Source organism: Lineus longissimus, chromosome 19 (genome assembly GCF_910592395.1).
Source record: "Lineus longissimus chromosome 19, tnLinLong1.2, whole genome shotgun sequence".
Classification (NCBI taxonomy): domain Eukaryota; kingdom Metazoa; phylum Nemertea; class Pilidiophora; order Heteronemertea; family Lineidae; genus Lineus; species Lineus longissimus.
Window position 1 is genome coordinate 10353385 of NC_088326.1, and position 69558 is coordinate 10422942.

Genomic DNA, 69558 nt, shown 5'->3' on the forward strand with positions numbered 1-69558 from the left:
ATTTATTGAATGATATCGAAGTCGATTTACGTAATCCGCCTCGTTATAATGAGCCATTTGGATCTGGATGTGCGTTGCGTCAATTACAACAACAACATATCTCAAACGACTCATTCTCTTCAAAAGGCTCTTGCCATCCTACCATGCACATCGGTCGACCACAAGGAAAAGATTTGAAAATACTTAGCTTGGTGACTACTCTAAGGTACCTCAAAAGGTACCTTACGGAAGGGTAGGATTTAAGGAAAATACTTAAGTATACTTAAGTGTTTTCACTTCAGATAAGGAGCCTCTTAAGGTAAAAGCTTAAGTAAAATACTTAACTTTAAGGTAATGTTCACACTTAAAATGCTTTATTAAATTTTAGACGCAGACACATTGCTTTGTCACGTAAGTTGTTGATAGGTAGAGATAACCAGGTTGGTCCTTTATTGAACGCAGTAAATTGTGTCAGTTGCGTTAGAATATGAGGCCGCTGCGGCAAATCCGAAAAGGAATAGACGCGTAGCCACCAATTCCAAATTCTACAATTTCTACAAGGGATTTCAAGAATAACAGGGGGTGCATTCAATAATCTAACCTTTTTGACCATAGTTTTCCTGCTGTTAAGGGCTTCCTTGGGCTTCCATCTCTTGCATGGTGACCATGACACGAACATACAAGCACACTTCTCTCTCCGAAGATTGAAGCCAGCGATGGCATCATGTTTGGAACTCAAAACTGAACATTCTAGTCTTGAGCGCGAATTTATTGATATCCAGTATTCGAGTGATATCTCTTCACGCCGCTTTCCAACATCAGCAAGCCGTATAAAGGTTATGCTCAAACAAGCAATTATGGTGCACTCGATTATACATGTATGGAGTGCTGCAAACAGGATATGTCGACGAAAACCTCTCCTCGCTGATGACGAAACACAACAATTATTTGAACAGATCATTTCCGATAAAATACAATTCAAATTCATTTCATTTGCTTTCAATCAGTGTATGTCTCTCAGTTAGGTAGGTCCACAGTTCTAGTAGTCCGAAATGCATTCGGAAGTTCGTGTTGACATCTGGTGTCCGTTGTTGGCGAGCTGAGCATTGATATGCCTGAAGAATATACTCTGCTTTCACGCATCTAAGATATGTTCTCAATATCTAATTCAAACTAGATACCATGCACGATAAAAAAGCATCATACTAGAGGGCAGGGGATATCAATCTGTAAATTAAGTCCGCGGGCTAGGTAAGGCCAAGGCCGAAAGTATTTGAAGTTTTTATTATGTCAAAGAAAAAGTGAACAAAATCTTGACATCTACTAGATGATCAGGAAGAAAACAAATTCCCGGAATGGGATGAGGAGTATCCTAGTCTTTGGAACTCGAAGAACAAAGACAAGGAAAGATGTGACAGGGAAGCCGAATTAATATTGTGCCGTGTATTTTTGGCAAGTCGCTCGCCGAATAGGCATATTTTTTTGCCCTGTTTGGAGAGCCGCTTGCCGAACAGCACTGAAAATGTAAAAAAAGTACGACCCTCTTCTTAACATCCCATTAGCCAATCGGAGAGCAATGACGTCATGTTTGAATTAATATGCGCATAAGTAACCATGGCCGATTTCTCAATTTCGATTCATTTTCTTCTGCAAAACTCCTGTTCTTGTCAAAAATCGAAGGAGAGTATGTGATTAATAGATAAGCGTAGTAAATGCATTGGGTACATTACTATAGTCCTTCGCTATTACTCCAGTAGTGTTTTTTGTCCGCTTTGCCATTGAATGATAATGAGCTCTTCGCCAACTATAAGTATTAATGAGTCCGGCTCTACATTCAGGGCAAAAAGGCGCTGTTTGGTAAGCCAGGCTTGCCAAATAGTCACTTCCTTAATATAATACAGCCCGGGGGCTAATGTACGTTGCTTTAACATGTACTGAGCTTATACCTTACAAATCTTGAAGTCGTCTATATTGTCCGGCGGAGCCCGTTACGCATCCTTTATTTCTCGGTTCCCATGCATTCCTTCATCAGGTAATTGTCCGCTGTGGATGCAGTACACCTCCTGTTCATCTGCTGCATGTCAGGTGGTAGTCGGGCCTCGAGCCACGTCCACCGGACATCAACGCATAAACTGACATGTACAGGAGGAGGAACGCACTAATTCCGAACAAAACGCATGCCCAACACAAACGAACCGTACAACCAGACGGACACATTTGTCTAATGCACTGCGTTCCAAGTTTTGTGCAAGCACAAAACTTTACACCGGATGAAGCTGACCTCGCCCAAACTTGCCTGACAAGGAACGCATGCGCAGAACGACAAACGAATAGGAAACGCATCTGAACAAACAACAACGGGTTTGACTTTTTGCTCTCCGTTGGACGTCCGCTATAACGCAAACCGTCAAGGTGTGACTGGCGTGTACATGGATCGTTCGATGCCGTCAAACATGTCCAATATGGATAGAAGTTGTTTGCGACACTATGTAGTCCGGTGGTCACGGCGTCGTTTCCTGGCCTGGCGTGTGTCTAGATTCGTTGTATACTAGTAATTATTGAAGCGAGTTTTGATCGTAGAACCTCGATTATCTTGCGAATGTCGTATTGTCAAGATTCTTAAGGTTTTAGTCATTTCATGTATTGATTTCTTAACTCCATCAATATAACCGATGATACTGATTTGCATTGGTTTGTGTTAAATGCTTATCGATATTGGCTATGGAATATGAAAAACAGTACCCTACAATGCATCATATGCCTAAATTATGATTTTAAAGATTATGAATGTACATAATGCAACACAAAAAATGTATTTGTTTAATCAATCTAAGACTGATGTATTACAACAATGTCGAAACAAAGACCAGGACGGGAAATAATGACCATCAGACAGCACATAGTGTCGCCAATGCATTGCCTATCCAGATCGAACTGGTTAAATCTTGTCATCGACCATGTGTTTGCTATCTAGCTTGAATAGCATGTTCCTAGAGTTAACCGGTCTGACATCGGTGTAAATAGATCATGTAAGCAAGTCGAGCCTGTAAATAGATCATGTAAGCAAGTCGAGCCTGTTCCTTGTTTGGTGTTAATGAAATAAACGTTGGCATTGCCAATAAGTGATTGCGGGGCATTGTGCTGGATTGTGTTTCCAACCAACCTTGTGTTCTTCGCCTGTTCAAAAAAAACGAAAATGTTGTACTTGACCGCTCATGTTCTTGAACGTCTAGCATCTTCAGGTTAGGCAAATTCCCAACACACTCATGACAAAGCTTATTTTATTGAGCATTTCTGGCCACCATGTTGTCACGTCACTGTGAACCACACGTACAATAAGTGACTGGAGAGTAAGCCACGGCCATTGATATTATTGGTTTGCTTCAGCAACTCGCGTTTCGATCAAAGGGTAATATTTTCTTTTTCTTTTTTTTCGCTTTGAAACGCCTTATATACAGTTTTTAAGAACCCATGTTTTGATTAGTAAGACTCTTCATAGTGTCCTTCGATATGATTTCCTATAGATTATTTGGAAGACTATTCCAATCCTTGGTTGTTGCTGCATCAAAGCTGCGGTCACCGAACTTCGTTCGTCATCTTGGCAGAGTTTCTGGCCTGCTTGTCGTGGTCGGAAATGCCTATAAGACTCTCATAAGATTATCAGTAAGATCGTATTCATTTGATGTACATCAAAATAAACATGATGTACATTCGTTATAGGATTCTTGTAATAAAAATTCCTGATAAAGCTCATATTTTCTGAAAAATGTGTGTGTTCAATAGTTCAAACTGAATAAGACCTTAACTTAGTATCCTATAAAATCTAATCGGGATTGACGTACTGCGTGGCTAATTCGAACTTACTCTAATGGTTGGATTACACTGATTTCAAGTAATGTGATGAAGAATCAAACAGCGATTTCTAACACTGGCAGTCAGTTCAAGCTCCTGGGACGGTACCTGAATTCCGTGTCTGGCTGATATAGCCTCTGCCGTAACCAGAGCTACTTTTTTACACATTACTATTTATGGGTGTAACCTCCTCGTGTAAGTCCCGATCCTTGACGGACAAATGAAATCCAAAATTTAAGGGTCACGGCAGGTTTTAAGATCTCAAATCATTGATCGAAGAAGTTTAATGACGAATTGGGGACCGGAGGCATGAGTTGAGGGTTTGGCAGAGGTTTTACACCTTTATAACGAAGTCCAAGTAAAAAAATTAAGTCCAAGTCGGAAGGGTCCTTACAGGTTTCAGTTTTATCTCTAATCGTTCGGTGTTTATAAAAGTGATAACGAGGTAGGTATTGGCTGTTCCACTGAACACTGCAATGATGGTAGAGCTAAGATATATATGAAGATAGCTCCATCCGAGCGATGTTTGCTGACACAACCAGTAGGCCTACTGGCAGCGAGGTATTAATTTCTTTTCTAAAACATCGTTTCTGAGTGGGAATTTCAGAGAGAGAAAAAAGTTTCAGTTATCACGAATGAAAAAGTTTTGAAAGTAACGCGCAGGTTACAAAGGTTTACTCCCCACCCGATAGAATAATGGATAAGACGGAAAATTTGTAGAATATTCTATTTCTTTTAAAAACCCAGTCTATCAAGCATGAGAGCGGTGATAGAACTTCAAATACCCTCGGCCATTTCCTGGCCAAGCTACGAAAGATCCGTCCCGGCCAGTGGCAATCATATCTACATCGGAAATTATCGTCGATTGGTAACTCTTTCTATAATACCAATAGTGTGGAAGATTTTTCGGAATAGGAATATAGGTCACAATTAAACCTTTCTTGCGCTTGTCTGGAGTCATCGGCATTATCATTTGGTTGGCACTGTCCCACATTACGTGATAGCAACCAAGTCCTAATCTCCAAGCCGGCCATTTCAAATTACAAATAACATGTATTGGCACTTTCTGCTGATAGTTGCTCCTTTTGGTAAACATGTGCACACAGTTCCACATTGTAGCAAGTACATCCTTTCCTGCAGTTATGAAGACGGAATACTGTGTTCGTTGTGCTGACTTATGCAATCTTTTAGGAACGATGTACACGTTCAGCTCCCTCCCCGCCGTCAAAGTGTAGTTAAATTTATTGTCGACACCCTTGTCAACATCAATCTCGAAAACACCAAATACATTAAAATAACTCGTTGTTAGGACACTATTGCGTGTGCGGTGATAGTATATAACGAAAGCTTGTCCAGTCAACTCAATGTGTTCTATATGCGAAACCCAAACGAGCTCACTGTTCTGACTCTGAGCGGGCAGTTTCATAGTGTAGAAACCCAAATGAACGCCATTGCGATCAAATATTCTCGGACATTCCCTTGGGCTAGTTGTACTAAATACCACGAAATAGGCCTTCCGAAAGAATAATTTGTAGATCAACAGATGCTTGTCCATTGAACTTCTAGAAGAGTTGAATAACTGTCTTGAGACATATCGCCCTCGATTTTGATAAATCAGATGGAAAGGCGATGTTCCATTATAATTCCTTTTTTCCACTACGATATATTTGTTTACATACTTGTCATAAAAGACTCGAATCAACCGACGAGGCCCTTTATTCCTTATGAAGCCTGGCCACAACTTGTAGACTTTGTAACTCATTGTCGACAACTTTTGTCCCTTAAATTCAAATTCAAATTATAGTTTGTCTCATATGATTAACTTAAAGAACCAATGGCATTAAACAACGCTTTTATTACCAATGTGCTGGCTACCTAGTCTCCTTATATTTTATAGTAGCAGTTTCCGTATAATTAAATAAGTTATGGAAACATTCTACATCTCATTTCACCAGGTTTGTTGATTTGACCTATTTTTCAAGGTCACAGAGGTCAACCTCAAACATTTGACCTATAGTGGCACCTGTTATCAATATTTTGTCAAAGAGTCTTTACTTCGTTGATGTATACATGGTACAGCGTTCGGTCATCTCAATATGTTGCAAACATTCGATGAAAGTGTCCTACCTTTAACGCCTTGCCAGGTCATGAATGTCAGAAAACAATTTGTAATTCATATTCAATGGCTATTTCTTTTCTTCTTACATACATGTAATGCACTGATGAAACGAAGGCGGATCACCCAAGACCTTGCCATACAGGGTGTCTCATAAAAAAGGGAATCCTAGCAAAATGGGTTAATGTTTTTAAACCATACTTTCTACAACTTAAGTAGAAGCTATGAACTTTGTGTCGATACCATTGTGGCGTCCAACCTGTTATGCATGACTGAGCACCATGGTCTTGAAAAAGACATGCAGAAATCACCTTGTTCTAAGTAGGGAAATTCAAGCTTGACATTAAGCCACATGACGTGGCTGAGAATGAAAGCATGTTTTAATGATCAACAACACATCTCTTTATTTCTTTCAGATAAATTTTATTCCACATGAATTCAACATTTTTACAATTTAAGCCCCGACACCCTCCACGTGACCCCCTCCTCTTTGGATGCATTTGGCAACGTCGACACATATCCTGAACAGCCCGTGTCACCATCTCTGGATTGTCTCTCAACTCATTAACCTCCCGAATTATGCGAGCTCTTACTTCTGCTAGACCTTGAACTGGAGTCTCATAAACCTTGTTCCTCAGGTACCCCGAAAAGAAAAAAATCACAGGGAGTCAAATCTGATGACCTTGGTGGCCACTCCAAAGGGCGGTTCAGCGCGATTACTCGTTCCCCGAACAAAGCAGTGACCATCAAGGTTTCCAGAACTGCATGAAAGCGTTGTGCTGGAGTACCATCCTGTGCCAAATATAAGCGCCTGAAAATACCCATCCCAGTTATGACAAAACACTCTTAAGTTAATGAACCATGTGTGATGACAACTGCATGGAATTTCCCAACTTCGAACACGTTCATTTCTGCCTGTCATTTTGGGGACCATGGTGGTCAGTCATGTGTGATCGCATGGACGTCACAATGGTATCAACACAAAGCTCATAGCTTCTACTTTACTGTGCTGCAAGGTTTAAAAATATTAACCCATTTCGCCCGGATTACCTTTTTTATGAGACACAATGTATACTATTAACAGACGACGGAAGAAACAGTGTCAACGCGAGTGAGTTGAAGTGACTTCATCGGTCGATTTTGTGTCACTTCTTCGGTTTGGTCACTTATAATCGTGCCACGGTGAGTCTCCTAAACAGTTGGGCCGTTGGTCATGATTTGGTGAAATTCGAGTCACTTAATATTCGGTATGGTCATAAACTAATTGCTTGATTTTGTCACTTTATCGGTTGATTTTATGTCACTTCAGTTGATTCACTTAATTGGGCGATGTGACCTATCATTTTTGTAAAAAATGTATCCTGCAGAGATCATTTTTGTGAGGATCGATGCACTGCGACGACTGATGTGGAGGCGAAAATCTACACGACGATGTCAGGCTATTCGCGCTCGATTACCCTGCTTGATGGCCGTGTTGAATATGTGGAATATAGGATGCTGATTTGGCAAAACGTGCGGGAAGGATACAGGATGTTTGCCGGGATGCAACAAAAATAGATTTTCGGGCTGTATTGCCCTGTTACTTTCGGTACGCACTGGTAAATAGAGGCAGTATGAGGGGGCGTTGCGAGGTAATTGTGTGCTGGGTGTGGAGGGGGGAGAGGGGGTGTAAAGTCCGAACTCGGCGTGAACTGACATGGCGAATTGTTTCTCCCCTAGTAGTTGTGCTTACTAGAATAAACAAAAAACGCAGTAAATGGTGTTAGTTGCGTTGAAATATGAGGCCGCTGCGGCAGACCAGAAAAGGATTAGACTTTTAAAATCAGGAAATATTCTCTTTTTCTTACGCGGCCAATAATTCCAAATTCTGCAATTTCGACTACGCCCAGAGGGATTTCAAGAATAAGAGGGGATGCATTCAATAATCTAACCTCTTTGACCATAGTTTCCATGTTGTTATCAATGGCATCATTGAGCTTCCATCTCTGGCATGCAGACCATGACACGAACCTACATGCATGCTTCCCCCTCCGATGATTGAAGCCAGCGATGGCGTCATGTTTGGAACTCAAAACTGAACATTCTAGTCTTGAGCGCGAATTTATTGATATCCAGTATTCGAGGGATATATCTTCACGCCGCTTTCCAACATCGGCAAGCCATACAAAGGTAATGCCTAAAGAAGCAAGTATGGTGCTTTCGATTATACATATATTGAGGACTGCACACAAGATATTTCGATGGAAACCTCTCCTCGTTGTTGACGAAACACAAATATTATTTGAACTGGTCATTTCCGATAAAGGCATTTTCATCATATGCCATGGCCACTACGTCGATCATGTTCCGGCTTGGCGTTTGCTTTGATAAAATACTGATTTAATAAACCGTTGAACACTGGAGAATAAAGGTGGGCCTACTGTAGGTTGAATGTGAACATAAAACACACCAAATAAATGACACAACAGTTAAATGTGATTAGTAGTATGACATAGAAGGCAGGGTATGTTAAATAATGAAAGGTGATCGGACAACAACGTTCGAATAGCGGAGCTCGAAATGCGAGTGGTGGAGTTAACAGATCATCTGCCATGGGATCAAGGACAAAACATGGCTGCACTGACATTATATCATCAGGCTTATCTGGTCTATACTGCTGTGCAAGATGTACAAGGGAAAAGTGTGTGTGTGGGGGGGGGGGTTAAGTCCGCGGGTGGTGATGCCATGACAAAGAGTAAGGATGCCAGGTCCCCCTCTCAACACTCGGATGTCAGAGGAAAACCTGCCACCGCCCCAGAGAGGCAGTCACTGCGGATCCAGAGGGCCATGAAGAGCCATCTGAAATTAAAAGCCCTTCTTAATAGATTTCGAGGTCAAAGAAAACAGCAAACAAAATCTTGACTTCTACGAGATTAGCAGGAAGAAGGCCAAGTCCTGGAATGGGTTGAGGAGCGCCTTTGACTTTGGAATACAAAGCACAAAGAACACATATCAAAAACAAGACCAGGAAGGATGTGTCAGGGAAGCCGCATAACCGGGAGGATGTATTTTGTTGTCCGTCGTGGACCCGGAGAAGCCCCGTTACATGTACGACACTTATACTGTGCAGATCTTGAAGTCGTCCATTTTGTCCGGTGGAGCCCGTTACACATCCGTTATTCCTCGGTTCCCATGCGTTCCTTTATCAGGTAATTGTCCGCTGTGGATTCGGTACACCTCCTGTTCATCCGCGTATGTCAGGTGGTAGTCGGGCCTCGAGCCACGTCCACCGGACATCAACGCATGAACTGCGACGTACAGGAAGAGGAACGCACTAGTTCCGAACAAAACGCATGCCCAACACAAACGAACCATACAACCAGGCGGACGTGGTTGTCTAGTGTGGTCTGTTCCAAAGTTTGTGCACTTGTTGTCCGTCGTGGACCCGGAGAAGCCCCGTTACATGTACGGCACTTCTACTTTGCAAATCTTAAAGTCGTCTATTTTGTCCGGTGGAGCCCGTAACATATCAGTTATTCCTCGGTTCCTATGCGTTCCTTTATCAGATCATTGTCCGCTGTGGATGCGGTACACCTCCTGTTCATCCGCTGCATGTCAGGTGGTCGTCGGGCCTCGAACCACGTCCACCGGACGTGGCCGCATGAACTGACAAGTACAGGAGGAGGAAAGCACTAATTCCGAACAAAACACATGCCCAACACAAACGAACCGTACAACCAGGCGAATGTGGTTGCCTGGTGGAGGATGTTCCAAAGTTTGTACATGCACAAAACATACCTCCGGATGAAGCGAACTTCGCCCGACCGTGCCTAAAAAGGAACGCATTCCCAGAACAAAAGACAAATCGGAAACGCATGCAAACGGACAACATCGGATTGGACTTTGCTCTCTATTGGACGTCTGTTATAACGCAAACCGTCAAGGTGTGACTGGCGCTTCAGATCATTTCTGCACATTTAGGAAATGGAAGATACATGTAATGCACATTGATCGTTCGATGCCGTCCACCATGTCCGATTTGGATAGAAATTGTTTGGCGACACCATGTAGCCGGTGGTCAGGGCGTCCTTTCCTGGCTCGGCCCGTGTCTTGATTTGTAGTAGTTATTGAAGCGAGCTTGGATCGTAAAACCTCGATTATCTTACGAATGTCGTGTTGGCAAGATTCATGTTTTAATGAATGCATGTATTGATTTCTTATGCTTATCAATATTGGCTATCGAATAGGAAAAATAGTGTCCTACGGTGCGTCATATGCCTAAACTATGATTTTAAAGAACATGAATGTACATAATGCAATAAAAAACATGTATTTGTTTTATCGATCCAAGACTGGTTGATATATTACAACAGTGTCGAAACAAAGGCCAAGACGGGAAATATTGACCATCAGACAGAACACGGTGTCGCCAATGCATTGCCTATCCAGATCGAACTCTCGACCATGTGTTTGCTATCTAGCTGAAATAGCATGTTCAGAGTCAACAGCGGTGCAAGAAGATCATGTAAGCGAGCCTGTTCCTTGTCTGGTGTTGATGAAATAAATGTTGGCATGGCCAATAAGCCATTTTGAGGCATTGCACTGGAATGCGTTTTCAATCAACCTCGAGGTCTTCGTCTATTTACAATGCAAATCTTGTACTTGACCTCTCAAGTTCTTGCACGTCTAGCATCTCCAAATTCAGGCAAATTCTCCACACACTCATGATAAAAGTTATTTTATAGAGCATTACTGGCCACCATGTTGTCACGTCACTGCGAATGCGACAAGCGCGATTCTGCATGAACGATTTCACTTACCAACGAATGCATTTTTTGTTGAATCATCATTGACACTGTGTGGAACACTCCGAATTCCCGGCGCCGGTTATCGGTCGCTTATAGTCTCACCTCCGACCAACGCCGTTACGAGACGCTGCCAATATGTATATGTATTACTCGCAAAACGACCTTTCCTTGGATGGTATCAAGTATTAATTGACAAATTTGATGATCATGACAAGACACTTGGTGATCACATTCATTGGTATAGGGCGACCATGCTTACGTCGGAATACCCTGTTTTACATACATGTATATGTTTGACATACCGTGATATTGTGAGTAGTTCACATACATCGGTTAGAACAATAGCCGCCTTCAAAGCCGTCCACTCAAGTCAACGATGCCATGAATAATTTGGAAGACAATTTTTGTTTTGACCGAGATGTGAGGCGATGCTAATGCAATGACACTTAGGTGTTGTAAGTGACCAATTGGACCACTCTGACGATTCTGATTGGCTGCTACATAATAATATATGTCCTAATTCTCAAGAATGTAAAACTGCTATTCTCGGCATCCCCCAAACTGATATCCCCATATCCTGCGCCATTCGAGCCAGGCCCTCGGACCCAATATGATTTTTATAGAAGACTGCCGGAAAGTTTAAACCTCTTCGATGATGATCCGCCTTCACTAACAAGGCGCATGCGCCAACCCCGTTCACTTTTACGACATCACTGTCCCTGTACAAATCAACAAGATATATTCTCTTCGGGCGAGGTTGGTTGTAACCTTCCAGAAATATATACTTTGGCTTTTTCTTCCCCGCCTGGTATGCTAATGAGGCCTCTGTTTCCCGCCAAGTATGAAAATCGTACTCATGATATGTAAATAGCGAATGTCTGTATTGAGTGACGCACTGCGGAGCAACAATTGTTTTATTCGCTTTTAGCATAAGCTGTAGCAAGTCACGCGGCGCCCTCTTTATGTCAATATCTAACCACATGACCCAATCCTCATCCTCTAAACCAAGTGTCAGCAAAACATTCCGTGCAGACGCCAGATGACTGAGGCGATCAATCTCCTTCTCCTCGCCATATTTTTCGGGCGCCATCTTGGAATTTCCGCGCTTCTTCCGATCAAATTCTGTCAAATGGTAAAATGCCGCACGCCTAAATTCTCCATCCAATGAACTAACTAAATCACTGGCCAGGCCTGCTGTGTCATCTGTACTGTCATATTCGCCTAATATTACTGATATCAGGTTGTGGGGATAGCTCAAGTGATGGAGTAGATTTTTATACTGCACCAGTTTCGTTTCTGAGTTACGTAGTACGGTCAGAATTACAATTATTGGTAACCGTTCGCCTAGGGCATGTAAATCGGTTTCTCCCTCACTTTCTTCGTAGTCCAAACCAGGGTAGTGAACATGATAGAAACATGGTATCATCAGAAAGTAAACCAGAAATGCGATCAGCAGCACGACACCTATTGACAGTTTAAGCAACCGCTTGTAAACCCTTGGAGAGTGGAATAAACCGATGTTGAAATTCCGTATCTGTTTTGTGAGAAAACGACGCATTTTTTCAGCTCTGCATTCAGCAGGGAAAATCATCTCCAAAGAAATCGTAACGTTCAGTTAGAGAAGTCACAGTTTCATAGTGGTATACTTACATGTAGTCAAAGTAAGCACCAGGATTTGAATGAAATGTCATCAAAATGTGTGTACCATTGTTAAACGGTTTTCGTGACGTATTCTCGAGATGAAATCGTGATCGAGATGCATCAAACTGATGGAAGAGTTAATCCTTATCACACAACTATATTTCAATAACATATTCGGTCCCGACGAAGTCGTTGTTCTGCTGCGTCGAGTCGATGAATCCGATGGCGTTCCGGTGTAAAGTCATTGAGCTTTCAACGCTGCAACTTTGCACAACTTCACTGATCTGTCATGCGAAATAAACTCACCGCATTTAGACGTGTTGGCTCTGCCGATGAGGCGAAACGTAGCATGACAAAACGTCGACAGTCATAGGCTATTCATGACATCCATCGCGTACACAAACTTGATGCTGTCGCCGAATGCTTCGAAAAAGATGTGACACGAGGTCCGCTGTTTCCTGGCAGGCTCATGTGATGATTCGTTCTCAAGAAGAAATCACATGGTGTACGTCATGTTTCCTCGCGGTTTATGACAATTAAATATCATATATGTGCATTATACGCCGTTCGTAATTACCGGTGGTCCGGAATAGCAATGCATTTATACAAAATGCTGTAGTGCAGTTGTGATGCATACGGATTTACTGAAACTTGGTAGTCATAGTATTTGGATATCTGTTTACACAATGGCAATGCAGAAATTTATACCAGGTACATTTTAACGGAAATGTTAATTTTCAAATTCTATTATAAATTTTATCTTTTTGACGAAGCTTGTACGCCTTTAAGACACGTGTGTTTACATGTTAGGCTTGCATTCGGAACATTTATGATGTCCTGGCCGTGGGTGCTAGGCAAATATTGATGGATATGCATAATTCAAGTAGCGACAAAGTGCATTTGCATCGGAACACGCATGACCCCGAGTCATGTAAATATGATTCGGATACCCAATATACACCTTTCCAGAAATGGGGCGCTGAGTGTCCGAAATAGTGATGTCATAAGGGGAAACTAGGCCTTATGGTGGAGGGACAAAGGAGATAGTCATGGTTGACCAACATACTTGAATGCCTTTAATGACGGACAAGGGGGAAAGTTAGTTCCAAAGCAAGCCACCAATTTCGGGAAGCATGTATAAAGTGCTCTTATAAGACAACGTTTCAATGTCGCAAGCAACGCTTTATTGAATTATTAGTCAGACCGGCTCAGAAAACACTGGCAGTACGTGCCATTTCGGAAAAAAATACTTTGGTGAAAAAAGCAGATAGACAGTGTCGCTATCTGTTTATATAAGAGTTGTAAATTGACAGGGTGATGGCACAGTTCACTGTTGTCTTTGTATGGTTCTTTAATCACGGCACTCTCTACATTTACTCTTCTGTGCACTCAATTTATTTCAAATTGCACTTTAAAAGTCCTGCTATACTGTAAACAAATTTCAAATTTTTAACGAACTGCGTAGGCCCCTACGGAAGTTTTGAACCTCCTCGTATATTGCGTATAGGTGTTGGTATCTTGTCTTACTTCGAAGTGTGATCTGCTAACGAACCAATTAATTAACGTGGAATCTTAACGCCATCTTGACTTTAGAAAGTCTGCCCAGACAAAATGTTGTACTGTGAAGTTATCTGCTATTTTTCTCAGATGACTCAGCAAAATATTTTGACTTAAAATGGCGTCGATTATTCAGCTTGATCAGAGTCTTCTTTAAAAGACTCTGAATCAACATTAAAAACAAACAAAAAGACCTGTTTCATATCTGTTACAGCATTGTTTATTAACAAACATTGGTTGGAAGACGTCGTGACTGTACAAGAATTCTTAAGGAAAGCGCTTCACGCACCATTGCATCGTTTTCCTAATAAAACCTCAACCATGTCAACTGGCCGCTCATCATTGTCAAATAACAACATATGTACAGGTGTTGTTGGTTATGTAAGTATCGGTGTGTAGAAATTATTTATCGTCTGAAATTTCCAGCGTGTTGCACCGCCAGTTAGGCCCATTAGCACAAAAGTCAAAAGAAAAGAGAAAAATGTCGGAGCGACGCGAATCATAGGTGCAGTTTAGTCAAGTTCTATATTTTCGTTGCATTAGTTGCGAGCGACATTTTCTCTACGCTTGCACCAGTCAAATGATTATGTGATCAGCCAGTCTAAAAAGATTAAGGTGCATTTTAAAGGGCGGAGAAAGGGCAGGTGCTCGGTGGGGCAAATTAAGTTACACGAAGAACCCGACAGGTGTCTCTGATTTTCCATAGTATATCAGCACTGCTTACGCTTGTGAGAGGAAGTCCAACAAGACCAAATCGTGCATCCCTAGCTGTACATGTGCATGTGCATCCCTAGCTTTCCGAAGAGCGCTCTCCGGAAGACGGTTTCAATTCGCCTTCAGTGTGAACGTAGTGTTAGTCACCTGGAGACCATCCATTAAAAGTGCTAGTTCCTGCGTGTAATCCCCATTCAATTAGATATTTGTGTAATGTGATTGGCTGGTGAGGCTATACCCCAACGTGGCACTATAACGCGACGGCATAGGCCCGACACATTGGCGCCAGTGGGACTGAAATTTAGCGGAGTCATGAAGCCAAACCTGTAGCAATCGATCACTCACCCTGTCACCGGTCCTTCCTCTGTGCTCAATCATAATTCGCCTTGCAGACCGAGTTACGAACGACGAGGATTTGAGAAAAGTTGCGTAATTGTGAGAAGAATTTCAATTGTTTGTGCCAGTACCACGACAACGGCAGTATTTTTATAAAGTGGTTAATCAGCCGAAACATTTGTGTTGGCAACAGGGTGCGAATAAAAAACTATTTGGAAATAAATACTATAATGTGATGATGAATATCCCCAGTACAGGGAATGACTCTGTAAAATTGAGAGCGAAACTCCCTTCATTTTCTAAAAAGCTCCTTCCGCAACAGAAAATACCTTCCTCAAAACCTGGCCTCTAGAAATCCTGGCTAATCCAACTTACATATAGTTTCGAATCGGACGGGTAACATGACGTTGCAATGGTAATTAAAGACCAATCCTGTATCAGGTTAGGTTTCTAGTTCAACAGCGTTTGTTAGAAGAGAAGTGCTATTTACAAGAGGTATGCACATAATACATACTCTGTTTCCTCACGTATACCGTCTTCCTGTACCGCTAATACAAAGTAACAGTGTCCATACATTGGATGGGGTACGCAATAGGGTTCACCACATGCGAGGCGGTTTTTCTTTGCCCACGTGATGAATGGGCATTGTCCATTTGCTCCGCCTCGGTCACACCATGACTAAAGCCCAAACACGATTGTCTGGTAATACAACCCATTCAATTCATTTAAAATCCCATCGACCAATGGTAGCAGACTGCAAGTAGCGGGTGTCTCTGGTCATAGGTCTGTGCCACGATCTGAGCCAATCAGTCCAATCTAATAGGCCTAACCTTTGTATTAGGTATGCGAGGTATTCATCCCTTCGGGCCTCTTAAATATGCCGCCCAAAGACGGTATACCTGTGAGGAAACAGAGTATATTTACATAATTGTTTAATATCTACATGATTGAATAATAAATTATTGCAAAGTCATTTCATGTCTAATTGAATAAAATGCAAGTCCGTGTTTCGAAAAGAAGGGCTATAACACTGGTTAAATAAAATCAACAAAGCCTGCTTTCTCTGTGCTGTTTTCATTTGGTTCCCGGCGTGACAGCGGATATAGTCCCCCTGGAGTCATAGTCCGGTAGCATTGTATTTGACCAATTAAGCAACATGATCTATTGTACCGCTAACCCTAACCAAAACATTTAGCAATGCGGGCTATTGTTACACGGACTATCAGCCCTAGGACTACTATCCCTTGCACACCGGTGTAGAAGTTTAAAATGTCCTAGGATAAAATGTCCGGGAACAAAGGATTCTATTATGCGCTTCAATCTCTGAGCTATTGACTGTCAGGGTCTCTATAGAACCATATTGCAGAATACAATAGGGCCGGACACTTTTTCCAGGGGGGACACTTTTTACTTTTACACCGGCGCGGTTTCTTTTTGTTGCTCTACGTACCCCACCTATCACAATCTAACACCAAGTACTATAGAACAGAACATTTTCGCGGCATAAAGTTTTCGCGAATGCCGAGCCATGGACATATTCGCGGCATAATATTTTCGCGAATCAAGAATTCTTTTCCCAATAGAATTAAAATTGTCTGCTTGTAAATGAACCTTGTTGTCTTGTCTCTTGATCACAATACCAGTTTTTCCACTTCTCCAATTCCAATCGGGCAGCGACTAGTTCAAGAAACAGCCGTCAGATAGAGGTTGTGAAGTTCAGTTCAAAGAGTACAATTGATATGCCCGCCCAGACTTAAACCCCGATATGATTCTTAGTTGACATCTTAGTCAAGATCGTGCCCCAACTATTCTTGTCAAATACGTCCCCACATCGGTCATGATGCCGCGTACACGCATCTGCTCCTCCCGAGCACTATGAGTATAAGTACATCTCAAATAAACATATCGCCGAGTTATGAATCTTTCGCCATGACTCGGGTGTCTTCGGTTAAAGACGCCGATAGCCGACATCTTACTAAGGATAACCTGCCCTTAATGTTCGTTATAAATCGGCGAATTCACTTTCGATGTCCTTCATGAGTTCTTCTTCAGTTATGTCATATTTCAGGTGATTGCTTTCTCTGAAAATGCAAAGTCATATAAAAATATACAGTGGAACCTTCCTCAGCAGACACTTCAATAAAAAAGGACACTAGTTTGGACCCCTTATTGGTTGTTTCCATTCCGATTGACCTCTCTATTTAGGACACCTCTCTACAGGGTGGCCCAGAATTATTTTCCCTCACACAATGGATACACAATAGAATTATATTGTAAAAGAGAAAACAATTCTGGGCCACCCTGTAGTACAGATAGCACTTGTCAGACTAGAGGTTGTCATAATAGAGAGGTTCTACTGTATTCAATGCCAAAAAACTATTCCAGTGAAACTAATATAATTCCAGTACAAAAAAGTAATTATTGCCCGAATAAATGTATGTTATCATCTGCGATGACGTTTTAAAGGACGTGTATTTTCATATTTGAACTAGATCGACGTTTGCCTTACTAATTATATGGCCTGACAGTGGGCAATGACAACACGGGACCCCCCCCCCCCTCCCCCTCACCCACCCCCCCCCCCCCCCCCCCCATAGTCAAGTGTCACCAATACATGAAGGGAAACTATGACGATACCAATTAATGTCAAAGGTGAATAAGTGGCGACTAAGTCGTGGACCTCGGAAAAACTAATGCCGTGTCGACTCGAGTGTGCTGCGAAAAAAGTGTCGACTAAAAAGAATCGATCACCTGAACAGGGGTATGGTTTTGATTGACAGCTGCTTGAGCACAGCTCAACCATCCATTAGTGACTGACGCCAGTTGTCGCCACAAACGTACCTTCTGTTTCCATCCTCGTCATTGGCACCAGTTTCTTCGGACTGAAAATGAGAGAACAGCGACATTGTTAATGAACAGAGATCGAGAGGGTACACAACAAAACACTATCTGTTGATCCTGATTTCTAAATCAATCTTTGGGTTGGTGAAACAGATCCCGATTGTCAAAACAGGCAGGCCTTCCAACTTGTCGTGCAGGTAAGTCCTTGGAAGGAGGACATTGTTCAATAATGTTTGGAAAATTGTGTGGTGTCGGGGTCTTTAGGCGAAAAAAATATTTCTTTATCTGGTTCTTCGGAGATGAGTTGCATCATGTATAGAGAAGCAGGCATCGCCAGATGGTTTTTTTGATATGGAACAAATTTTCACTTTGTTCATGAACCGATTTTTGCGCGCACAACAGTATAACCCGCTGGTTAATTATTTACCTCAGAGTTGCATAATGTTTTCGTATTGTTCATGCCACAAGATGGACACTCTAGTTTTGGGAAATGAGTGCACGTTCTGGCCATTTTTCTTGTGATGCCAAATCCAGGCACCATGTAGTGCAGACTACTCGGTAATGCCTGTCTTGATACACAAAGATTCATGGCAATACGAGAAACTGATTCTCAAGGGTAAAAATGGAATTTGATCGAAGCACAAAATAATATCTTTGGCTGGTTTATTCCAAGTTGGATCTTACTGGGGCAAACAGGGCATGAGCAGAGGCTAGAATTTATCTTATCAGCCAATGATAATTGATTTTCTCCTCTGGTCTGGGCCCGTTTTTTCAAATCAATTTTGTCACTAACGCTAGCGTTAACTTATAATAGCGCCACGTTATCTCTTGCAGTAGGCTTAATATTAACGCCAGCGTTAGCTACAAAACTTGTTTCGAACTTCAGGACAATGCTGTGACTACTAGAAAAGTTCGCATGGCCAGTGAGCTACAGCGTAGCCTTGAACTTGCCTTCTGAATGCAATTTCCATTAACTTCACTGTCAATTTCTCAAAATGGCATGCCGACATATCGGCGGCGAACATTAGTCCTAAAGTCTCCTCCTTTGAAGTATGGACATACGCACAACGACGGCGAATCGATCGGCATGCAAAATGGCCACCTTATTTCAATAGGATCCAGGATTTTCAGAGTTTGATTGCTAGATTGATTCTTTTTAGAGATTGATTCTAACTTTGCTTCGAAAACTGGCTAAAATATCGTGTCATTATAAAGCAAACATAAAATCGATTCTCGGACCTGTATCTGCTTTCTCACACTAATAATTGATCTCCTTGGAGATATTTGTAACGGTGAAGAAAATAATGTAGCTTGATTGTCGGAGGTAAGTTGGCTTGGGTTTCCCTAGTGATATGAGGCAGGTTCCGTAAGCCTTAGAAATAGCGAAGCAGAAAGTACCAAGGTCTGTGGTATCATGAAGCCCTGCTTAAATTCATTTTAGGTATTGAAAGTCCTGGCCTCTGATCTATAGAACAAAAATATATTGCCATAATCCGTCAATATAATAAAAGGCCGGACACCTTTTTCTGAGGGACATTTTCTACTTCTTCACTGGGCTTGAAACTACTAGTTATTATGCGACCTTCGCCTCGCATAATTGACCTCTTCGTAAAGATTTCAAAGAAACATTTCATGAAGATAATTATAGCTATCACTATAGTTTTTTGTAAATGTAATTTCCGCATCGTTTGGGGCTCTGGAAGGCGAAGTACTGGTCGGATTACTTTGATTTTTATTGATCCTTGCCACAAAACCAAACAGGATTTTATTGGCTTAGCAATCTCGATGCAGAAATGAAAAGAATTCTTCACCGAAGTCCAATGGTCATTTTGAGGGTCCCTTGGATAGGCCATATTTTGTTTCTGGATATTTTTCAATCATTCTTGGCACATGATTGACACAAAAAAAACACCCTGAACACTTCATCCAGATTGGTGGAGAAATAACCGTACAGAGCAGAAAATGTCCGAATTCAATGCACAACGTCAAAAATGTACACCAATACATACAAAAAACTGAATTCGTTACCATGATTACTAAAATGAAAAATTCCTGTTTGGTTTTGAGGTGAAGACCAATCAAAAACAAACTTAAAAGAAATCCCACCAGTAGTTCGCCCTCCAGAGCCCCAAAACGATGCGGACATAACAATTACGAATGGGCTATAGTATATAAAATTTATACAAGTTATGCGTTAAAAACGAGGCCGAGCACAATACAATAATCGTGAATCTAGGGCATATCCATGGCTACACCGTCTGGTATTTGAAGAACTACATACTGGTTGGCCGATGCGTTGTATATGTTTTTTATGGACGGCAAAAGACTGCAAATTAATGCACTCCGCTTGAAGGCCAGTGGAGGACGACCCAGCCGAAGGATCAAAATCCCGAGGAACTCATCGAAGATGTAAAAGATCCCACCCCATTTCGTGACATCCACGGACCTAATAAGTGATGCTCTCATCGAACGCAAGAAAGAAGTAGGTTCGACAGAAACAACTTTTGGCCAAACAACAGGCAGGTAGTTTCGAATTGCTTCAAAGTACAATTTTTTTATGTGAAAATTTCCCCTGTTAGGAGAAAGACATTGTATCGCAACTCAGTGCTTGTAAGTGAAATTTCGTGTTTATGAAGAACTTACGGTACCATGCGGGTGTTTAAGGTTTTGTGACCGGCAGCCATTTTAAATTTTTCGGAGTCTTAGGATGAGTATTGCTAGCAATGTCTTTCTCTCGCATTGTATTTCACTCCGATAACGCCAAAAACGATCAGACAGTACGTACATTGTAGCTTAAAATGTCATGCAGTTTTATAGGTCTCTTGGCGAAATGCTTTTCAATACTCCATGCAATTGTATTCATCTTGCATTAAAGCTGACGAGTCAAAAATGCATTCAAGCTAAAGCCGAGAATTCAATTTACTGATACTGTGCGGTGGCCAGTGATTAAATCCTGTTCTGACTTTATCGTCCGAATATGTCATATAACGTTGATCACTGGACTTTTCCTCTCAAGTGTATACCTCACGGTGTCTGCAGTGAAGGCCTCGCTCTCGAGGTGTTCATGAGTGTATATTCGGCAGAAGAAACAAATGCACATCGCGAACATTCTTGATTGCTCGCTTTCTTGGCCTAGATCGAGAATGTACATTTGAGCCGTCATTAAGGCCTTATTGCGAACTTCCTACAAGCAATACAATGCCCTTACCGTGAGTCGGTATCAAAGCAATTGAGATTAAAAACCGTCATACGCAAGTTTCTATGGACCCTATTGCTGGCCTTAATAGAGAGTCTGAGATCGGCAACTTATAGCATAACTTATACGTATACTTATAGTTTTTGCCAAACTCGTCATCAAATATGGGACTGATTTTTTTCCCTTCATGAGTTGTACACACGTCGAATCTTCCAGCCTGGATAAAAATGCCCTGGCTGTTGACTCACGACTGAGATAACTAACTTCAATAATAAAGGAAACTATATTAGCTCATATCTAATTACAACCGCCAACAGGTAATCACAGATAGAGAAAAAGGCCGGTTTTGTGGGTCCTTTTCTGCGGTCAATCCGCCAAATTCTTATACGCACGCGGGCCTCAGCTGAATACGGAACCCATTACAAGACTTATTCAGGCTTCTGTTGTCATCGTCATCAATCGGCGCCGACTCTATTACATAATCGGGTTTATATATGCGGAGACCGAAAAATACGACACAACCAAGTCGATTATAAGGGAAATGAAACGAACTGCCACAAAAAAACAAGCTTTTTCTTTTTTATATCCCACTCTGATTTCAAACTCATTCGCATCAGATTTTAAGCGGGGTTTAAATTTACACCTTTAGGGTGTTACCTTTTTCATGTAGAGTAGGCTTCTGGTAGAAAAATGTGTGCCTTCAAAGTCTAGCTCAAAAGTATAAGGACTGGCGTATATATATATCTGTTTATTCCTCCTATATAGAAGATTACAAAAAATTCAAAGCAACATATAACAACTAGTAGTGAGAAGAGAAGGTGCGTGGCATGTACACTATTTTCATACTTCTAGCTGTTGTCAAAAATATGTAGTCTTAGGCAGGGAAAACATTTTAGATAATTAGCCTAAACATTCCAGCACTGTGCTGTGATCCGGAGAAGTGCTACATTTTCTTCATAATCAAAAGCGGAAAGTTGTTTCCCGAGCAATGTTTCTGTGAGTTCATCGTCGCACATGTTCCACAGTGCTGTGCTGAGTTCAACTGGGCATTCATTTTCAATTTGTTCCCAACATTTCTCACGTTGGGAGGAAAAACCTGAACATCCACAGAAAAAATGAAGTTGCGGATCGGTATAACATTGAGTACATCGATTAAACTTTGTGTCTGTGATAGTTTCTGGTAGTGTGTTTAGCTTAGCTAGGAAGGCATAGTTGCTTTTGTGCTTCCGATCAGTTTGAGCGGTTGTCCATAATAAGGACGGATAGTCCATCCAGATTGAGTTTGAATACATTGAATGGTTTCGAACGACAATGCGTTTGATAATTCATGCTCTGTTTCCTCACGTATACCGTCTTCCTATACCGCTAACACAAAATAACAGTGACCATACATTGGGTGGGGTACGCAATAGGGTTCACCACATGCGAGGCGGTTTTTCTTTGCCCACGTGATGAATGAGCATTAGGCAGGTTTTGCAAGCTTACATTTTACGTTTACGATTACGATTTGACGACATCCTGTCGCAAAATTTGCCGCCGACAGAGAACTTGACGAAATAACGTCAACGACTGACGTGAGGCTTCGCATAAGGCTGAAAATCCTTTGATCTTTCACTCAAGTTTAACCACCGCTAAATTAAATATGCGCCATGCATTCCTCTTGAAATTTAAGTACCGTATAGGTAATATACTCATATAAGAGTGTCTAAAATTCCAATTGAATCCATTGACCACAAGCTATAAGGCTGGGCTTTGACTAAATAATAATTTCATTTACGCGTAGCAAGCGATTTATGCGTAAAAAATCCCTTGGAGGCTCTTAGAAAACGTAATCGTAAACGGAAAAAGTTAGCTTGCAAAACCTCACTATTGCCGATTTGCTCCGCCTCGGTCACGCCATGACTAAAGCCCAAATACGATTGCCTGGTAATACAACCCATTCAATTCATTTAAAATCCCATCGACCAATGGTAGTAGACTGCAAGTAGTGGGTGTCTCTGGTTAGTGGTCTGCGCCACGATCTGAGCCAATCAGTCCAATCCACTTGGCCTGACTTTTGTATTAGGTATGTGAGTTATTCATCCCTTCGGGCCTCTTAAATATGGCGCCCAAAGACGGTGTACGTGAGGAAACAGAGTATTTCTTGCGTTATTGTTCGCTAAACTATCGCGCATTTGTAAGGCGAGCTGTAATTGGTCACAAGGCACTGGTGGAATCGAACCAGCATTCATGTTATATCATTGTACGAATAAGTCGTCACATGAGCTGGGGTTTTCTTAAGTCAATAGAGACTTTCAGCAACGTCTAATCTCCTGCCCGTATAATTTATCCCTATCAGTTTTGCGTACGACGTCATCGGGGTGTGTAGTTTCGACGACAAGTGGAACCCCGTATTAGTATACGGTAAAACGCAAGAACTGTATTCCATGCGGGAAGCAATACATATGATATTGAACAATTTAACTCGCATTTGCTGCTAAATTGAGACTTCTATCATCCTTCCATCTCTATATCACTGTTTGAGAAATATTGTAGATTACGTTGATGATGCTTTCGTTTGTGAGGTATGTATTTTGGGGAGAAATTAGAGGCGTTTTCATTGCCACGTATCTCTACAGCTGTTCACAAATTGCACACGGATGAACTATCGATGCTGAAGCGCATTTTATGTCCTACCTACGATTCGCTGGATTACGGGGCAACTCGGCCTATTACCAACTCGGCCCACCAACTCGGCCTGGGTTATAAATCATCGGTTTATTGGCATAAGTTTTCCTTATATTGTTTTTTTTGTTGCTATATATATAGGCCTACTATTTATTCATTCCTGTTGGAAATTTAAAGAGAATTCATCAAGATTTGGAGGATAAATCCATGAAATCACAGTCATGAATGTACATTTGGAGTGCTACCGCGACTTTTCCACACTCGCCGCCGTTATTTCATGGATTTCTCCTTCAAATCCCAATAAATTTTCTTCAAATTTCCAACAGGAATGAATACATAATAGGCCTATATATACCAACAAAAAACAAAAAAATATAAGAAAAATTTATGCCAATAAACCAATGATTTATAACCCAGGCCGAGTTGGTAGGCCGAGTTGGTAATAGGCCGAGTTGGTCATACACCCTACCTACATATCACCTACCCGCAGGTGCCATACGTATTTTCCATACGGATTCGTGATACGTTTTGACGGTGCTGAAAGTCGCTATTTTTCGATACGTTCCAACGTAAGCGGGTGTTTACGCAGGTGTTTATGGGTATACGTATAAGTATTACTATAAGTTGCGGATCTCAAATTCTCTAATGTCCACATGACTAGCTTATTGACCTGCGCCGGTGTAGAAGTTTAAAATGTCCTAGGATAAAATGTCCGGGAACAAAGGATTCTATTATGCGCTGAGCTAGGGACGGTCATTGCCTCTATAGAACCATATGCCATAATCTGTCAGAATACAATAGGCCCGGACACTTTTTCTAGGGGGGACACTTTTTACTTTTACACCGGACTTATGAACCGGAAATGAAAAGGTTCATTTTCACCGCCCGAGAACATGTAAAATATAGACCGAAATACCCTTCAGGTTAATCCAATTCATCTGTTTCAGGTAATCATCTTTCAGAATCTGACACCAGATTGCAAAAAATCATTAAGTATTCTTGATTTTGAATTTAATTGTTTTTTTAGTCATTAAGATGGCGACTGCGGATGCTCTTCTGCAACAGGAGTTCGACTGTCCATTTTGTTGCGATGAGGTTAAGGCACCGAAAATTATGGGGCCGTGCTTACATAGCGCGTGTCGTACTTGCCTAGAGGAGTATGTCGCATCATTAGGGAGAAGGAATGCATTCCTTTGTCCGGTGTGTCAACAGAAATGCAAGATCCCACAAAAAGGAATAGCCGAGTTGAAAAATGATTTCAAACTGACTTCAATTATAGACCGTTACAAACAAACTAAAGACACATCGCGTTTCCAATGCAGCGACTGTGAAAAGGTTGCTGAATCTCTCTGTGAAAAATGTGGTGTTTTTCTTTGCTCGGGATGTACCAAAGAGCATGACATTTACACACCAGGTCGCCATGAGCATGAGATCGTGGCTGTTTGCAGTTTGCACGGAGTTGCCCTGTTGTACTATTGCAAGACATGCCAGGATGCCATCTGCAGCGTTTGTAAGCTGTGTAGCCACATGGGCGGGGGTCATATTGTGATATCATACCGTGATGCTGTGGAGGACACTGCAGCAAAAGTGCAGGTTGTGTTGGCTAACCTTTACAAGGAAGAATACGAACTGTCCACGTCTCTAGACGATGTAGTCAGGAAGACCAATGGTTTTAAGTTAGAGGCGGGCAATAGAAAAGGGGCGCTTGCTCGCTTTAACCGTTTTGAGGAGCAAAGTCGCAACCTACAAAGACGTATCAATTACCTTAGAAACCAGAAGGCCACTGTGGATACAATGTGCAAACAACTGACGACGAATATAACAAAGCTTCAAAACGTGGAAAAGGAGAGGAAGAATGAAGTACTGACAAGATCTGAAAAGTGTCAGGATGATCTCAAACATAGTCTAAAGTCTCTTCACGACCTCAGTACCAATATGACGGAGAAACTACAACTTGTGACAACTAGGAAAGCACCACTTGATCGTCGAAATGCCAAGACCCTCAGCACACTTAGACAGGAAGTGACAGAACTCGCAAAGCCAGAGAACGTGACCTTGATGGAGGAAGTCAAGCAGATGATGCATGATTTGGAACCAAGCGATTGTGACATGGTGGCAGTGACTGATGATTTCTCCTCCGTGAAGACAGTACTCGATTTGTCATTTCCCGACGATCGCCCCTGTCGGGTTATATTCCGAGTTAAGTCCCTCCCCGACGGCAGGCTGGTCACATTAGGTATATCAAGTCTGTGGACTGTGGTCTTTTCATCACGCTCTAGGTTATACGCAGACACGGTGTACATCCACAATAATAACGGAACAGTCGCTAAGACATTCACAGAATGTGTATACCCAGCTACAGACATGACTGTTTTACCAACAGGAGATTTATTGCTGATCAGGAACGGGGCTCCACTTACACTCCGGTTCTTTGACGTAGACCGCGGTGTATTTAATGAGGTCTCGATTAAAGCTGCCAACGCGCCGAACTTTAACACGAGGTTCTGGTCAGTTGAACTCGACGGCGATGGAAACACAATCGTGGATTTTGGGGTGTCGCCACACCAATATCTTTTGATACAGAAAGCTGATGGAACTATTATTCAAAGCAAAAATTCGAGTGAATTTGTCGCACTAGGATTCATTGAAAAATTCACAAACAGGGCATTTATTGCTGCTGATGACAAGCTGGTCAGATTTCGAGGTCGGGATTTTGGTTTTTCTGCGGATCAGTTATTTGCATTATTTTTACTCTGTTGTGCTAGCATTTATACTTGGTTTCATTAGTTTTGACGAACCACCATCGCCGCCCCCACGCATTGGCTAAAATAAAAGGTGGAGTCGTCTTCTCGAAAATATTTTATTTTCTATAAGGGTCATCATGAATCATGCGTTGTCAGGGCGACAGAAGTGGACATTCCTATAATTCCGGGTCACCACCATTGACAGGGGGCTGCACTTTTCGACTAAATGATCGAACACAAGCCAAAGTGTAATCTGCAGACCTGCTGCCAATAAAAAGTACCATGTTAAGTAGCAGCTATGCAAACACATAAATATTGCAATTTCAATTGTATTCCGTCAGGATGAGGGAAAAAACAGTCCGTCAGAAGTCGGTCATAAGGATAGGTTTTGGGCAAAAGAAGTCCGTCATAACATGGATGTGCTATACATCCGCGGTCTAAGGATGGGTTTATGACGATAACAGACCGTCATCACATGGATGTGCCATACAGCTGCGGTCTAAGGATAGGTTTACGGCGATAATAGACCGTCATCACATAGATGTACCATATATCCGCGGTCTAAGGATAGGTTTACGGCAAAAGCAGTCCGTCATCACATAGATATAATGTGCTATTCATCCGTAGTCTTAGGATAGATTTTACGGCAAAGGCATACGCAGACCCTCATCACATGGATGTGCTATACATCCGTTGTCTGAGGATAGGTTTACGGCAAAACAGTTCGTCATAAGGATAGGTTGCGGGCAGAAACAGCCGATGACAAAAATTTGACGGATAATATGTATATATTGGAACCAGTCTCTCTCACAAGGAGAGTCTCATATATTATCTCAGAAAAAAAGCAATAACTACATACACTTAACACACAACTAAGCCACGGCGTCAAAAATATGTTTCTGAAGACGAGAAAACACCTGTTTATACTAGAGCGTTTACCCGATGAGGTCTAGGCTGCAGCAAACTTGACGCTGCTCTAGTGAATAGGGCCTTTTCGCAAAGCTCCCGAGACGTCCACGTGAACGCCTATCACATTTTTGGACTTTGTTTTCGGGAGATAGTACAATAAGATTAGCGTTCACGTTAGCGTCTCGGGAATTTGCGAAAACTCCTTATTAGTGGCATTCACCAAGTTCACGCTTTTTGTTTGCGACATTTGATGGTACTTCGGCTTCCAACCAACCGCGATAGCGGATTTTTTGCTGGTTAAGTAGAATACCCGCTGGGACCGAACGTAGCTTTCCATCGCCGAGGACAACAGCCACACGTTGAATCAGGCATTCATGCGATAAACTATTATCTTCCGTGTCTGTATGAAGGTTCTTTTTGTATTAGATACTGATTCGGACTCGTGTTGTGACAACCTATACGAAGAATGATTTGTCAGGACTCGTTGTTCTTTATTAATCGTCCGATAGCGGAATTACTAGTTTTTTTGCATGAGAGTTATGTCGTTGACTAGGTTCAATCCCCCGCGACCTAATTGGATATGCCCAGCGTGGGTTCCGTAATTTGTAGTTTGGTTCTATTTCTTAGTACATACATGTGCTATTTTCAGCTATAGTCGACTTCAGAAGTAAGTGCCACTGTCTTTTCGTGCAGTGGCCGCTGTGCAAAAACTACTCGACTGATTTCTTCAAAGTTAATTTTTTCTTGAATCTAATTTTGGGCCCGAAATGAAATGTTACACTTCAGTAGAAATGATACACTTCAGTAGCAAAAGTTACGAAATAATTAGTTTTTATGTAGTCGTGTACATTGACGTAGAGCATTCATTAATTTTTTTATTTTGTTGCATATCTTCAAATGTGCCAAGTTTCATTCGAAGGGTTGAAGGGCTCATCGTATACATGTATCGCATGACGTCTATTGAGTGTGCCAGAGATTAGCAGTCTTGAAATACCTTACCGCCAGGATAACATTGCGTGGAGTAATGTAACGTATAGCCCCAATAAATAACTATAAGTATAAATATTGTTCATATCGTTGGGAAAAATATAGGCAAGTCTGGGAATGGGCTATTTATAGAATGCATAGATGCATTTGGAGACACTCTTGAAATATTTAATAAATAGAAAATATTCGCGATGAGCTTTACCCCAAAATCAACGATCGTTGTGTAAAAGATGCACGCAAAAAGGCATTGAAAAATACCTAAATAGTACGTTGACTTACAGGAACGGGAATGAGAACCTCTCTTTTTTTCCCCTGGTCTGTCTGATTATAGTTCCAGTTTTGTGATTGTTGTTTATTTTCCCTGCAAATGCCATATAGCGCTAAACATACAAACGTATTGACCTGGTTTGTAAGTTTGCGTAATTGTATAAATATTGAAGTATTTGAAGCCGTGGTTTTTTTTAATCCCTTCGGTCCTTTTGTCTAGACGTCACTGGAACTTTCAATACACAAAAATACTAATTATCTCTCGGAATAATTAGGCTTGGGCTCAATATATCTTGGATACGGCATATTTTCAATCACATGTTTTGACTACGCAAACTTTTTTCTAAATACACCAATGTGCAATGTCTACATTCACTCTCTAAGCATTTTTCATATCGAAGCGAAACTAGCTCATATCCAAACAACGTGTTTGTATGCAAGCCCTAATTCAGAAATCCCATCCTGAACTTCAATGCAACACTCGGCATTAATGACCAAGCTTATGTAAGCTCAGAGCAAGTAGTGCATACGACCTTGGAGGAATTATACTTGTCAAGTATAATTCCTCCAAGATACGACAGACCCTGGTATTCGAGGATGCGGCAAGGCCAGACGCCGGGCTTAGACCAAAGGATTTAATACATGTGTTTGAGCTTTTGCAGAAACAAATGCACCCCGAAGTGTTTTTCACAATTTTCTCGAAGTGAAAAACCCTAATAGAGATTTTTCACGATAACAATTTGCATTTTTTTATTTCACCAAAAAATCCTTCGGGGTGGATATCTATGTGGGCCGCAAAACCTTAACAGGCATACACGCCGTTCTTTATATTTTTGAAATTTGTATCTGAATTAAAAAAATTCAAAGTGTGTCAATACGTATATACTGGCTGTTAATTTCAACAGCGCCATTGGGTAGACAGATATGAAAATATTATAAGAACCAAGTTTCGGCATCGTATGCATAATGGCGGCACTACGGCATGTGTGAAACTGCCTTTCTATTTTCTTGGATCACCAGTAATTTCGAACAGCGTATAATAACTCTTTAAATGTTTTCAGAAGATTAGAAACCTTCTTTTTTAAGGATTGTCTGTAGGACTCGCGTTGTTCTTTTTAGTTACACTTGTCACTTGTCAGAAACATGTATGTCAATTGGTTTCCGTGATATCATGAATTGTATGTATCCTGCTCTATGGAAAATGTCTCCTCGCTTTTAAGTAACACGTTGTACAACTCACAACTTGAATTCTACGGATACTCCGGAGTCTATTCACCGGAAGAAAAAATAAGGGCGAGAGATGAGTTTGTGACATTGTTAGGGAATATATCTTTGAAAGAGTATGTAAGCTTGGGTTTGCATAGTTTGCCTTATCATGTCACGTTTCGCCTTCACCGCATCATGTCATGTTATCAAGTCAAAGTCAGAAATTTTGGATGAATTTGAAAGGTTTTTGGGGGCATTCTGGGAGGTTTTCGCGGTCTCGTGTGCCGAATTAATTTACTAGGGTATATGATAACATAAACGAACATGCCCGTGACACGTGCAATGTGACATGCAGAATGTGACATCGTGCATCTAATGTAAACCCAAACAAACCAGAATTCACAGTGAGTGGAATAAACATGAAATAAAAAAATATTGAATTGTGAATTATATCTTATTTTGACAGCGTTTGCAATGAGGTCAGAAATGAGGGTAGACCGTACAGAGTGTTTTCACGGTCAGCCTTGTTAGAGGGCAGAACAACGATTTGTCATGCCTGACTTAACTGAATCAAATGCTGTCATGGTCATTTGGGCTTGCTTTCTTTTGTCCTATCCTCCAGCATGGCAGGTGATGACGTCACGTGAAACCACTCTATATATGCTCAGTATGATTGAAAATGGTTTGGCAGTGATGTGGTAATGATTGTAAATGCTTGAAGTTGATGAAGATTATCAGTTTGTGATTATTGTGATATTGGAAAGCTTTTTAAACCGACCTGTATAAAGACTGAAAGCGTTACTAGTAGTTCATACATGCACGACCTACTGAGTAAGTGACTATAGTCTAAAAGAAGCACTATAGATACATGCGCATCATGCCTTACTTACATGTACCGATAGACTTTTTGAAGGTTCAAAATACTCCTCGTTCTAAAATGAAATAAACTATAGGTCAGAAAAAATATTGAATGCTGTTGTTTTCAAGTCAAGCAAGACAAGAAGAACTTCGCTTTGATATTTACTTATTTAGTTCAATATTTACTGGCAAAATCAAAAAGATAAAAAGGGTAAAGAAATAATAGGGTCAATAGCCGGTCTCCCCAGCCCATCTTGACTCTCAGTATATTAAAGGGAACTGAAACCGCCAAGCCAGTTCGTATAACCTCGTTTTCATTTCCCGCGTATCGAGTGATCAGAACGAGGCATGAATGAAAAATGGCGCCTAGCTGTCAATCATTGAGTGACGTCACTACTATGGAATTTACTACGAAAACTCATGAATGAAAGATCGCATGACTCACGTGATTCTCACATGATTCTCAATAATAACAAATCGAACTGCGCATGCTCGGGCACTGGGGGCGGAGCTACAAATCTGAGCTCGAATAGGAAGTTGGAAGTTTGACTTTCTCGGGCGGTGAAAGTCGAAAAGTTGAATAAATCGCTCGGCGGTTCCAGTTCCCTTTAACATTGGGCAGCTTCCAGCCAACGGTAATACCGCTGGAAGTCAAGAATGTCCTAACCGTACGAAGGCAGTAGGCTTAAATCCCCGTCGATTATTTAGTACTCAGCGTAGTCGGAACGTTTTGATAAACGTCCGAGCCTGCCTCTCACAGAATCCTTATCAGGGTTTTGGGCAGTGTTTTGGGAGAGAGACAAGCTCTTACATCAACATAGCAATTTTTCTGAACAGAAATGTCTTCTCTGCAAGATGATAATGTCCCAATGCACTTCGTTGTTTTTCGTTTCGATCTTCGATTTAAATAAACAAAGATTTCAAATCCTTTCCGCTCTCCCAAACAAATGTCCTTTCTGTGATGACAGGTCTGAACGATCGAAAGAGTTAATATTATTAAATGTTGTTGCCATTCGAACTAATCCCAAATCGATTCCATGATCAATGCATTTCTCTCAGAGAAAGCGCGCTAAAGCGAAAGTGTATTGACTTTTCTGGTTGGCATTGGAAGTATACAGGATAGCTTCCGTTTCGGCCACTATGTCATGGCAATGTACGGCGATAGTTATGGAATGGCCGCGAGGCAAGTATTCTCCTTTCATCGACCTGAGACCGGTGATTAGTTACTATGACGATACAAAACCCAAGTCACAAGATGACTTATAAGTGACCGTAAAACAAGTCCGTGTCAACTAATTGTCCATTCAAATTGAACAATGGATTCGAACGATCATGTGTATGTATGAGCCTGGGGCCTTGCTTGAATATTCAGAAACTCTCTTAGATCGTTGGAGTAAGCATTTTCACGAAACGCTTATAAAATGGGGAGTTTTGAACGGCCAGGTTAAACCTAAGGCGGGAATAAGCTTCCACTGTCTATTGATAAATCTTAGCAGTTTCGAGTTCCCCTCAGGTACGTGATTATGTAAGCTGGGCATCTGGGTAACAAAAAGTCCTTCCAGCTCGCAGATAGCATCAAAACTGATTTCACGGGTGAATTTTGTTTTATATCATATTGTAAACAGTTAAATTCAGACGGATACGATAAGCCCTGGGCCACCTGTTAAATTATTCATTAAATGATTATGGGCTAAGGTGTATACCAATAAAAATTTAAACAGCTTATCTAAATACATGTGGTACATAAACTGTCATTAAGCGGGTATTCCTCACCAACTTCGCAACCATGCGAAGGCAAGTCGACTTTATATACTCGACGTGGTACAAAAAGTGCTAAGTTTATGAATTTGATTATCTTGTCCAAATAACCATGCTTTGATGATGTACGAAATAATTCTTTGGTTAATACAGAAAACAATCAGTTATATCAGTCTATAGTCATTGGTCAGGAAAGTTGCATGCAAACTGGTGCAAAACTTGTTTCATACAGTTTAGAAGATTTTTAGGTCAACATTTTACTGATTCATCAATAGTTTAGTTCACGGGAATTCAATGTAAGGTTGCACCTAAAATCTACCAAGAATTATATGACAATGATATTGCGATGTCGACACGACATGCATGTTGTTTAAGTCCGGAGACTAAGCCATAATTTTAAGTCATGATTGCAAGCTGCTTTGGCGTTCAGCTGTATTTGTGAGTTTCCGCAAATCCCCCGAAAGGCCAACGTGAACGCCTGTCTCATTGTTCGACCTCACGATAACTTTGCCAGACAACGGGATAGGCGTTCGCGTTGACTTTTTGCTTTACGAAAACTCCCTACTAATTATCTCTGTCCATGATTGACGTTGAAGGTGGAATTTTAATTGCAGCAATATCCACTACCACTGGTTAAAGGAATACAGACACGCTTACCAAATTGAAAGTTTTGAGCGGCCCAGTTAAAATTCTATAGGGGAAACTTTATTCCCTTACAATGTACGTCACGTGACTTACCTTTGTTTTGTTAACAGCTTTGAATTTATTTGGATCGAATCCTTCAATGTCCTGAAAAAAATACGAAAAAGTCAAAGTCGATGTTTTTCCTTAAAAAGAAATAAAAATGTTGGGTCGGATCAGGGACTAAAAAGCGACATCAAACTATAAAGATTATTGGGTCGAGCGCGTTAGGTTTTATCAGATTCTTCAGCAACCGCTACGGGAAACCGTTCTAGTGGAATCGGGACTTCAAGCTTGATTTTCCATCAGGACAATAATAAGGCAAGATTTGCATCAACTAATACGATCTAGTGTCTGAATGCACCAGGTAACGACGTGAAAAGCTGACCTGACTTTTTACCTAAAGAGGGCATAAGGTCATTCCCATGCCTTCACCGCTCCTTACAAAAAAACATTAAAATTTGATTTGAATTCGAAAATTTCCAATTGTACAAGCATGACGTACTAAAAATAAATTCCAACATGTGGAATTAATGTGGAATGATAAAATATTACAAATTCCAAAGTTTATTGAATAGCAAGTGCACTACGCCGGCCAACGTTTATTTGTGTTTACCTAATTAGCCACATGAAAAAATAACCGCAATGTTTGCCTTTATTACCGCTAAGCAGAAACCTTTCTAGTAGTGTATCCTTTCTGCACTCTACCTAAACATACACGCACATGCAATGCACATGCATAGATCGTAACGCACGTTATGGCTAATGAAGAAATATTCAATTACATTTACAAATATCGATGCCTCATTCGTTATTTATTGAGTACTAATTATATTTGGTATCGATGAGAAAATGAATACATGTGGTATCAGTAGAGGAGATACAGTATGTATAAAGTGCTTGTGCGTAATAGGTAATAGGAAAAGACGAGGATAACGCGTTGAAAAACTGAAAATAGAGATACGGGGATGAAAACAAAAAACTTCACCATTTCTGCGCGGTATTTTTAGATTTTTCATATAAGTCGTCTTAAATGGGTCTATAGGCAGGAGCAGGGGGTGACTGATATACATAGTTCGACGTACTGTGTGATATACATAGTGCGACGTACTGTCAGATGTGGGAGACCCCTATTGGTAACCCTGTATATCTTTATCTTGCCTACCTAGCTGCTGCCTTATATACTCCTTTTAAGGGTTGACCATAGTAACTCCAACTTTGGCTAAAACTTGAATTCCTAAAGTTATCAGAACACTTTCAAAATGCCCATTAAACCCAGCTAGAAAGGTATTATCTGGAAAACAAAAGAACATAATCGAACCATTGGAAGTGGCATTCACGTCATTTTCACAGACTTCTAATTGCTTTAGGATTTCAATGGTGGTGCATTATGGTCAGAGAATCCGAGGCATCTATTGGCCAAGGACAATCAATAACGAAGACCTACTGAGAGACGCTAACCTGAAGCCCATATCAGAAATGGTGAAGGAACGAAGATGGCAATGGTTGGGCCATGTGCTCCGAATGCCTGCAAACGCATTGCCAAGGAGAGCACTCACATGGACACCACAGGGGAGACGGAATAGAGGCAGACCAAGAGAGACCTGGTGGCGTTCCATGGCAAAGGAACTTCAAGAGAAGGGCCTAACGTGGGAGGCAGCCAGACAGCGAGCAGCCAACAGACTTGAGTGGAGGACCCTGGGGAACGCCCCATGTGCCACCTAGGGCACGAAGGGTCCTAAGAAGAAGAAGCATTATGGTCAACCGTTAAACACCTGGGCCAGGTTGTTAAAAACTAGTTTCGTCATCAACGCCGGTGTAACCTTAACTTGGCGTGTTATACTTCAGTCCATTAATTAGACCTAACGTCAGGTTAAGCTATAACGCCAGCGTTATGTCGTGACAGAACAACTAGGTCCTGAGGCTGACTGTATAATACCTACACTTACAGTTACACTTGGGTTTCGACATTTTTACTGTCTTTTCTCTATCTGTGCATGTTGTGCTCAGATCATGCAGCCTCCGCGACAACCAGCCTGGGTGTTCTTACTGCTGTCCTTGGTTATCCAGAAAGGTTTCGGCGGGAATAGTCTTAGAATAATGTGTGCGATTGGGAAGCGCTTTCTTTGAGACAGTAGATAGTGCAGTGAAAAGCGTCATATAAAAACTCGCGCTTGGTTTCTCTTTATGAATTCTTCGTAACATGTCATGTCTAATTTGTATATTCTTGGCTGTTTATCAGCTTCTTGCTTATCTACAGTATACAGGGTGGCCCAGAATTGTTTTCCCTTGCACAATAGAATTCAATTGTGTATCACTTATGTGAGGGAAAATAATTCTGGGGCACCCTGTAGAGCATGTTTTGGTCATTTGGGCCTATGTATTACACTCCCATACCCAGGCTTATTAAAAACATTCCCCCACGCGTAATAAACTTGTTCACAACGTCGTCATTGATCTGTAATATAAGTGTGATATACCCATTTAGATTAAGATTAAATGCATGTAAGGAAAGTCTATAAAAAAACTACTATATCGGTGTGTTCTGGAGTATGACGATGAACTCGATATGAACTGATAATTTGTAGTCTTTCAATCCCGTGTAGTTGTGGCCTATGTCTTTTAGTCTGTCGGTAGCCCACCTAAATAACCAGGATGAGTTTACTGATTAAACACCAGGCCTATTTATCCTGTAGGAATTCGATCAGTGAAAAAAAAAAAAAAATTCATGTCTCTTGGTCTCTATGTCTCTCATGGCCTCTTAGTGGCGTTGAAAGGGTGGATGTCGTCTTGGGTGCCGACAAATGGTACCCAGGTTCTAGATCGACTGGACAATAAGCACCCTGGGTGCCATTACACTAGACTAACAGCACCCAGCTTCTTTTTGCCTGGCTTACGGATCTAAGGGACGAGGACGCTTCTTGCAATCTCGTTTATCTCGCGCCGTGGTACTTGCGGCATTAGCAGTGCGCGAAATAAAAAGAACAGATAAACAGAAAAAAACGCGTCACTGCTAATGCAAGTACCACGGCAGGAGATAAAACGAGATTGCAAGAAACGTCCTCGTCCCTAAGATCCGTAAGCCAGGCAAAAAGAAGCTGGGTGCTGTTTGTCTAGTGTAATGGCACCCAGGATGCTTATTGTCCAGTCGATCTTGAACCTGGGTACCATTTGTCGGCACCCAGGACGACATCCTCCCTTTCAGCCTTCGTGGCAAATGTAAAAAAATATATTTTTGCCTGATGGCCCACCAGACCAAAATGGGCAACGGAAATGTCGCGTAAATTAATATGTGCAGGACTTGATAACACCACATATACCTTCATAATCCCTCCTTCATCGTCCGTAAGTGTTGCGAAACCTGCCTGTTTCCAGCATGGTGGACTGACGTGACTTGTGCAACTCTCTACGATTTTCCAATAATGTAATTGACCGATGGCGTGAAAAACTTAATAGGCACTAAATTATCTGGCCAGATTAGAACGTGCAGACATGTCATGCCAGGGTTTGGATGAAGACGCCAATGGTAACGGGAGAAAGGCTCCACAAGGGCAAATACAGTCTATATTGAAGGAATTGATACCGAACAGGAGATTTTTGGTTTTCTCCACCAGCACGACGAGGTGGAGATAAAATGAAGTACTTCAGTGTCAGTCCCGAGGGTGTCATGAATAGGCTCTACTGTATAAGGAATGTGAATGGAAACTAATACTGTGGTAGATGACCGGGTACCAGCCTATTAGCTTGCTAATATTGTTTTAATAATCTGCCTACCCATTTAATAATACATCGTGATTATCCCAATACTGAGTAAATATTTACATAAAGCAGGTATAGACTGATGATGAATTAATCAATAATGCGGAGTGATACATTTTGGCGTCATTTTACTCATTTAGAAACCAAATACGTCTGGCTCCTGATAGATTCATCGGCTTAAAGGGGATTCTCGATAATTTCAAATTTCTAGCGGGTATATAGAAGACTGTCATAAAAGTCAGTTTATGAGCGAAAATAATCGATTTCTGTGACAATAACTCATCGCAATCGCCCCCAATAGTGGTAAATATTTACTACATCAAGCATGTAATCTGATGTTGATGAATAAATCAATATCAATTCTTTTTGATACAATGTGTTGTGTTCATAAATACAATACGCATTTTTAGGCCAGAGGTTTTTGATTAAATCAATGGTATAATATGCCTTGACTCATCTGAATGTTCATGATTAAGACTATATGAGGAGTGTATGCACAACACGACAAAAGTGCTCGCATGCTGACTACACGACGGCATCGTGTATCTTCATTTCTATCATCTTGACCCTCAAAACCACCTCCAAACACACCGAAATCACATTTAACAACAAATCTTACAACAAACTCACTAATGGGAAAAACAACTTTCTACGTTTCCGGAGGATCCCTATACACTAAAACATGATGCAGATTGCCAGTTGTGCGTCCTTGTCTAATAAATGATATCAATGATGATAATTAGTTGCTTTTTTATATAGCGTTTTTCGAGGATTCCCTGCATAAAGCGCTTTTGGGATACCAAATCATTACCGCGGTCTCCACAGAAATCAATCAGGGATTTCAAGGAGCCAGAAGACGCTCACTTGCATTCGACTAGCAGGGCAACTGGAAGCCAACGGTACACTGGAATATGAGAAAAACTGAAAACAAATTACGACACTGAAAAAGAATTAACACTTTACGACTTACCTGTTCGACTTTCCAATCCACAGATGGCCTGGCTAGCACACGTTCCGGCACCGGTTCGAACCTCATCTCATTCGTGTATTTTTCCCTCCGCATCTTCTCCGCGTACGTCTCAGGGTAACTTTCCTGGCGTCCATTATGACCGGGACAATTATACTCGTTCAGGATTCTTTCCTCTTCCGCTTCCTGATCGAAATCGTCCGATGTGACGTCATCAGTGACGTCACTTCCGTTAGTTCGTTTTTTGTTGTTTATCAATGTTTCACGTCCTTGCAATAACTCCTTGTCTAAATCTGCTTGCAGTTTGTCAACTTCGTTTAAATCGACCCGACTTTTTTCCATTTTGCCGCGATCCGCCGCGACTGTGTCTTCCGCCATCCCCGACCGCGGGCTCCAAACTGAGCTGTGTAACACATGTCCGTTACCCAACCGTTTGTCCTCCCCCACGTTGTTATTTTGCACCGCAGTATTCCCCGTGTCGCGAGCTGGTGCCCCGAAGTTCTCCGTGTTCTGGCTGGACCCCGTACCCATGTTCTGAGCTTAATTCATCACTCAACAACTAGATTTATACTTAATCAAAATAGTAAATGCGTGTTATCCTGTAGCGTGACGGGAAAGTCCCCAGAACACATGCGTCAGAACCAGCGGTTTTGAAAGAGATTTTGATTTCGTTGGCAATCGTGCCATTAAACGAGTAGACCGAGACTCATACTTGATATCCCCTATATGTCCTACGTCACTGGAATCGTTGGTATGACATGTGTGATGGTGTTATAAACTATAGCCTGTGAAACATATCCTATCCTTGGCAACAATGCGCAAGCACGTAAACGTATATCCAGTCGATGCTTTGGTTCTAGAGTGTCCTTCGGGTCGAATAGAACCTTTATAGTCTATATCAAAGGTCGATATGAAAAGGTCAATCTGATAAGCGTACAAATCGTATCCTACTAATCCAGGATTTGGTCGTATGTGCCATGAACTTATACATTTAATGGTAACGGAAGGCGTTAAAGTAATATCCATAACAAACCATGACGGAGCGGTGACTTGGAAAAGATATACCCAAAACACTTCAATGTTGAATATGCATACAGAAGGGCCAAATACCCCAAAGTTGTCCGTGTATGCTTAAATAGCGCTCCACAAGTTTTAGTCCAGTTACTTGTATAACGAAACAGTGCCAAATATAGAAAGGCCTATTGTCCCCGACATCCAAAATTTTCAATCGGAAGAGTTAAGAGCGTCAGTGTTGGTAAATGTAGTGAGACCGTGTCGACCTCCTGATTCGTGGTTACCCCACGTTATAATTTACACCAAGCCGGGACTCACAGAAGCACAAAATTCGGACGACCACATGGTGGAGTAGTTACGAGAACCCCGCAGGCCGGTAGAACCCCGACGACGAACTGACCATGCACAACGACCTGACGCAAATGTATCGAACTAAAACCAATTTCGCCGATTATCTTCATGCAAAACAAACAAGGTCAGATGGGTCATTAGTCAATAGGTGGCGAGTCAGAGCACGCGTTCTTCGTCACAATCCACTCACGAGCGCGATCAGCAGAAAATCGTAAGATCACTCGAGGTTGCGTAGAATTTCCTTGTCGCCATGGGACATTGGTTTGTTTTTCGCGTGTAACTGAAAGCGTGCGAGCTGGATCGAAAAACTTGCGCCCGGCTGATTTCACGTAATATTTTTACTGATATTTGTCACAGTTTTCTTGTGATATTGGGTGTGATATCTCTCGATCCTCCGGGATTTTAGAAACAATCGTATTTCAGTTGCCATCGCTGATGTAACTTGCCTACTTCAGACATTTTCCCATTTTCCCTCCCAAAGACTTTTTCTTTTTGTTTGGGTGCAGGGCGGCGTACAGTGTAACAATTTGCTACCGCGTAGAGGTGTTGCTATCGCCGGCTGTGTAAAACATTACAAACTCTAAACATGATACGCGAGTTCGCATGAGTTTCACATCGCATGCGATTTTTGTTTAAACGCAGTGCGGCAAAAAAGTTTTTTAAACACTGTAGCTCTACCGCAGGTTGTTCAGTTGTGACCTGATTCAGTGCTTACCTAGCTCTACTCCATCTGTCGAATTTTGATGTTATTAAGGAGCGTCCGGCATTGGTAAGCAAATGGTTATTTTATTGTGATCAGCTGACTATAGCCACATTTAGGAAGTGTGTCATCACCCTTCCAAGTTATGAGCGTGCCCAACGTTGCGTACAGTACAGTAAGTGCATACAAAACAGTGAAATTGAGCGATTAGTTTGTACAATGAAAACGTGTCTATTCGTATTTCATCGATTATATTGAATCTTACTATATTTAGAACAACAAAAAGCAACACTTTGTATCTAATTGGAATAATTGATGTCTATGATGCAGAGGAGGTCTACGATATGGATTTAGCAACTGTTGAATCTCTTTTAGTTACATTTTGGCGTCGAGCAAGAGCAGAACTATACGAGGATCAACCCAAACCAGACGCCGTTTGCTCCATTTTACGAGACAACGGCATTCAAATTTGTGGTGTTTTCACGTAGAAAAACAACAAGGACAAAACAACTTTTTGGTTATTTATTACTAACGCTGGCGTTAGCCTAACTTTGCGTTATCTCCTTCCGTTAAGGTCTTAGGCCGAAGTTACATAGACCTCATTCGTTCATTTCCCAGGACTCATTTTCCCCTTTTGCTTTCATTCCTCGGTGAATGCACGGCCTTGTGGCGTGCATTCACCGAGGAATGAAAGAAAAACCCGGAAAGTGACTCGTGGTAAATGAACGAATGAGGTATATGTAACTTCGGCCTAAGACTCAACGCCAAGCCAGGTTAACGCCAGCGTTAGTGACAAAACTTGTTTCGAACAACCGAGCCCAGGTCAACAGGATATTGGCCTGCTTGTGTTAAAGATGCAAAAATAAATCATCAGGGGTTGTTGGCGATGACTTTCAACTCCGAGTACGACGCATCGTCATGGGCGTTCTTCCTGCACTTCGACGGCAACATCATCATGTGTTTCTTCCACGTTTCGTATGTGCGCTCGGACGTAAACGTCGAACTTCTTTTAAATTTTAACGCGTCGATGTTCGATGATGACTTGACTCACGACTCATCGTGTTCATCGTTTTGTTACGTTTGACGAAGGAGGGTACTATGGTATGCGACTCAGTGGTTGCGAGCTCTTGTACCACGGTGGGTAAAGGTATCGGTTTGCCATAAGAAAAATACGTAATTAAAAGGAGGGAGAGGAAATGTTGACACAGAAGAAACGGACAAAAGAGTGGTTCATTTTGAGTGGCGTCAAAGGACCATTGGTATTATCAAGGGCATTATATGATATTTACCAAGCTGTCGGCTGTCCAGTCAGCTTCAATCCGACAGTCGCAGTTCCCATCATCGAATAACACATAAATGGAAAAAATCAAAAACTGACTGAATTAATACGCTTTCCGATTTTCGTTCCGACTGGACCTGAGTGACGCCTCCGGGCAGAGATAATTTTTGGGCGGATCAATGCAAGGTGACATGCTGCGCGGAGACAAAAATCTACACCATGACGTCTCGCCCGCTATTGACGTTCGATTACCACGCACGGGGTGTCGTAAACGCCGATCTTGGCGTGTACTCATATTGTGGTGGGTAGAGTTTTTCCCGCCAGGACTTGAGCGTACTAAAATAACGAATAACGCGTTTTTCTAGGAGCTGAAATAAAATGGGAAAAGCATCAAACAAGTTCGGAAAAATAGTTTACTGATGAACCAGACGCAGAACAAACATAATGAAGTAAAAAGTCGCCAATTCCTTAAGCATACCAAGGCCCGCATTCATTATTTTTATCCGATTGTACCCCTCCAAAAACGTAATGGGAGCGCCTTGTTTCTATTGTGTTGCAGACATTACATAGGTAAACCAATACTTTTACCCACCGTGTGTACACAAGCAAGTAATTACGCGGAAAGATTATAATTGAGGAGGAGTATTTGTACTTGTCTTGTTGCCACGCTCGGTTACCATTTTAAAAACGTAAATTCAATGCCAATTAAAAGATTTTGGTTAATTTGAACAATTTTGACAGTTTTGAGATACGAGTGTTTGAGATGACCAAAATGTGATTAGGAAGTAGCCGTTTCGAAGAAGGTCGAAAGCTGGTACATTTATCAACAAAATTTAAGTCGATCTACAAGAATATCTTGTGATTACATACTTTCCTTCTATTTTGCCCCGAAAATTTCATCATATTCCACGATCGTCCGTCTTTGCTGCCAACAATTCGCCGCATTACTTCAAGAAAAAATAAAGATGATTGCTGAAATACAGTCTGCAACCCTGGAAGTGATATTACGCGGGAAATATATATCAGATCCAGGCCTAAAGTTCATTGAAACAGGGACATCTATCCAATGTGCCCTTATGTGCATTTTCAGTATAGGTTGCAAAATCATAAGCGTGATATCGGATGACGAGAGTAAGATTTGCCAATTGAGCAAAAAGACGGGAAGGTGCATGGAAAAGGAGGTCGAGACTATATCGGGAGATGGAGGAAAGATGTACCAACGGAAGGTAAATGTGTAGACCATCTCTTCAAAGGCCCGCTGCGCCAGTGCCTACTATGTTATTACTGGGCCAAAACCGCAATATTAGAAATAAACGTTTTTGCGGTTTTGAATAATCTTAATGGATTATCTGGCCATCACAAATTAATGTGCATCACGGAGAAGATTTTCAGCGAAATGATACCCCCTGTGAGGTTTTTTCAGAATCAGAATGGGTTTTTCAGAATGTGAGAAACCAATAGGTGCTTATCGTTTCACCATGAACCACTATGGGAAGTACGTGTTGGACGAAAACCTTTTCACAAATCTTTTTTTCAAAGCATGAAAGCTTTATTTCTTGGAGCGTGGCGTATTTTCCAAATTTTGGAAAAAACGAAATATCGAGCAGCTCTCATATGTTCATAGGGGCTTCGTATTTTCATTGTATTTTGTATTTCATTGTATTTTCTCAGTCAAATCTCATCGTGATGTGCAATTTCCTAAAGTATCCAAGTTTGCAGAGGTTGTCATTCAGCTTGCACTGTAAATTTGCGGATTTCGACGCAATTGGTTATGTCATCTTACTTTCTAAGTTGAATTGCTCGTGACGTACTCATCGAAACATGTTTAACAATGTGGTGTTTTGTACTGTAACACGTACGCGTGAGTGTTCGGCTGTGCAATTTGTTTCACAGCTCGACAGTGACCCAGTAAACAGATTCACATCGCAACGTATAGATAGTGTGGTGAACCTATTTACTGGGTTGCTGCACATCTTGGCGAAATATGCGCATGCATGGCATGGACAAAGGAAATGAGAAAGATATATGGAAAGGAATGTATATTTTGACTCAGCGCTTGGTATTGTAACAATGCGATTTACAATCATTTCTAAGCCTTATCATGAAACCTATATGTGAAGTCAAGGAGCTCACTGTGCCAAAACGAGCTCCCGTAAGTAAACTCCTGCTGCCGCATAAGAACGTAAGGAACATAAGTGTCAGGAAACAGAACATTCTCCAGCGCAGATGTAATATTCAAGCTTATTCTCTCTGCCAGTATTGGCGGCCATTGCATGCGCATTACATGAATGGCGTACACAAATGTACGCAGCAATAATGCGCAAGCGAAGGTCGTTTTTGTGGCGTTTAAAAAATCGAGTCTGCTGACATGTGACCCTGTTTATTATTACCGGGATAAATATTTATTTCGCTTTGAGTCGATTAAAATCGTTTAGGGGCCTACATTCACTTTATTCAAATCATCGTCTGCACGCAAAAAACCTGATCACACAGCTTTTTTCGAAGCTCTATGAAAATAGTACTCATAAAACCACTGAGATCGCTTCAAATTAGGAAAAATATTTCGAAATGAGCGATGTCAACACATTCAGGTTCAATGCTGGTTAATACAAGCAGCAGGACCGCCTCGCCACGCCGAAATCCAGAATCAGAATCATCAAAGGCCCACACTCGCCATCTAGTAACAGGATTTCAATTGAGATGGCGCTGTGATCTATCTCGACCTGTTATATGTGGCGAATGTGGGCGTTCAGGGACACCCACACGAGTCGGTTTTAGGTGCAATTTGACGTGAATTCGCACCACAAACCATGCGAACATTGCTTGATCGTTAAGGTGCAATGGCGTAAAAAACCAAACCACTCCCGACTGTGTTGCCGGAATTCCATCCAGGTGATACCCAATACGTGTATTTTCCCGTGCAAGTTTTGGCCTACCGATACCCATGAACGCTGTTTGTGGGAGTCGATGTTATCGATATTTTTCCCTCATAACCATTTGATAAGACATTAGAATGAGAACTTAGGCCTAGATGCGAGCAGCCTTTGTTTAAAGACAATTTACGGTGTATCGGGCCAGGCCTTTTTCCTCTTTAACTGCGTGGTAAGGGGCAAAATAACGAAATGCCTGTCCTTATCTCACTAATGATACGGCCAGCGAAGCAGGTGTTTCGGCTCTAAACGTTTGAACAATTCTTCAGATGAGTAACCGCGTCAGATACAAACCCACATACTCTCTATCCGTCCTTCCACCAGTAGTTGTTACACAGAATCGGGGAGCCATCGCCTGCATTACCACGATTACCTCTATATTGGCGTGCTATCTGTCAGCAAAAATGTATAGGCTTTTGATGTACAGAAAACGGTCACACTGGGTTCACAACTGCATACAATGCAACTTTCGTAGGCAAATTATTTGCCCAGGCAAGTTATTTGCCTAAGAAATCACTTCCTTAGAAAGGGTTTATCTTGCAACCGTATCAAAACCAAGGTACAATGTAGTGAACCTAGGTTCAAAATGTTTGATTTCACCAAAGGAATGACTGTAGGACATCATGGTCCTAGCTGGGAGGATTGCTTGGAACTGAGGGGCAAGTTTTCTGAAAGATTTCGGATTGCTTTTAATGAACGAGTCAGTGTTTTGCTGTCAAAGCTTTATGATTACGAAATGCAACCAGCCACTGACCAACTTGTTGTTCTTTCCAATAAAACGCAGGTATTTTTTCCTTCTTTATCTCGAAATGCGTAACGTTTGTTCTTATCACGCGTATGATACTATGTAGGCCGGAGGGGACATCAGTCAGAATTAATCGGCCGATAAAATACCAGCGGCATAAACCTCCCTCAAAAATACCTCCTGCAAAAACCTATCGTAAAATCTAGTAGGCGCTAGGAGACATATATCACTATATATTACTTCCGACCACATTTGGATACGTGGATTTGTCGTGATTTCGTTACCAATCGGGCTGAATAGAGCTGTCTCCCAGTGCAAGTCCAGCCTGGTTGATGACGACATTTATGGTGCACAGCAGTATGTCTAGTACCGTCTTTATCGGGTTTCGAAGGCTGGACGCCTGTTACAGCGAAATCCAGGGCCTTTGATCGAGCCACGCCACATATTAGAGACGTTGCGTATCATTTACGACTCCCACTCTATTGTACATGCAGCACCAAAATATCACTCGATCGATTCAAATAATTTGCTCTTTTACCGACCAGGAGAACTCGCGTACTATTGAGTACACAGCCCTGTCGCGGGTTTCTTTAAACCCAAGTATCCTAGTTGACAAAGATGATATGGTGTACAGTCGGACCGCTGATCGATTAATATTTGCGCATCGCCGACGAGACTGGCCTCAGCATTACCTAAAGCTATATCAATTGAACCGAATGAGAAAATCTTTCGAAGTGATCCAGACACGTACGGTTCACTTCCCAAAACATCTATCGATTGGCACCTACAAACATTACGTAATATACATAAATATGGCCACAAAGAAACTGATGCTATTTGATACACTAACGAGAATGATTGGAGATATTATGCTTGAGGGCGGGGTACCGTGCACGCAAGCTAGTGGACGCGACTACGCTAGATTGGGGATACAAGGAAGCAGGGCGTTTATATGCTGTTACATACCACGGGGCCAAATCCGAAGAAGGACAATAGTCTATCAAGTAACGACATCCACAACGCCTGACGGTAGACTGCACATGGCGTTTTCTAACATGACCCGTATACTTGACACCAGAACATGCTCCGTAGGATTTACGGACGATGGCACTTGTTATATTTGCGAGGAAGAAAAAAATGGGAAAATCAAGGGAAAGAACGTCTTAACAATTTACTTCGATAACTCGAATACACCTTTTCGCTACCGAATTGATAAAGGACTTTGTTTGTGGAGTCCAAAAGACAAAATGATGATACTTCATAGAACTCTTAGGACTAAAAATGGCATCGTATACCAAAATAGTTTACGAGGTGTATCGTACTCGAGAGATTGTCCTATTCTACAGTATCACCCTGTGCATATAAAGAATGGGCCAAGTCCCATCCAGAAAAAGTTGACTTACCAGTTTTCCGCTAGCATCGTTGAGAACGGCACAATATTACATACAGTAACGTATCCGATGAGAAAGCGGCTTGGACGTCATAAACTGCTTGTGTGGGCATGGGTTGATATTTTCTATCGAACATGAAATTACAGAACGGCATTTCCCTGTTGACAAACATTATCCAATACGATACTGAAATGACTTCATAAATGACCCGATATATATGTCATGTTTCATTTCGTCTTTCTGTTACAAATCAGTCTATATAAGTGTTAGGAGATTACAACCCGTTAACAATTGGAATTAACATCACTTTAGATACATACACAGGGAAATCTGCAGGGTGATGTCTTCTGTACGTCTTGTTAGACAATGTTAGATAGATGTCTAATACATGCACTAGTATCATGTCTATTAAATGTCAAAAGACGTAATATCCAAAATAGGACAATATGATAATAATTATATGCATACACAAAGATAGTTCAAGAATAATGACATCTCCTCAAAATGACATCTCCTCAAATAAATAATCATTTTTCTTCACGAGAACCTGCCGTCGTGAAATACATAAAACACTCGAATACACAGTGAACAGTTAGTAACTGCAAATAAGGGCTTGTGAGCGTAAGAAATTTAAATTACCATGCCAGTAATAATCCCATGATATATTGTAATTGAGACTTCTATTTAAGTGGACTTACATTTTTTGTAAAAGTTTTATGTAGCCTGACATAACATGCCTGATGTCGATCTTCTATATGGCGACGGCGACCATCCCACCTAGTTTAAACCACCTCCATCAGGCATGTCAGGCGGTCTTTGCAGTATTAAGCCAACACATTGGAGAAAAAAGAGGAAATGATTAACAATTTGTTGAACTCGATATGTACATATACTTACTTACTTACTTAGGACCCTTCGTGCCCTAGGTGGCACATGGGGCGTTCCCCAGGGTCCTCCACTCAAGTCTGTTGGCTGCTCGCTGTCTGGCTGCCTCCCACGTTAGGCCCTTCTCTTGAAGTTCCTTTGCCATGGAACGCCGCCAGGTCTCTCTTGGTCTGCCTCTATTCCGTCTCCCCTGTGGTGTCCATGTGAGTGCTCTCCTTGGCAATAAGTTTGCAGGCATTCGGAGCACATGGCCCAACCATTGCCATCTTCGTTCCTTCACCAATTCTGATATGGGCTTCAGGTTATGATATGTACATATAGGCTACCGTTTCGGGTCGTATATTTCTCCTCATGCCAAGGCTTTTGTGGCAAAATCGATGATCTGTGAATTATTGCAGTGTAAAAGTCAGTTAACACTGCCATTCACGAAAGCCAGTCAGTCGAAACAAAGTGCAATCTAGTTGCACAGTTTATAACCTGATAACTCTGGATAATATTGGCTTACATTTCATAAGCTTTCGGACTCAGCTGAGTCCTTGGTCACATGATCACTCGTGACGTCATCTACGATCACTACGCCCGATGACGTCACGAGTGATCATATGACCAAGGACTCAGCTGAGTCCGAAAGCTTATGAAATGCGAGTCAATATTATCCAGAGTAATCAGATTATAAACTGTCCAACTATCAGTCTACCTGGATAGATGAATCGCCATAGTGATATATTTAAAGTGCAATCTAAACATTAGTTTTATAGATAAATTGGCATGTGCCACGCTCCATATTGTCTATAGTATGCATATTCGTTCATTTTACAGAACTTTTCTTTCTCATCATATTCTGCTCTTGATACTCTTATAATCTCCTGTTCTTCCTCCAAATCTTTGGCGACTGCTGATTGGAAGTCTCTCTCATACATGGACTTCACCAGTCTCGCCATCATCTTTGCCACAATGTGGCTGTCCTTGGTATTCAACCTGCAACCAGCCAATACATCTACCGTAGGATCGAAGAATGATGGTAGCCTCCTTCGCGCAAGACATTTCTCCATGTGTTCATACACCATCAATACCATTTTACCATGTGACAGCGTCTTTGACTTCAAAAATAGTTCAACGAGGTGCAAGAACACTGACTTCAATCTGTAACTTGTAATGTGTTCGCCAACAGCAACAGCCTTTCCATTTTCATTCCTGATTTTAAAGCCACACACCTCTGGCCGGCGAAGAGATTTCACTGTAATAAACACATCCATCAGTCTCTCATCTAAGCTCTGCATATGTTCTACTTCCAGTGTCGGGTAAGATATTCGGCCGAGCTGGTTCAAATCCTCCGACTTAAAGGACTTTGACACATCACTGTTTTCGTACGGAATCTTTGGGACAATATAGCGATGTTTTTTTCTTATTTCCTCCTTTGTCATCATCCAAGTTGTCCTTTCTTCAGCGAGACAATCAGTTTTAATGGCGGGAACAAAGTCAATTGACACCGGAAGGTCCTGGAACATTTCATTGCTGTATAGCCATATCCAAGTCGTACAGGTCTTCCTGTCGGGATGTCGCTGTGGTGGCAAGTCCAATCTAAACCCATCGCCAATATCCTTGCCGTGATTCTCTCTCCAGTAGGTCATCAAGGTGTCCCATAGCCACACACCATATGTGCCATGTATATTCAATTGTTTGATTGAATCTTCGTCATGTTCCATCTTTCCGTAACCTTCGGTTTCTTCTCCTGGATTGCGATGTATCGAACCGATCTCTATCAAGAAGTCCAGTTCGTCTGGCATGCCAACTTTTGAGCCCTCGAATGAGCTCCCACACCCTACAACCTTGACACTTGCATCACTAGGCAGCGCATCATGGATGACCTTCTCTACCATTCTTCTCACAAGTCCGATGAAATTCGTCATTACGAATTCATTGATATTGTTAACAGACCCAATACCGGGCTCCTTACTTAGCTGTGCGAGGTTAAAACAACTACGACTTATCTTTTGGTTAGTTTCTTTCAGTGGCAACACTTTTATACTCAATGGGTGCTGAGTTAGTTCTTTGAATATTGCACTGTTTCTCTCACGGTAATGTAGGTAGTCAATTGGTATCTTGCCAGCACGATCCTTCACTTTCCACTCAGCTCCAAGGCGGAGTAAGAGACTAACTATATCATCTTGACGATAAATGACGCCATAATGGAGACTAGTCTTCCCTTGGAGATCAACTTCATTTGGGTCCAGACCTCTCTTGATGAAGGACTCCATCAGCGCATGGTGTCCGTAGATGGCGGACAGATGCAACACATTTCTAGCCGAGCCGTCCGAAGCGTCCAATTTATGACCAGCAGTAAGTAATGCACTGACAATATCTTCATTTCCTATCTCTAAAGCACAATGGAGAGGCATCTGGCCTACTGAATCTCTAACATTTACATCGATTCCTTTACATGACAACAGAAATCTAGTGATGCCATGATAACCAAGCCGAACAGGTTTATGTAGCAATCCATGCCTGCACAGTTTTGATACATACAGCGGATTAATTACCTCTAAGACTTTTAACCTTTCGGTATATCCCTCAATGAGACTAATGAACAAGTCACTAAGGTCAGCTCCTTTTTCGATCAGCAAACTTCCTATCTCTATGTGGCCTCCCTTCAGTGCCAGATGCAGGGTACTATTGCACTTTCTATCCATCATATTGATATCAGCGCCTCCTTTAATCAGCTCCCTGCCATACTAATTTGAGCTCTCTTTATTGCCAAATGTAATGGACTATCACCCAGACTATCTTTGATGTTGATATCAGTCCCCCCATGAATCAGCATTCTTGCCACATCAATGTAACCTGTCATATTAACTTCAGCTCTCTTTATTGCCAAATGTAATGGACTATCACCCAGACTATCTTTGAGGTTGATATCAGTCCCCCCATGAATCAGCATTCTTGCCACATCAATGCAACCTGTCTTAATCGCCAAATGCAAAAGATTGTCCCATCGAGAATCCTCGGCACTGACAGCAGTACCGCCTCTATTAAAGAGCACCATTGCCATTTCAATATGACCTCCATTTACGGCACTTTGTAAAGGACTGGCACCCCAGACATCATTGATATTGACATCAGCTCCTCTAGCAATCAGCTCCCTTGCAATATCAATGTGGGTTTCTTTTACAGCCAAATGTAGAGGACTGTCACCCAGGCTTGTTGTTACATTGATATCTGCAGCACGTCTATCGACCAGCATCCTTACCACTTCAATCTGACCTCCATTAACGGCCAAATGTAAAGGACGGGCACCCCCACTGTCTTCGATATCGACATCAGCACCTCCACCGATCAGTTCCTTTGCCATATCAACGTGATTTCTCCTTATAGCCAAATGTAAAGGATAGTCACCCTTTCCATCCTTGATATTGATCACAGCACCTCTATCGATCAGCAGTCTTGCCATATCAATTCGACCGCCCCTTATGGCCAAATGTAAAGGATTGTCAACACGCACATTTGGCCGTTCAATGCGGCCTATCCCTCTAGCCAAAGGTAAAGGGCTGGCATCGCGCATATCACTGATATTAACATCAGCCCCTCTATTGATGAGCATATTTGCCATATCAATGCGGCCTGTTCGTGTGGCAAAATGTAAAGGACTGGCACCGTTCATATCCCTGATATTAACATCAGCACTTCTCTCGATCAGCATATTTGCCATATCAATAGGGTCCCTCAGTGTGGCCAAATGTAAAGGACTGGCACCGTTCATATCCCTGATATTCACGTCAGCACCTCTATCGATCAGCACCATGGCCGTCTCATTGTGACCTCCCTTTACGGCCAAATGTAAAGGACTGGCATCTCCCATATCTCTGATATTAACATCAGCTTCTTTATCAATCAGCATCCTTGCCATATCGATGTGACCGTCCTTCGAGGCCAAGTGTAAGGGACTGGCACCCCGCCCATTCACGATATTGATATCAGCACCTCTATCTATCAGCTCCCTCGCCATATCAATGTGACCTCCCGCTATGGCCACATGTAAAGGACTGGCATCATGCACATTCTTTATATTGATATCAGCACCTCTCTCTATCAGCTCCTTTGCCACGTCAATGTGGTACCCTTTTATGGCCAAGTGCAAAGGGTAGTCACCACACCATTCATAGTCATTGAGATCAGCACCTCTTTTGATCAGCATACTTGCTATTCCAATGTGATTTTCTGATATGGCCAAATGTAAAGGACTGCCAACTGACCCATCTTTGATATTGAGATCAGCACCTATTTCGATCAGCTCCTCAGCCATATCAATGTGACTTCCTCTTAGAGACAGATGTAAAGGATTGTCACCCCGCCCATTCCTTATATTGATATCAGCCCCTCTCGATCCTTCGACCAGCACCCTTGCCATATTAATGTGTCCTCCCTTTATAGCCAAATGTAAAGGATTATCACCTCGTCCATTCTTGATATTGATACCAGCACCTCTATCCACCAGCATCCTTGCCATAACAATGTGGCCTCTCATTATGGCCAGAAGAAGAGGAGTGTTGCCTTCCCTGTCCTTACAATTGATATCAGCGTCTCTATCCAATAAAAATGTAACAACATCAAGATGTCCATTAATAACACTTTTCATTAGGGGCGTCTTGTTGTCTTCATTGCGCTGATTGATATTCGCCCCATTGTTTAGTGCCTTTCTTGCAAGATCCACGTCACCTTTATCAAGTGCTTTCCAAAGTTTTGAATTCACAGAGGAGCCCATTCTAAATGCTGATAAGTCAAGACAGAAAGAAGCAATTAACAACCACGGAATAGCATTCCGCGATAATGAGGTCACTGCAGCTGCTGCCCTCTATTTCCCCATCGCTGAATTACAGGCAATGTCGGACAAACATGCGGTTTCGTAATGGATTCAGGCTTTCTAACTAGGGCAGTCAGATTCAATCTGGCACATGTCCGAGTGTTGGAATACTACATAATTGTTCTGAATATGTCTCTCTCTGACTCTATGGTATCATTCATGCTAAAAACAATGCAGGGTCAAAGATAATTGACTTTGAAATAAGCTCAAATGCGTAGAAATTAGTGTCGATGTCCGACTGTCACGTGACTAAAACGTCATCAATGTCTTATTCAAATGACATTGTGAGCCATAAAAAGTAACGTCGCGGAATGCTATTGATCGGAACTTGAACTGAAAGCATGCACTGGTCGACCGTGTATTTCTCACTCATTGGCGTCTGTACAATGAGAACACTATATTGATATGTATTTTAAGTGGTTCGTCATGGAATCCTCACTCATTTATAACTAGACGGCCTGACTAACACGTGCACTATGATTATACATGGTGACGTTAGCATAATCAGCGACAGAGGTACATTTTCAACTGCGACATCCACTCTCCATCGTTGTTCATTCGTTGCTTTTTATATCAACTCGTTGAAGATTGGAAGTGGTGACGTTAGCATAATCAGCGACAGAGGTACATTTTCAACTGCGACATCTTCCCTCCATTGTTGTTCATCCGTTGCACTTTATATCAACTCGTTGAAGATTGGAAGTGGTGACGTTAGCATAATCAGCGACAGAGGTACATTTTCAACTGCGACATCCTCCCTCCATTATTGTTCATCCGTTGCTCTTTATATCAATTCGTTGAAGATTGGAAGTTGGAGGCGGTTTTGGGTGGCGCCGAATTTACCTTTACGGCGTGATCATGCACGATGAAGTTTATCAATACATGGTGGCAGCAAGAGATGTGGCTCCGTAACAGTCGGTTAGAGTACGTGTATGCGTCGGCAATCTCAGGCGGTTTATCTCAGCAGTTCTAGGCACACACCATTTGAGTTCTTAAGACATTCTCCACTGACTTGTTATTTTGGCTATCAAGAGACGGAAGAAGTGCTCGTCTGATCGTCAAAAAGGAACTTGCACAAATTCGTACCTGAGGACAAAAACACAATTTGTCTAATTCTTTGGCGCTCTGAAGGTCTAAGACAATGAGGTTACCAAACTAGTATAATAAAATTATTATGCATTACCTGTTAATTTAGCGACATCTAACGGCTCATCAAGTTTCTTAGACTCCCCAATGAAAGTAATACCCGCAGTGCTAAGAGCTCTTCAAAACATAAACTTTTCGCTGTGGGATGACGGGGTCTGAGGTTATGGGAGCCATTTGGGATTCGTGAATACACTACTAGGTCGTAAACGGGTTAATTCGACCTTAGCTGTTCATGTTTAAACTTGAGCTGACGGGTCAAATATACATTTCCGAGTATGGCCGAAGCCGAGCAATCGGGAATATTCGTGATGTGCATTTGGATCATCTATGTCCATTACCCCCAGTCAAGGCATCGAGTTATAGCGTCCAGATATCAGAACATAAAGTATTTTGACGAAATATAGTCTTGACTAGATTCTGACACTGTCCTCCGTACTGTGTCAGTTTTCATTTTAAACATTGTGTTACAAATATGAACTAGCCAAACTATTTGTATCTTTAAAACTAATCAACGCCAACATACAGTAGCACTCTTGTTTCTTCTGTTTATCATCAAGTTGGTCTTAAATACAATCGATTGGTTTGGTATTTTGATGCGGTAACTTATTTATTCAAATTTGATATTTCAATATCAATATCAGTGAAATCTAATGTTCTGAGACCTACCGGATTTTGGCACTATAACTACATTTGTTATCAAGTCGTAGAGTTTTGGATAAAAGTCACCTCCCAGGTCGAAAATCTCGATACGTTTATTTTAAGATTCTGATCAGCTAGGATAATATTCAGTCAGTACGCATGTGCCTTCTTATAATGGCCTTCAGTCATAATTGATACTATCATTTACAAGACTTATGTGACGAATGTACAAGTTTATGTACAGGAAACTAGCTGGGTACTAGATATTTACGCCGACTCTATCTACGGTGGCTAGGAAAGGACATCACATGCTTGTTTTTAAAGATGAAAAAACTATTTCCATGTTAAAAAAATGAATCATGTTTCTAGGTCAAGTTTGTCCCGCGATTTTCTCGGGACTGTATTGAGATTTTCGACGTGGGGCCAGGCTGCATGAAACTTCTACTTACGCAAGATTTCCAACTAATTTTCTCTGCTTCGGCCAAGTAGGCTGTTCGAATTCTATTCGGGAGATTCACGGCACGAATCCTTTGAGACGGACGTAGCAGAATTATTCCTGTGTTCAGCAATAGCTTTCCACAATGAAGAGTGCAACCACTCTGTCAATGCCTGTAGTTCTTGTTTAAGCTGTTTCGATCCTGGTAATGGTGGGCGTCAAAGACGATATACACGTAGTTGTAGCGTATAGCCTATTGCCGTCAATCACACACAGCCGAATATTCAAAACTTACTCTAGAATGCAGCATTATACAGCTTTCTTCAAAATTGTCTTCAATGATTCCTATGAAATGAGTTACAAGCACTTGGGCCATTCCCAATGAAATGGGCGTAGGGGTATCTTCAATTGATAGCATTGATCTTCGTGATCGAGAGCATGACAAATCATCGCTGATGTCACGAGTTTACACAAATAGCCATGATATCAATACATGAATTTAAGGAACTTGAAATGATCAAATTGGCCCAGAAAAACAAACCTCTTGTCACATGTCATGAACATGCAGTTCTCTTCTTTCATTATAGGTCATTGTCCTTGATTGTAATCCACTATGCATTTATTTATTGACTTTAAGGTTGTAAAGAATTAGTTATATATAATTTCAGAACTCTAAGCAATTGCATTCTAGTTGGTTATGTTTCTGAAAGAATACTGCAATCACGAAAAGTGTCAACTGTAGTCCATTCGTTAGTTTTAAATCTGCACCCTTTGGGGACGGGAGGGCAAACCACTGATCGGATTTCTATGAAGTTTGGCTCTCATTAGTCTTCGCCTGAAAACCAAACAGCTCCATGGTTACGAAACAATATGTTTTTGTATACGTTTTTAGGTCACCTGGGGAAGTTTATGTCATCATGGCCTGTCCGTGCATCATCTAGCTAACTAGATATAAGTGAATTGCAATACACTCAATGTGATAATTAGGTTAAAAATTACAATCCTACCCCGGAGAATCAAAATCCTGAACTCCGGGCTTTGTGTGCCAAGTCCAGATTCCGAGTCATCTATCTGGTATTCCTGAATTCCGAATGGTTTCCTAACAAATATGGCCCTTCCACGGCATACCTTGATATGGTAGTATTTAACTGACGCGAAAATTCTAATCTAATAGAGCTAATGGGCCTCCTATGGACTGATTCCAAGCACCATATCTCTGCTTGGGCGGCGTGAGGAAGCAAAAGATCGTAAAGCAAGCATTAACAACAAAAAGCTTTTCACTTAATGCAGCCTATCGGACGGAACCTTTAATGTGAAAGTGACAAACTTCAACGATCGTGTTCCCGAAGATCCCCAGAACCGAATGAACCAGTTGAATCAGAACTTTATCGCGTCTTAGCATCAAGGGAGCGAGCGCTGTTTTACTTGACGCAAAATCGAGGGACTCGGAACTCAGGAATACGAGATGACTCGGAACCTGGATTTGGCACGTAATGCCCGTAGTTCAGGATTTTTGATTCGCCGGGGTGAATCCCAGATCGAAAATGAGGTACGTTTATAAGTTTGATCTCATTCGACTTTATATCCAATGAACAACGGCATTTACTTCGTCAATTGATGACCCCATTTTGGCTGTGATCCGGGAACATGATCGGAGATTGTTAACTCGTTCCGATAGTTAATTGTAATACACAGTGTACGATGCGTTTTTCTGACACACCCAGTATACTTCTCAATCAGAACTTTTCACTCGGTATCATGTTCTACAATTATAACAAACAAATCAATATCGAGACAAATCAATATCGATTACTTCCTTTAAGAAAACTGCACAAAATATAATCATGATGAAGCTAGTGAATATGCGAATATGTCTGCACGCATACAAAGCATGATCGTGCTTCGAACAACACTGGGATATGTTTCGGTTGTTTCTGATGATGCTAATGGCAATCAATGCGTTTGATACCACACACAGTGTGTACACTAACTTGTAGTGCTTACTGCGCCGAAACCATGATCGGTCACAGTACAGCCTAGGAAGGTGCTGTTCTGGCAGGTAATGTATTAGCTAGTGCATGTGAGGGCTACATTGCAGGTACTGTACATTTGATGTACATTTAAACTGCTCCCAAATATCGCTGAACTTAACGAAACAATACAACCAAAGTTTCGTATGTGCTTTGAAAGAGAACTAAATTATGTATAAGCGGAGGGCTAATTTAAATTAATCTTAATGTTTCGAACTTGGGATAGTATTCTTAAAATCACACCTTTTCAACTCTGGTGACGGACCGCATAACATCCAAAGTCCAGTCAAATCAATGCGCTCTAAATGAACCGTTTCTACATTTTCACAAGCTTTCGTACCCGTCCAAATAGTTGCCCTCCTTGCACCTGCGACTGGTACACATAATTGTAACATCAGAATAGTATGGTGGTACATATATCATACAGTTTTTTATAATTTGAAATAATTTTTTTCTCGAATTGCAAACTATTATTCCCAACGCGGTGGTTATTCGAGAAAGAAAAAAAAAATTATAAGAAAGCCACATGACATATACGGGCCGCCGTAGAATAGACTTCTCCTAGCCTGACGTCCGTAAGTGAACCTATCATCGTATGCCAATGTGAAAGAAGGCTCTTGTTCCGTTCTCTCTACGCAACAGCTATCTGCCAGCGTGTCGACCGCCGGCCCATGCAAGCGGAACCCAACACTGTTTTACAATATGGCGCCATATAATTTGACAGGGATATACCCCAGATTTTTGAAAATTAGTCATTGATGTACATCAGTGTGAAGGAGGGTGATCCACCACCATGTCAGTTTCCTCGATTATTCGTAAGTTAATGCATGGGTAATGTTACATCGATTCTAAAGCGTAGGCCTATGCAAACTCGTGATATTTGGCCGATATGAAATGCGTGTGACGGTGTGGCAGTAAACCCATATAGGGCCTAGTCGTCATGAGAAATAGTTCGTGCGTTGATCGTAGACATGCCTAAATGAGCTAATTGATGTTTATTTTAAACCACCCGTTTATGGAGAAGAATAGTAGGACAGTCCGAAATCGGCAAGTATGTGCAGCTTGAATTGCTTTGTGATAACAAGCAGCACCTACCTACCAGTCGTCGAGTCCTCCTTCAACGCTGTCAGTTATTTCAATTAGGTAGGTTGCGGCCAGCCCCATCAGCGGGTCAAAGCGTAACTACTGTTATCTATATTTAGGCTGTCATTTTGTTTCCTGATTACATTTTGCAACGTATGCAGTATTTCCGTAGGTACAGTCCAAATCACAATTGACCTACGTCCTACATCGTGGCATTGACGCGCAACGTAAGGTCTCATTCGGGACTTTTTTGTATTCATGCGCGGCCAACCCGTAGTTCCTAAAATCATTGATTTCTCGGTCCTCACAGTATGTCAGTGTTGATTCAGCAATTGTTTTGGCAAAGACTTATTTTTTTGGAGTTTCTGAAATCTAGAGCGCTACTCAATAGGCGGCTAACAAGAAACTACGCATTTACTGTTGTTGTCGACGTATGTGTACACTGAACTTTGGATGTGCGTCGGCCCCGTGTTGAAATACCGTCCAGTGCAAGTTGGTGCGTTTTTCGCTGATTTGTGCAAAATTCAACATATCTCAAAAGTTCAATGGTTGGCCCCTCGAATTTTTTTTATTGTTGTGTAGCGTAAGCAACTGTCTTTCATGGGAGAATGGTCACTGTAAGCATTATTCAGGAATAAATGTATAATATTTGGGGTTCTTCGTGATTGTCCCGCCCAATTTGCAATATTGCCATTAGGGATGGTGAACAGAGCTAGGAGCAAATGCAACGCTTATGATTTATTGAAAGAAATTAAATGCCCGATTTAACATCCTGCAGAATCAGAGGAATCGGGCGTTTCCAGTGAAATACGACACAAATGGGTTGTCCCCATGCATTCACTTTGGAAACGCATTTTAAAATAGATGTTACGTCCTGTTAATGGGGCACGTCATCATCGCGTACGTTTGGAAAAACTCCCTAACGAGACCTAAGCGCGAGTTATACGCAGCGCCAGTGACGCAGCAGTGACGCACTTACGCCCTGGTTAAGCCCGCAGCACACTAGCCGCCAACTTTGGCGACAAGAAGCGTTCAGCTAGCGCCTCTCGACGCCGAAGTTGGTGGCCAGTGGATCCCAGTCAGAGCACACCTGCCCAGAATCGGCGTCCAGTAGCGTCTTTTCCGCCACTTTAGGCTGCCATTTTGAAATCATGTGATATCAAGACGCATACTGATTGGCCATAGCCTCGCCGCCGACGCCAATTCAGGCGGCAATCCGTAGCACACCTGGCTTCTTTTTGCGTTCAAACGCGGCGACACGCGTCAAAAATCAAACATGTTAGATATTTGGCGTTTAGTTGCGGCAAGTGGCGGCAAGTCGCTTTCGCCGACGCCGTTCGTAGCAGACTAGGGATTTTTCAGGCGTTCAGGACTCTTGCTGCAAAAAACGCCTGTGAACGCCGAAGTTGGCGGCTAGTGTGCTGCGGGCTTTAGCACGTCATTGACGCGAATTTAGGGATATGTGATTTGTACTGTCAATGTCGCAACAAAGGTACAGTAGTACAGTCGTGCCCGAATGTTTACAAACACTTGAATTTTCCCAAAACCATTTCATTTGATAAACCTTACATGCAATATCTTTATTCTTTCTATGGTTAAATGTAAAAATTGGCATTGCGTGCAAATAACATGAAAGTATCACAAAATGCCTATCTTCTAAAATCCTCTAGTTACTAATCGTAAAAGAGAGCTACAGAATCATACTCTGGTCTGTTCTCTGACTTTCTGTGTCGAAAGTTTAAATAAAAATCTGACCGCTTACATTGTTGATATTGCAAAATATCAAGCATGACATTTTCCATTGTCACTGATTTTCGTGAGATTTTTTATTCTTTAGGTGCTCTCTATCAGGCAAAATCTCTTGTGACCACTTCAATTGTCGTTTGACGTACATTAGTATGACGTGCCGATAACCACCGAGTTGCCAAAGATAGAAGAAGGCACCTTTTCAATTTTGTGATTCGCAATACACACATGTATTTTCATAGTAAGACAGATTTTTATCGATTTTTTACAGAAGATTAGAAATGAACCAGAGTATGATTCTGCTCTATTTGAATATTGATAACTATATAACAACGATAGATTTTCCTGATTCATTTTTATTTTGAAATCTTCATATTTTTCATGCAATTCCAATTTTTGCCATCAGAGAAAGAATGGGTTTTGCTTAGAATTGCAGATTTTATTCAGAAAGTGTATATAAACTCTCGGGCACGACTGTACGTGTAACTACGTTTGCTATATTTCAGTTTCAGTGGTTTTATCGAATTGAATTCGTCAGAATCGGTCGGATTCGTTCGGAATTTTCCGGAGAATGTGCGAATATACGCAAGATTGTTGCAAGAACCCCACGCATAAAAGCAACGTTGTTGTCCAAACGAATGCATCCAAATACCAAGTAATCGATTGATGAAAACCTGTTCTTGGTTCACCCGAGCGTAAAATGTACTTGCATATTTCATTACCACAATATCCGCTTGAAGTTTCATTCTTCAATACTGTAGTCCAAATCCGTCCAGCCATACCCGCTAGGTGTCTTCACTTACTTTATGTGCATGTTGATGTGGATTGTATATTATTAGCGTGTTGGATTTGTGCGAGTCAGCTGTGTGAGTAAACGGACACGCTAAATCATATTCAGCCATGCCCCGATAGACGTTGCTTTCTCCAACATGATTGGTTAATCATGTCTCGCGAGATCCATACCATATAGTTGAGTAGGGTGGCTCCCAGATGAGGCAGAGTCAGAAATGTGTCTTCATTTGCTGGCTACGTTAGCTGATGATTGGTGTGGTCTCTGAATCACAGCTGTTGATTCGAGTGATCCTGCAAACTGGCTATAAACGAAAACAATAAGACTTTACTAACGCATAAGTGTAGCACGAAACCCTCGTAAATATGGTCAATTTTTATTTCAATTTTTATTTCATTGATTAAAACCGTAATCTGCTCATTTTGGGCTCGCAAAGCCAGATCTGACATTAATTTTGTCGTTCATCAGAAATCCATATCCGTCCCCAACCCAAAATATTTGTGTAGTAATGCCGTCGTCAACGTTGACAGGGTATACGTAGGTTTCCGAAATCAACAGCAAAGTACAGTAGAACCTCTCTATTAAGGATACCGTCGGGACTGACAAGTGTTGTCCTTAATAGAGAGGTGTCCGCTAAGGGAGGTTCCACTGTAGTCTAGGGGCTATGGCACCTAGGACGAGCCAGAGGGAATATCAACAAGAACTATGTACGTTAGTTTCTGTTTGGCCTAGTATTGTAACCAATTAATATTTTTTTCTGTTGTCGGTGGCGAAAAACTTATTTCAGCAAATCAGGATGCCAACCAATTATGTACATGATATTTATATGAAAACGTTACAAACGATAGCCGTCGGTAAATACATGCCTGAACCTGATTTAAGGGCAACTGTGACTCTGACGTACATCAAGTGTGCCTTTCTCTGTGTTATGCACACGGGCTGTACCACAATCAGCCTGGTTCCGGACGAGGAAGGGAATATTTGTCAATTGAGCAAAAAGCGGGGTACGTGTATGGAAAATGCGGAGTTTATCGACGCGGGAGGGGGCAGAGTGTACCAAGTTAAGGTGAGATGTTTAGTAATTTCGTAGGTGATATGAAGTTGCCATTCCCTTCACTTTATCACAAAAAACATCAAACAAATTAAACATGTTCGAACATGCTATTAGATTTCTTTATTTATTGAGATATCTAACATACACCAGATTTTCCCTGTGTATACATTTGGCTTCAGATATACAAGCATGTGAGATATGAGTTAAATCAACGTCTCGCAGTCATACCACCAATTGTCTATTTGAAAGGGGGCGTGGAAACCCAGCCTAATATGAACCTGGTTACAGTACTCATGTTGGAAAAAACCCGTATGTATAGATTACTGGTTTATAAACTGCAGATAAAGAGGCAAGCCTTCAAAATTGCTTATAACACTACTTTCTACAGGAGAAACTTTTTTAGCAGGCTTAGATTTTTCAAATCTTTTTTCATTATGCAAACATTCGATTTTAAGAATGTGAGACCTAGGTTTCAGTTGTACGATTTCTCAAATGGGGAGTTTGTGGGGGACATCCGAATACCTCAAAGTGAAAAATGCTTGGCAATTAAATCTGTATTTTCTTTCAGACTTGAAATTACTTTCAATGAGAAAGTTCTAATTTTTTGTCTGTTCAACAGAAATGACCTCCTTGCAATAAACACTTATGATTATAAGCTTTTACATGAGAATGGAAAAGTTGATGCAATTCTCTACAATCAGACTGATGTTTTTCACGGGTTAGATACTGATATGCGTTTACAGAAAGCGTTGGTCGTCGACTTTATATTTGAGACTGAGCTGCTTTTAGTGATCACCGCCCTTGGCAAGGGTGGACGCGGTGGCATTCTCTATTATCGCCGATTTCGGAAAAAACATAGTTTCTTTACGCGGGAGAAGGGACAAGTGAAGTTCGTTTCACCACAGAAGACTCTATTCTTATCCAACCATGGTCATTCAAAAACCGGAGTCCGTGCCATTACATGTTTTAACGTGTTGGTCGGACTACTGGCGGTCCCGTGTCCGCAGGCAAAATCAAGCGCAATTTTCAAGCGCTCTCAAAATTACTTACGTTTACCCCAAAACCGCAGTGGTGCACCCAACGGTGATTTCGTCACAACGAACGAACAAAATGACATAGTTTATTTGTTTCTAAATAAAAACGGTATACGTGCAGCAAGAGATTCTGGCATGTCTGGTGTTCTTAAGACAATTTTTATTTTTAAAAATAGAAATCAATAGGAAATTAGCGTAAACTATGGGGACTTTCGGCAAGTTTCGAATTCACGCCCTTGTTACGTATCCTTATCGATTTTACGTATGACATTTTCCCTTCCCTGTGCAATGTTGAAATGTGAAATGAAAATGATTCTTCCTTGTAACTATTGAGAATTCTCAATCAAGTATCATGTCTATGTAAATCACTGTCCCTGTCGCATATCAGGCATCGGGAATATGCAAGATGTGAAAACACGATTCGTAAGAATGATACGGATACGCAAGGGCATGCATTTTAAACTTGCCGAAAGTCCCTAGTATGTCTTGAAACCGTGTGTTTATTAATAGTGGATATATTGGGTTACCCAGAAGTACTGCACCGAATATTTCCTAAATAAAACAGTGAGAAACAGTGAGAAAAAACACTACGAATTTCCGTACGAACGAAAATTTAATTTGCATGTCTTTAGGAACTGGCTTATCACTTTGTACTACGAAGAGTCGACAGGTTACATGAACGGAATAAAACTTTGACTTAAATTTTGAAATGTAATAAATTTTGTTTTCAATCAAATTGGTTCTCTCCGCCACCGCTAAAAACCAGGTGAAGTCGATCAATTCCCCCATGTCACCATTACAACTTAATTAACATATGTGCTGCCATTAGACCAGCTGAGAGATTACCATAATTGACGTCAGGAGACAGCTAGTAGGTACGGTAAGCCAAAACAGAAAAAAAATCAGGACCAACTATTTAACCCCAGGAGTGAAAGATATTTCATGCTGATCTAGAATCTTCTCAGGACTTATAAAATCACGTTAGAACCTTCTTCCTTCAGAACATACTCAACAGTACATGTACAGTGGAAATACTCGCAGGACAGGTGGTACTATGTGGATATGATCAGTAAACATTTTGGTCCTGAATTTTTGCCGCTTTGGCTTGCCGTACTTATACAAATGTGCAGTAGAACCTCTCGATTCAGGACACCCTGTGTCCTGATTAGAGAGGTCGAATTGAATGTAAACGACCAATTTGGGAACGAAACGAGTGTCCTTAACAGAGAGGATGTCCTTAATAGAGAGGTGTCAGCTAAGGGAGGTTCTGCTGTATCTATAAAACTTCATTCACACGAGCATCATCACCAGGTCATCTGACATCAACGGGTGGGTGTAAGACCGAATACAATGTACTGTTGACTCCTGACCAATAGCGGAGACAGGTACACTTGCAGTCATAGAGTTAAAGCGAACTGGAACCGCCGAGCGATTTATTCAACTTTTCGACTTTCACCGCCCGAGAAAGTCGAGTTCAGATTTGTAGCTCCGCCCCCAGTGCCCGAGCATGCGCAGTTCAATTTGTTATTATTGAGAATCATGTGAGAATCACGTGAGTCATGCGATCTTTCATTCATGAATTTTCGTAGTAAATTCCATAGTAGTGACGTCACTGAATGATTGACAGCTAGGCGCCATGTTTCATTCATGCCTCGCTCTGATCACCCGATACGCGGGGAATGAAAACGAGGTCATACGAACTGGCTTGGCGGTTCCAGTTCGCTTTAAGGGTTGGCCATAGGTACCGCCATTTTGGCTAGAACTTTAGGATTTTGAGGTATAGCCAAAATGGCGGTACCTATGGTCAACCCAATAAGTCAATTTATTGACGCTACTTGAGAACAAATCATTGCCGTAATCAATAGAAGGACTGTATAGAAATATTGCCGAATAGAAATCCAAGTGGAAATCCGGAGTTCGAGCATTTTGTATTGACATCACCCAAATGGTTGAGGGGTTTCCATCCTTAAAAAAGCTCATGGCATATGGGGTATTCCGTCTAAAAATATGGCGCTGCAGGGGGGCACCAAGAAAACGAGACAAGACCACCATTGATTTGTTAAGCCCTTTTAGCAGTTAAATGGTCAATGTTTGACCGCGTCGCATCAAATACTGCGCGAGGTTGTGAATCTGAAATGGTCAAATGGTGAAATTCAAGCTGGTAGTTGTCCACGGAAATGTTTAGATAAACTGACAAATTGATAACACTGATGATATTTCGACCCGTTTCAGCCAACTGGCAGAAAAATCTTAAGAAACGCCCACTTTTGCCAAATTACCAGCAATCAAAATTGATTTTTTCATCAAATAATTTCTTTATATCTGTAGACTTGCCAAAGCAAATATCTTTTCAATACCTCTCCAAATATGGACTTGACAGTTAAAAACATCCTCGCGTCTAATTGATAGGTCTGGATCCTCCAACCTATGAATATTCAGTGGTGGTCTTTGTCTCAGACTCATTGTATGACGTGTCATAGAAGACGTATAATAGAAGACAAATCATGGCTTAACAATATGGCGGTAAAATACCAACGTCACCGGGTCTGACGCAGCAGTGTTGTGTACCAATGTGGGTTTCAATTTAAACGTTACAATTATCAACTAGAAACGGCCTGTGGAGTACACAAAATTGTCAAAGGTTCCAGTTAGGCCAATCATAAAAGCGGAATTTAAGGAAATATTTTTGCTCGTCATGAACTCTGAGGAATTTTCTGTCATGCACCAAAAGTTAGACTCACCTGGGCAGGTTATTGATGATTATCGTTTTAATCGAGCAAAAAAAACGTTCGATTTGATCGAAAAAAGAAAATTCTTCTACCCAAGAAAAAGGCGATTTTTTGGGAGTTACAAGCATTTCCTGATATTTGATGGTAAAGTTGGCAACACAATGACGTTTTTTGACACGAAGTTGATGAAAGATTATGGAGGAATCACTTTCGATAGCACAAACCCTTGTAAAGAGCTTGCCAGCAGGAAAATTCGGGTGTGCATCGAATACGACTGGGCAGTGGTGCAGCGTATCGTGCATGGCAATCCCAGAGGAATCTTTGTTTGTGATGTGACGTCATCTGTGACGTCAGAAGGGATGCTTCAGATGATATTCTCAAATATGACACATTTGCTTGGTATCAGCACACGAGACTTTCACTTCACCGACGAGGGCATTGGATTTCTTTGCGAAAAGGAAAGCGATGGTACGACGTATTTAAAATTTCATATGAAAAATGCACATCGACTAGTTCGTTACAAAGTAACCAATACAGGACTTTGCCTGTGCCGGTGGAGTACTCAAGATAGAATCTTACTCGTTTTTCGATCAAGCGATGTGGAGACCAAAAATGGTATCCTAGTTCAAGAATGGTTCGATCGAGGGGTATCCATATCACACGAATGTCCAACCTTACTGCGTTGCGAAGTTGTCGTACGAAACGAAAGAACTTCTATCGAAAAAAGTGAGAAACCTCGTTTGATGTGGAGTGATATGAACGGTACAATTTTAAGGCTTCACGAGAATAAACTTGGATCTGGGAATAAGAAACAAATAAAATGGACGGATATTTACTACAGGGTAGGAATTTATAACTAGATGTTAATGCGATAACTTTTTATTTAGGCATAAAGTATGTCGATCTTTTTCATACAAAAAGGCCTTCGAGCAGGCTAGGGCCTGTTACTTCTCAAATCAGGATCTTTGAGAAATATTCAAGCTGTATTAAACACGTCACTAGGACGGCATGTTACCATATGCCTACTTGCAATCTGCATGTCCTAATCCATAAATAAAACCGCGTCAATCGGATTCATGTATCAGATGTAGTGTCTTCTAATAAATAATATTATGACCGGCAAGAGTTTGCCATTTAGAGTCAATGGCGGCCAATTCCACTCTCAACTTTGAATCGATTCTTTAGGGAATCGACTCGAACTTCAGTGCAAATCCGCAATTGGTGACGTCATTGGCGTCAAAAACTCTTTCTTTTGATTTTTTCCAAAAGACTATCAAAACGTTACAATCAGCTTGAAACATGCTTTGTAAACTTACTGAGATGTATAAATACGATACAACGAGAAAACACCGCACAAATATCGATGTAAGATTATTTTGTGGAGAACTATATCTTGGCCAATTTACACTGTACTCTCCCACAAGTGCGACCTCGTCACAATCATCGCGTGGTGGTTGATTGCTTTTTCAATACGTCTTTTGTTTGGCGACGTCGAATGACTCTAAAGGGACTACGTCCACCAGGTTCCCAGGTACCCCAAGTCTCGCCCCCAGCCGCCCCTCTAATTCAAGCAAGAGCGGAATTACTTCATTGATAATTAGAGTTTCAGTAATGCGCATGGGGAATGGGCTGGTTGTCCAGCACATCGGACGTAAACGCATGCAGGGCAGCCTCTTAACTGTGGCCAAGACGAGGAAACTAAGGCTGTTTGGTCTTTTGTATATTCGGTATGGTATGTAGAAATGACCTGAAGTAATTTCAAAGCATGTTGAAAAAAGTGACGAATCAATCGTAGCGCTGAATTTTTGGTACAGTTTGTTTCAATGTGTAGGTATTACCACCTTGCATCAAGCTGCTCCGGAATGCTACAAGTTATCTAACCTCGGCAGGAGCGCACGGATTCCCGGTGAAGTTACAGTTTCGGAACAGGTCCAAGCTGTTGACTAAGGTGTATGTCCCAGTGGAGAATGTTAATTGGGACAGATTAAGGCGCCTGGAGACAGATCAAGGTTTTAAAGCGCTACAGAAAGGCTTATACGGAAACGTCGAAGTGTTATTTAAGTACAGTCGATCTTCCCTAAGCGGACACCTTTCTTTTAAGGACACTAGTTTTGGTTCCAACTTGGTTATATCCATTCAGTTGTACCTTTATAATCAGGACACCTCTCTATTGAGGACATCACTTGTTAGTCCTGAGGGTGTCCTTAATAGAGAGGTTCTACCTGTACTCTGCAAATGACATGGGCGTGAGTGATATCATTGTGAAAACAATTAGAAGCATTGTCTTGTAATTCGTTTATCACTGAAGAATCAGTTCTCCAGATCGCCGAGAATCTGAGAGACCTTCCAACTTGACGAGCTAGCTGGTCCTACGGAGGGAAGGAGATGGTTATTTGACAATGCTGGAAAATGTGTGGCTGGAGTCTCTGAAAAATAACGCTGTGTTCAATTGGTATATGCAATTCTTTAATCACGCATTGCATACGAATCGAGTCAAATGCACAGCAGGTTTGACTTTGAAATAGCAAACATATTGCGAATCATGGGGACCCAATTAGCGCATGCACTACTACATGAACATTGGGTGGTTAACCTGTCTTAACATTTTATTCAGATGGTGTCCAAGAGTCCAAGCTTTATCAGACACATGTTATTTTGGCAAATTTATCAAAGAGCGTTTAATTTGACTCTTGTTTTACGTGACGCAGACATTTTCCCAGGCCACCCCAGGCACCACTGGAGCCTGCTTAGGATACACAAGATTTAGATACGATTCTTGGCAAGCTAGGAAATTGATTCTCCAGGCTGTTTATAGATAGAGCGACGATGTTTTAATGACAAAAGGACTTGAATTTCACACTCCCGTCCAATGCCGCCGTCTTGTGTCAGATTATCAAACTAAAGGCGGAATATAAACATGTGGGCCGTGGCCAAATCGAAGAAAAAGTTATCATTCGTTACAACATTTCAATGAAAGCAAAATGCTCTCATCGTGATAAAACTGTGTTGACATCCAATTATCGAAAAGTTCCGACAAAATAGTTAACCACGTTAAGCCTTTGATTAAGAGGAAAACCAACGCCAAGTGCATTTTTTAGTTCATTATTTCACTCTGTGGAGGCCGAGCTGGCTTCCTTCAGCCCTGCTAGCTAAGAGGTAACTCATGAACTAAAGTCTTTCAAACAGGTATTCGGTAAAAGTGACCTTCTTTCTGGTTAATAATTTCAACATACCGGTATCAGCTTTATGACCTACCATTTTGCGGGAACTTTTGTTTCATGTGACGTTAGCGGGAATAGTATGGGATAGGCGCGTGCTTGGAATCCCGTTGGCGTTGGCGTATCAAGTTGTGTAGAGGTATATCTCCGAAGTAGACATAATATCCAAGCATATCGTCTTTTCCTGTATTAGCTTCAAGGTTCTGACGTCATTGTACACTACATTACAATGTACTTTCCGATTGCGTGATGTAAAAGGGCTACGACCACCGATTCGTAGTAAAATTGTCAAATTTGTGTGACGTTTGAAATCAAACGACATCGGGAGCACTGGTGGCCAATTCCAGCAGGGGCGGAACCAAGTTATCAAATATTGACTTCTGGTCCTGCGTAAGGAGGCTGGCATATCCACTGTGGCTATTTGGGTACTTGTCGTATCACAGGAAAGATTGAGTCCACTGACTTGGTACATAATTTGTTATGTAGGGTAGAAAGTGCATCCTTTTTAATACTTGTCGTTTGGAATTGACCACCCTAAATAAGAAGACGGTCAGTGAACTCTTCCTTCCGGTAATATGTAATCCTAAAACACCTGGATATAGAATCAACCGCACTTTACAGTGTAAGTGCACCGGGAAATGCACTATGCGCCAACGTAGCCTCGTGTTGAAGTGAGCGGTTATGGTTAGGCAACGATAACTGCATGTGTTGTTCAACATTTTAGCTCCACCCTCACGGTTTTGGTGCCAGTGAGACAACCAATACCTCCAATTCGGTATCAATAATTCCTTAAACAAACAAGAACAAGGAGCGAAAAAACAACTGCACTTAAACTATAGTACAAGAACTTTATTTCTTCAATATAAAAGACGTAAAATATATAATATCTGTACAGGGTTTTGTACAAAAATGACATGCTGGTCCACTGGATTTGATCGTGACGTCATGAAGCATGGAACGGAGGATGTAAGGTCCTCTTGGCCACGTGACCATAATATTTGTATTCAAGTTATGTTCGTGATGCTTGATTCGGTGGGTAGATTCGTACAAAAATATTCGACTATAAAAATACGATATGAAAATATCGAACAATTATATGTGAGCGAGTTTTGGCCACCTGTTCGGTGACGTAGGAACTTTGGTGATGAAAAAAAAAACTAACCCCGTCTAACTCTGATGTCCAGGAATCCAAATTTCCTGGCAGGATAGTCCCATCATGGCCTATCGCCAGTTGGACTGAGGATTTCGGTGCATTCGCCTCTATCCTCAATCAGAAATCATGAAGAACTAGCTGTCAAGTGACAGGTTTTGACCAATCGAACCCCCCGCATGTGATCATGGCTGTACGATCATGACTGTGCCGGACAAGCATGATAGCTCTCTTCTGATTGGTCAATACCTGCCAGGAAGTCCTAAATTGCTGCTTGAGGAAAGTGACGAATGTCTTTGATACCAACATGACAAATGCGATGAACTCATTAAACAATATAGACAATAGTATTTAAGTCCATCACGCCAGAACTGGCTAATGTCAACGATTTTAACCAAATAAATGGTTGCCGGACACGTACGTCAGGTTAAGGTGCGGGTGCCATTTAATTAAATTAAAGTGTAGTACGTTTTGAACGTAGCTTTTGAAATGTCATTATACATTATTTCTATACAGTACTCACATTTT

At 41.5% G+C, this 69558-nt stretch overlaps 5 protein-coding genes across 6 annotated transcripts; 1 reads left to right on the plus strand and 4 right to left on the minus strand.

Annotated features, from left to right (window-relative positions):
• Positions 1 to 11257: 11257 nt before the first annotated feature.
• LOC135502815 (uncharacterized) lies at positions 11258 to 11824 on the minus strand. Its single transcript, XM_064795919.1, has one exon. The coding sequence runs from the start codon at positions 11822 to 11824 to the stop codon at positions 11258 to 11260; it is 567 nt and encodes a 188-aa protein (XP_064651989.1).
• A 2318-nt stretch (positions 11825 to 14142) lies between these two features.
• On the minus strand, positions 14143 to 39281 carry LOC135502780 (uncharacterized). 2 transcript variants are annotated; one of them, XM_064795878.1, is made up of 5 exons: positions 37826 to 39281; positions 33154 to 33204; positions 30690 to 30731; positions 17824 to 17864; positions 14143 to 17063 (listed from the first exon to the last, which is right to left on the minus strand). In XM_064795878.1, exons 1-5 carry the CDS (start codon positions 38351 to 38353, stop codon positions 16985 to 16987), a joined length of 741 nt encoding a protein of 246 aa, XP_064651948.1. In that variant the 5' UTR covers positions 38354 to 39281; the 3' UTR covers positions 14143 to 16984. The 2 variants fall into 2 exon arrangements, with proteins under 2 accessions (XP_064651948.1, XP_064651950.1); XM_064795880.1 differs by lacking the exon at positions 30690 to 30731.
• LOC135502779 (E3 ubiquitin-protein ligase TRIM22-like) lies at positions 20146 to 30714 on the plus strand. Its single transcript, XM_064795877.1, has 2 exons — positions 20146 to 20346; positions 24714 to 30714. The coding sequence occupies exon 2, from the start codon at positions 24722 to 24724 to the stop codon at positions 26471 to 26473; it is 1752 nt and encodes a 583-aa protein (XP_064651947.1). The 5' UTR covers positions 20146 to 20346; positions 24714 to 24721; the 3' UTR covers positions 26474 to 30714.
• Positions 39282 to 47819: 8538 nt separating the features above from the next.
• LOC135503293 (uncharacterized) lies at positions 47820 to 49810 on the minus strand. Its single transcript, XM_064796805.1, has one exon. It carries the CDS (start codon positions 49808 to 49810, stop codon positions 47870 to 47872), a length of 1941 nt encoding a protein of 646 aa, XP_064652875.1. The 3' UTR covers positions 47820 to 47869.
• Positions 49811 to 49833: 23 nt separating this feature from the next.
• Positions 49834 to 52918, minus strand: LOC135502816 (ankyrin-1-like). Its single transcript, XM_064795920.1, has one exon. It carries the CDS (start codon positions 51874 to 51876, stop codon positions 49834 to 49836), a length of 2043 nt encoding a protein of 680 aa, XP_064651990.1. The 5' UTR covers positions 51877 to 52918.
• Positions 52919 to 69558: the final 16640 nt, after the last annotated feature.

Bases quoted from the DNA above. Each gene is read 5' to 3' on its own strand.
- LOC135502815 (XM_064795919.1), bottom strand. From the start codon at position 11,824: ATGGCGCCCGAAAAATATGGCGAGGAGAAGGAGATTGATCGCCTCAGT.
- LOC135502779 (XM_064795877.1), top strand. From the start codon at position 24,722: ATGGCGACTGCGGATGCTCTTCTGCAACAGGAGTTCGACTGTCCATTT.
- LOC135502780 (XM_064795878.1), bottom strand. From the start codon at position 38,353: ATGGGTACGGGGTCCAGCCAGAACACGGAGAACTTCGGGGCACCAGCT. The intron at 17,865-30,689 runs GTAAGTAAGGCA...TCTCATTTTCAG, and splicing joins CAAAAAGTCTATCGGTACAT to TCCGAAGAAACTGGTGCCAA. The intron at 17,064-17,823 runs GTACGTTTGTGG...TTGCATTTTCAG, and splicing joins GACGAGGATGGAAACAGAAG to AGAAAGCAATCACCTGAAAT.
- LOC135503293 (XM_064796805.1), bottom strand. From the start codon at position 49,810: ATGATGGATAGAAAGTGCAATAGTACCCTGCATCTGGCACTGAAGGGA.
- LOC135502816 (XM_064795920.1), bottom strand. From the start codon at position 51,876: ATGGGCTCCTCTGTGAATTCAAAACTTTGGAAAGCACTTGATAAAGGT.